General features: G+C 40.5%; 2 protein-coding genes across 5 annotated transcripts; both read left to right on the top strand.

Annotated features, from left to right (window-relative positions):
- The first annotated feature begins 38,600 nt into the window (after positions 1-38,600).
- Positions 38,601-70,517, top strand: LOC147612334 (uncharacterized). Of its 4 annotated transcripts, none has more exons than XM_086782947.1 (14): positions 38,601-38,924; positions 39,200-39,310; positions 53,950-54,011; positions 54,128-54,215; positions 54,494-54,555; positions 54,681-54,768; positions 57,558-58,055; positions 58,296-58,799; positions 58,991-59,146; positions 59,505-59,597; positions 59,780-59,863; positions 68,602-68,761; positions 69,121-69,169; positions 69,340-70,517. In XM_086782947.1, exons 2-14 carry the CDS (start codon positions 39,212-39,214, stop codon positions 69,821-69,823), a joined length of 2,427 nt encoding a protein of 808 aa, XP_086639073.1. In that variant the 5' UTR covers positions 38,601-38,924; positions 39,200-39,211; the 3' UTR covers positions 69,824-70,517. The 4 variants fall into 4 exon arrangements, with proteins under 4 accessions (XP_086639073.1, XP_086639071.1, XP_086639074.1 ...); XM_086782945.1 differs by having other exon boundaries at positions 69,121-69,193; XM_086782946.1 differs by having other exon boundaries at positions 38,619-38,924; positions 39,151-39,310; positions 69,121-69,193.
- LOC147612335 (uncharacterized) lies at positions 65,157-66,146 on the top strand. The gene has a single exon (XM_086782949.1). It carries the CDS (start codon positions 65,344-65,346, stop codon positions 66,001-66,003), a length of 660 nt encoding a protein of 219 aa, XP_086639075.1. The 5' UTR covers positions 65,157-65,343; the 3' UTR covers positions 66,004-66,146.
- Positions 70,518-72,089: the final 1,572 nt, after the last annotated feature.

The raw sequence follows: 72,089 nt of genomic DNA, 5'->3' as shown, positions 1-72,089 counted from the left end.
AAGAGAGGGGCAAGGAAGAGGGTGGGAGAAGGAGAAGGAGGGTGAGAGACTGAAAGAGAGGGAGGGAGAGGGAAATAAATGAGGGAGAGAGAGAGGGGGGGGGGGAGAGGGAAAGAGAAAGGGAAAAGGGTGGGAGAGGAGGAATGAGAGAGAGTCAAAGGGAGGGTGGGAAAGTTATCATTAAGATCTCTAATAGAACTTTAAGTAAGAAAGGCTGAGAGAGAGGAAAGGAGAGATTATGCATAGGAAGAGTGGGAGAGGGAGAGGGCAAGGAAGGAGATAGGGAAGAGGGTGGTAGAGGGAGAGGGAGAGGGAGAGGGAGAGGAAGGGAGAGAGAGAGAGAGAGAGCAGCAGACAAAGGGAGAGAGAGAGAGAGGGGGGGGAAGAGACTGCAAGAGGGAGAAAGGGGTTGAAAGGAAGAGAGTGGGAGAGAGAGAAGGGAGGAGCTAAGTTGGGCTAGAGGGGAGAAAGTGGGCTAGGCTGAGAGGTTATGGTGGAGATACTTGGAGGAGATGGAAGGAGGTAATGCTAGAGAGGTTAAAGAGAGAATGTCCATTTAAATCGAGGAGTTGCTAGAAAAATCTCCCTCCACCAAGCTCCCTCAAAAATCACACTCAACAATTCAAATCAGAAATAGAAAAAGAAAGCGGTCTCAAGATAAAAATCTTGACAAGTAACAGTGGAGGAGAATATATGTCGTGTGAATTTGACAAATACTTAAATCAACAAGGTATCAAAAGATAGTTGACCATAACACACACCACAAATTAAGTGGTAGAAAGAAAGAACTGGCACATTGCAAAATGGCAAGAGCCATGTTGTATGAGAAAAGCATGCCAGAGTACTATTGGGCAGAGGTATGTAATTATGAAATTTTCTTGATTAATCAATCTCCAACCTCGATTAATCCAAGCATAACTCTGGAAGATAAGTTCACAAGACAAAAGCCTAATATGACAAACTTGAAAATCTTTGGATGCTTATGTTATCCACATGTTCCAAATGAGATATGAAGAAATCTTGAGCTACAAGCTTTGAGATGTGTATTCATTAGAGTTGATTTATAAAAAGGTGTCTATAAATACTATGATCCTACAAGTAAGAAGATATATGTTAGTAGAGATGTAACCTTTAATGAGATGCATGGATCATATGACAAGCACAAAAATATCATTGCCACATATGAACCAAGTGATGTTCAATCTTTATGCACATAAACAAAAGGGGAGACGATATCTCCATGGAAAGTAGGTCTTCGTACCATGACTAGTGAGCCAAGCACTAGTGGTACTTAAGAAGTGATTCCTTGAATCAATCAAGGGAGTGGGAGTGAACATATTGAAAAAATTCAACCTCAAAGATTTACAACGGTAAGACATCCAATTCAAAGATTGACCTATAACTTGTGAGAATGTGGGACAGCGAAAACAGATATAGCAAGAGAAAGTACACTAGACAATGCAATAGAGAGAATGGAGAGAATTTTAAAATTCTGACTATACCAAACAAGAGATAGGTACAATATGATGGTGTTGTACACCCGTGCGCTCTAGTGTAGAGCTTAGATGGCAATCTAGAGAGACTCTAGATGGAGGGCGTATTGAGAGTATAGGGGGAATATATGCTCACAAGCATTGGATACCTTTGCTTGTGCCAACTATGTCCATTTATAGTGCTACAGGTAATGCGGTGGACGTGTCCAAGATGTGGGTAGCTACACTGCATTGACACGGATCACTGCCCATGTATTCATAACGTGTTCCCACCAACCACCACCCACTAATGATGAACTTAGTTCCCAAGGGAATATTCCCTATACCATTTCGAGATTTCCACTTATTTAAGTTTGTTCACCGCGTCAATGCTAGGATTAGTCTTTAGTCCTAACTTGATACAGATTTATGTGTTCTGGGAATTAGTGGGGATGCATTCTTGCTCGTTAATAGGCTTCTAGTTTGCACGACTAAGTGCTGCCAATGCCTATCAAAAAGCTTCTGTGACCAACTGTATAGGAGATTTTGGATTATTGTTAGGGCTCCCACTAAAGATATGTGCACCAATGGCTTCTCCTCATAATGGGGGTCCAAGGAAAGACTTCTTACCAAAAGATATGAATAAACTTATGGAGTACATTATGAAGAAACTTTCTCATCCATTTCAAAGATGGCAATTGTGAGAACCATTGTTGCTTTAGGAGCAGATCAAGGTTGGGTAATTTGTTGCTAATTTGTAATGTGTTTAAATGGACAACCTATGTAGGTTGGTAAGATTGATGGGCTTTGTGCTCGTAAGCCAGTATGGCTAGGACATGATGGCGATGATATTGCATGAGTAATTACCGAGAAGGTTTCTCTCATTTTGGTATTTTGGCCATAGTGCTACGAGAGACTTTGTATCATTTTGACCGCCCACTTTTGTTATACTTGGGTGTGGACTTATTGATTTATTGCATGTGAATTAGCCGTTCAATTCTTTATGTATTTTTCCTTTAGTGGTTAATTAGATAGGAAGAATTTATCTTAGCTTTGGATTAAAGTAACTAGGCGAGCCCATGCATAAGTGTGCAATTATTTTTGACATGTGGACTATTTTTATGAATAAGAATAAATACCCAATAGGTGCAAGGATGCCGACACTCCTTGAGGGGGGGAGATTGGACCCAATATTGTGTTCAATGTAACATCTACTCAATTTCTTGTTTTTTATTTTAATTTATGCTCATCTTGTCAAATTAAATTCAATTCTATGGTTTAGTCTTGTTGTATTTGTGAGTTTTGTATTATTCTTCAAAAAAGTATTTCAAGGTCCCATGATGTCAGTGGTATCAGAGCATAGAGAGACATGGATCTCATCAGTAGGCCACCTACCCCTCGCACCAACTTATGATAACAATTCCCAATCTATGACCATCGAGTTGATTTGAAGCTGAGTTTCATATTGGAACCTTGCAAGTTTTATGTGACCTCTATAGGTACAACCCCATAGGTACAAGAAAGCATAATACTTGGGATGGGATGGATTGCAACCAAGTGAGATTGTGTAGTGAGTTGGCGAAAAAGACCCAAACACTCAAGCTTGGGGGGCTCACCTAAAAACATGTAAGTATAGCACATGAGTTCAAATGAAAGGGTTTTATAATTCAAAATTCTAAGGTAAATTTATAGAAATACATTTACAGAAGGGACTTTTTTAATCGATTTTAAAAAAAACCTATAAGTCCATAAAGAAAAAGGAGTCATTTTATTCGTGAAAAATTCACAAGTAAGGGGGTTTTTTTAATACTGCTTGAACGCACGTGATACATAGGGTTTCTTAATAGCGCACCCCCGAGCACTCAAGCTTTCCCATGGAATGGCCTGTACCCATGGTAGTGGATGATGGCACCTCGCAGCTATCAACCTCTAACACTTAACACTCCTCTTGCCCCCTCAAACCTTTATGGAAATCCAAACCTTGAACAAGATGACGACCACCCCCCAAATCCCAACCTTAACAAACCTTTAGGGAGGTCACCAAGAAGGAATAGGTACACCAAGCAGTACCCTGGCTATAGCTAAGCAAAGTATGATGCTCATGTAAAGATCTGACAACAACAGAAGCCTAATCACAAGGGGGAGGCCCATGCAACATAATTTACCCAACCCCCAAGCTCTATTGGATCCCCTCAAGATGTTAGAAGCTCAAGGATTCTACAGTGGAATCCATTCTGTTTAGGTCCCAAAAACCTTGCAAATTGCATCCCAATATCCAAAGCTAAAGAGAGTCAGGTAGCTGCCTCGAATGCCAACTCAAGCTCAATAGTGGGAATCCCATTATGTTCCAACCAACCTACTAGAAGCTCAAGGCTTCTATGAAGGAAATCCCTACATTTGGGTTTCAAAATCAAGAAAATCCACACCACAACCTCTACAATCATGTCATCAAACACCAAACCAAAAATGGAGTGTGGAGACCAAAAGCCATATCGACACCAACCCAAAGCTTAAGTAGGAATGGGAAGCAATGGGTTCCACCTCTACTTATGTGCCACCACCTTCAGAGAAGTCGGAGGAGTCCATGAATGCCAAGCAGTAATTGGTAATATCTTACCCATACATAGTGACCTTACAAGGGGACCTAGGGGTTACACTCATTAGCATGGAGTACACACATCCCACTCATCCTAGGGAGTAGCACCTAGACATGGAAAGACTAGAATCAGCCATGAAAGCTTGGGCATAAGCTCCAAGAAGATGTAAAAAATGTATGTCAAAAGATGATAAAAGGGTTATAAAGTTACAATGTCCATGAGCCCTATTCCTAATATATCCCAAGGCCCCCAAAAGTACACATGTGAATGACCCTAAGACCCATCCCCATGTGCATGTGCTTACCAAATCTACTTCATTATAAACCATCCCCTCTTATAATGATTTCGTCTTTGAAATTCAAGGGTGGTCGTGCACAAAAGACAAATACAAAGGCTATATACAAGAATCCCAATACATGACCAAGTGTCACCATTGCACACAGAGCCAATACCAACACATGAATCTCATGACCCACGGGGTCAAATGGGAAAGATAAAGGACTCCCATCGTCGCTCGATGATGAGGCTAGTCGGGTATCCTCCAGGATCAAATGGAAAAGATATGAGTGTTGCTCCAAAGATGAGGTAATCCATACAACCTAGACCCCATGGACAAAATGTAAATCCAAGCCATGTAGACTCCAAAGGAATGGCTCTCAAACCACCTGGATCGAATGGAAAATGTAGAGAGCCAATGTCAGTGACACAGTTGGCCAATCCTCCTTGATCAAATGGATAGTCACTCATGTTGATGACATAACTCGTTATATGTCCACTTGAGTCAAATGGATAGCCAAAGTGTAGACCATCCAAAAATGGAATAAATATATCACCACCTGGATCAAAAAGGAATCCAAGCTCCTTATCCAAGGTGAAATGATCACCAAAAGTTATATCAAATCCATGGCCCAAATAACTGCTCGGGTGAAAATTTGGATGCGATGCATGTAAATCCACATAATCAAATACCATGCATCCCAAATGACATATATGCATCCAAAAATAAATGTCATGGCTCCAAATAAAATAGGATCGTCAACACCCATAGGAGCCAAAAGAACATATCTCAAGATTGGCATCATGAAAGGGTAAGAGGAAACCAATGCCATCATCCCATGTAGCATCTCTCGAAAATTCAGAGACATGATCCACTGCATTAATAGATTTGTGGGAATGAGCCAAACCATGCACCATCTACTCATGTGCAAAACCCTCTATGTGTGTATGATGATCCAGGATAACAATATGATCATCAACATCATCATAGTCATCACTGAAAAATGAAGAGGTATCCCCACATGAAAGGTAAATGGTATCATCTTCTAAACCATCATTTATGGCATCCCCAAGGTCTCCAAGGTCATCCTCATGAATATAGTCTATCTCCATCACTGATGTCCCTATGTGATCTACATCCCATGACAAATCTATCTCCAACAATATAGGATGTAAGGAGATGTCTAGAACAAATGCAAATCTCTCAAGATCTATATCATGTGATCTAGTATGGATCATATGATTAATATGCATATCCTACTATGATGTCTCACCTTAATGAAATCATCACTACTCTTATGCACTATCCTTGACTGCTCAAACACATGAACTTTATCCACACGACGAATGCTACCAAAAATGCTATGAATACTAGGAGTAGTAGTCGTAATAGTGATATCTCCACAAATAGAATTTTGTACTAGTAGCAGATGAAGGCAGAATTAAGGAATATTAGGCCTAATTCCAAGACCAAGATTGGTCAGTTTATTCAATTCATGCACCAAGAAGTTATGCAGAGCACACCGTTTGGCTGGGCGCATTCGGTTTCATGCACAAGGATAAGCACAGTAAGAAGAATCACAAGGAAGTGCCATTATAGAAGAAACACAGGAGGAGCAGCATACAATTGTCAACCTAGGTGCTCTTCCAAATCTAGCTGAGCTGGTTAACAATAGGGCTCTATAGAAATCGATTTCCCAGATACAATAGATTATATCTATCCGAAAAAGATTTAGACTGCTTGCAAATATCTCTCCCCATGTGTAGACAAAGCTATTTCTCTTCAGTAGGGAGTAGATGATATCAAAGAAGAGCTCCGAAAAACAAAGGAAAAGTTGCAAACACTTACAACATTCAAACAAAGACTACAACTCCTTGAAGGGGATTTCAGGAGTATTATTGATATGTAGGCTAGGGAGCTCTCTTAAATTAAACATGAAAAAGTGTAGATGCAGTAGGAGTATTATTGATATGCAGGCTAGGGAGCTCTCTTAAATTAAACATGAAAAAGTGTAGATGCAGTAGGAGATCAGGACCCTACAAAAGAATTAGCATCTGTTAAGCCAGCATATGTTTGCCATGGAGAAGCATGAAGCTCAAGCAAGGGCAGATATAGCAACTTTGCAGGTGCTACAAAGCAGAATCAGTGTTCTGGATGCACCGGATGATGTAGAAGTATACGAGCTATTTGTGAGTGAAGTCGACACATATGAAGCTCGCATCCGTGAGCTTATGGATAGTCTCTAAGCAAGATATATTCAAGAATTTAAGAAGATTATTCAACTGACATACTGTCTGGATGTACTCTAACAACAACAGAGTATAGAACGATGATGAATCAAGATTATTCAACTGACATGCTGTCCTGATGTACTCTGACAAAAGAGTACAGAAGGATGATGAATCAAGATTATTCAACTGACATGCTGCCGGATGTACTCTGACAAAACAGAGTACAGAACGATGATGAATCAAGAGCAAGTGGATCAAACATAGAGGAGTTGTAAAAGCAAGTGGATCTGACGTGGAGGAGTGGGACCTTCCGGACAAGGTAGACAGAATTAGCAGATAGCTGGAGAGACTAAACTACAGGGAAAGATAAAGGCGACCAACCTAGTCCATCAGAAGATCCAGCACTAACTTAGCTTAGAATGCAATATGTTTTAATTCAAGAGCAAGCAAGAGCCTTTCACCAAAATACGAAGCAATTCAAGAATGAAGGTAAAGCATTAAAGCTGGCGAATCAACAACTGGAGGAGTGTAATGCCCAATTGGAAGATTTGGGAGCTCAAGATATTCGACCAGAATTAATAAATTGAAGGGAAAAATTATAGGCACTAAGGATATATTGAAAAGACTAAAAGAATACAAGTTAAATCTTCAAAGATTATAGGATGAGCACAATGAATATGCCAAATCAAGTGAAGAAAAGATAGGGGAACTCTGGGGATCAATATAGGTGCTGGAGAGGGAGTTACAGAAGTGTTTAAGAAGTTGCATACTCCATTGGATGACCAACAGAGACAAAGCGCAGAATGATCTAGAAGATTTAAAGAATCTACACAGAGGGCTCAGGGATACTCTTCTAGAAGAGCTCGACGTACACAACGTCGAGGTGTTGTTACCTGACTATATGGTCAGAGTAACTAGTCGGAAGTAGAAGAGCATATAAAAGATGCAGAGGAAGCTGATAATTTGAATAACTTGGAACTTCATTTCCCTATTGCATCCTAATTATAGGGCTTCTACTACCCATGCACTATTATCATGGCTCTACCCTCATTTTATAAGTTGCCACTTGGTGTTGAGGATCACATATCATTTGCCACGTTCACACATACCTTCAGCACATTGAGGCTTAGACCTCTACAACCTCATGCGTCGACATCTTGCTATGATGAGGCAGTGCACTCGTGCCACAGTTGGATGTTCGAGCTTGCGGGTTTGATGCCTAGTCATCGACAACATTTGTTTTATGAGAGGGAGGTTTGTGCTGGATGGTCCACATCCACATGGTCCAGATGGTCCACAAATGGTGACTTTATCGCTTCATTGCTTGGCTATGTTGATACGGAGGGTTCAGCATTGTTTGCAGATGAGTCTTCTTTTGGATACTTACATGTGGATACTTACATGAGTGTCCCACACTCTTGAGTCACCATTATTATGTTTTGGAGGATGCATACAACACTAACACAGATTCAATGATGGTGATGATACATTGTACACTCATACACATGATGATGTTTTGGAGGATGCATACTACACTGACATACATTCAAATGATGATGATGATGTATTATACACTCATACACCTACAACTGGCTTCCCTATAGAGGCATACAAATATACCCCATGGCCTTTTTTGACATGTAAGTTACCTTATGTGTTAAGATGATCACAATGAATCAAAAGTGCAATCTATTGTGGGCGTCTTGATGGTTACTAAGCTTTATTCTTTAGTTGATCCTTTAGAGCCAAAGTTAGACTCCATGTCCTCCTCTGTAGCAGCAGCTGGTACATCTATGACTACGCCTTCTAAGGGAAGATTGAATACTTGAGGAACATATTCGGGAGAGAAGGCAAAGTTGCCATCTGCAGTTTTGATGACTGCTTTTTTATGCACCTTTAGTAACTGTTTGAGAACTTTAGGGGCGATCAAGATGAAGCTAACGGATTAAATGACATTGAAATCAAAACACTCTAACATGTTTCACAGACACATTCTTAATTTAGCGTGTGTGAGAAAGTGGGTTTTTTAGGCTATAAGCCTTCTTCCACTAAGGTTTTTTTAGTAAAGTTCTTTTCTGTTGTTTTTAGAGATCTTACTTTTCATAAACTTGTATATGAAGGGCTATTGACTTTCATAATAAGTAAGCAACATTTTTTATCTTCTTTCATCAATGGTATGAGATCTTTGCAGGTCGTCGTGTGAAGAGGAGCACTGGTCTTTGAAAAGCTTTAAAAAAAAGCTTTTAGCATTTAAGGCTAATGCTCTAAAGCCCTATATAGTCATCCAAGAAAAAGTGCAGCATAACACTACCAACAAATCAGCAAGATATAGCATAGTGCAGTCAGAGACGAAGGCAAAGCAGTAAGCACTGCAACCAGAGTGCATAGGAGAAGCCGGTTATAGTAGGGTGGTCAAGGATCACAAAGGCATGTTATAAGCAAATGCGAGCACAAGAAGTGTTTGTTAATTAAAGCTTTATTAGCTTTTGTAACTAAGGCTTAAAGCCTTATAGTGGGGCCAGCAAAGTGCTAGAAGATGACAAGTAAAGAAGAAGAAGTGCAACTTTTCTTTCGCATACAGAAGAAGATGAAATGTAATTATCTTTGATCATGCAGCCAAATGCAAGCATCGTGCAAAAGGCCCTAGAAAACTATGCAAAATAGGAATAGAACACCTAATCTAGCTTGTTTACACACATGTGGGCTTGGTGTGGTTGTTAGAGTATTACTCTCTTATATTGTTGGTATGGGTTCAATCCAAGCTCATTGCAAGCTTCAGCTTTTGGGTGTGTACACACCTAAGTAGTGTGGTCAACCCCGTGTGGTTGGCCACCAAGCAGATAGTGTGCCTTCTTGGGGTTTGTTCACGATTGGAAGTTTTTTGGGAGCTTCCTAAGCTCTTTTTCATTGCAATTTTAACCGATAAACCCTCTTAGATGTTACCTATTCTATCTACCTCTCTCATCTACCCTATAAGCTTCTTTAACCTTTCACTTCTAAAAACCCTCTACATCGACACTCTATCCATATTATCATGGTGGAAGTACAAAAATTAACACCACTGAAAAGAACAACTATCAGGCTTGGAGATTCAAAATTAAAATATTTCTCCAATCTTATGATGTATGGGGTATACTCACTGGATTCAATGTAATTCCGAACATGCCTCTAAAGCTACTTGAAGGTAGTAGATCAAAAGCCTCAGTACACCACGTCCTACTGCTTGTAATGGAAGTATACCTTTGGAAATTCTTGAAGGAGATTCTCAACATTTAAGTAATTTTCTTTATATTCCAGGCATTACAAAGAACTTAATGTTAGTTGGACTAATTGTACAGAAAAATATACAAGTAGCAATGAATCTAGATGGGTGTTATGCAAGATTTAACACACTCAAGGTTTTAGCAAGAGGTGATAATTTGGAAGGATGTTTATTTTGGATGCTATGCATATGTTAGAGTTATGTGCTTATACAAGAAGCTCATCTATGTCAGAAATTAAGTTTTGGCACAAGAGACTTGGTCACATAAGTATCTCTCGATTGAAGGAGATAGCTTATAAAAGGTTTAGTAAATGGATTGCTACATCTCAAAGGACAATCATTATCTGGATTATGTGAACAATGTGAAAAAGCAAAGTCCTCAAGAATTCCTTTTAGCAAAGAAGAGTATATTTATCAAAGCCTTTGGATCTTATGCACACATATCTATGGGTTTCAACATGCACTAGAGGAGCAAGATAACCTTCATTGATGACTATAGGTTTTGATATATTTTTTGAAATCTACAAGTATAGCTTTTGATAAGTTTCAACAATTCAAAAGATGGTCATGGAGGAAGCTTTTCTTGGCTTCCCTCTCTCTCTACTTGAACAATCTCTCTCTAACTATTGCCACCACCATCTTTGCCCACCACTACCTAGCCCAGCCCAGCCCCCTCCACCACCTACCATCGTCCCTTCCTCTCCTCTCCTCTCTCCAACCAATATCCAAGTCTTTTTTTTGCTCTTCTCTCTCTATATCTGTCACTTTGCTCACTCTCTCTCTCTCTCTCTCTCTCTCTCTCTCTCTCTCTATATATATATATATATATATATATATATATATATATATATATATATATATATATATATATATATATATATATATATATATATATATATATATATATATATATTTGTCCTTCTCTTTGCTCACTCTCTCTATCCTTCTCTCTCTTTGCTGACTCTCTCTATCCTCCCTATCTCACTCTCTTTATCATTCTCTTTACTCACTCTCTCATAGGCCGAGTTCGGTCTTTTGGAAGACATTAATAAAATCTTTCTTTCTTTCTCTATCCTCCCTCTGTCTCTCTCTCTACCCTTCTCTCTCTCTCTCTCTCTCTCTCTCTCTCTCTCTCTCTCTTATTGTCCCTCTCTTGGCTCATGCTCTCTATCCTCCCTCTCTCTCTGTCTCTCTCTCACTCACTGTTTCTTTCCTTCTCTTTGCTCATGCTCTCTATCATCCTTCTCTCTCTCTACCCTTCTCTTTGCTCTCGATCCATCTCTCTCTCTCTCTCTCACTCTTTTTGTCCTTCTCTTTGCTCACTCTCTCTATCCTCCCTCTCTCTCTATATTTCCTTCTTATAATACTGAAAATGTCGGTTCTTTATTGCTTTATACAACATGTTGTGCATAAACATCGTTGCAACTATCAATGATATCTTATTGCAAAACCCCCCATGTGTTGCTCTCTTTCTCTCTTTTTTAATACGAAAATAAAGATCATGACATAATCATAAACAATTGCTAAATCCAGTCACTTGAATATTCACAAACAAATATGTTTTATTGCACTTCATTGAAATCTTCATCAAGACACATCAAGACACCCACTTTTGGTATTCTTAGGTGTGGACTTATTGATTTATTGCATGTGAATTAGCCCTTAGGGTTCTTTATTTATTTTTCCTTTAGTGGTTTAGATAGAAAGAATTTATCTTAGCTTTGGGTTAAAGTAATTGGACAAGCCCATGCATAAGTGCGCGACTATTTTTGGCATGTGGGCTATTTGAATAAAGCATAAATACCCAAGGAGTGGAAGGATGCCGATACTCCTTGGAGGGGGGATTGGACCCAATACTATGTTCAAGGTAATGTCTACTCAATTTCTTGCTTTTATTTCAATTTATGCTCATCTTGTCAAATTAAATTCAATTCTATGGTTTAGTCTTATTGTATTTTGTGAGTTTTGTATTATTCTTCAAAAAAGTATTTCAAGGTCCTGTGTCAGCGGTATCGGAGCATAGGGGTACTTGGATTTGAAGAATAGAGAGGAGCTCACTATAATCCAAAGGGTACAGTAGTGAAAGACTTAAGAACCCATGGACAAAAGCTTGAAGGGTTATGGGAATTTTTGTTAAGAAATATGGTGCCAAAGAGCACAAGGAAGTGGTAGGGAGTGAGTTGAATAAGCCAAGAAAGTGCAAAGCCTAGCATGAAGCCACATGTGAAAATGGATTTATCTCACGTTGGTGTACAAGCCCAAGGTTGTACCTCTCATATGAAAGGGGACCATTTCAAGCAATGAAATCATATTACTTGCACAACATCTCAAGTCTTTTTATGAGTACAAGTTTCCATTTTGTAACCTAACTAAACTTGAGTCTAATATTAATTAGCACATACTCATGATGAGTCTTCTTCATTTTTATCCACCTTAGATTAATGTTGTCATTAGAGTAGAATTAGTTTCTGATTAGATAGATGTTATCATTAGGAGAGCTTGATCCATAGAATTAAAATGGTATCGTAGCTTAGGTCCAGCTCTCTATTAGCTTAGTTTTTTCATTTCATTAATAAGTAATTAGAGAAAGTGATTAGAACATGATTAGGTTTATTTTTCACTCCTTCCATTAGGGTTTTCCGGAATCCATGCAACATTAGAGGTCTTTTTTTCCTTATCATTCAATTAGAGCATCAATAATTGAAGCAACCACAACTTTGTATGTGTAGTTACACCAATAGTAGCACAACTTGCATAAACATCTCAGTGAGAGAGTAGCAAAAATGCCAGACACCATCACCTTAACTTAGATACAGATAGGCGAAAGTAAAAATCTCCTAGAGGAAAGCTGAACACTGGCATTGAGCTGCCTATAACAACTTTTTGAGAAACTTTATCTCCTTCTTAAGGAGCACACAACTCCCAACCATGGAAATCCAAGCAGTACTCACACACACAACTCAATTTACGCGTCTTTAACAAGCAGAAAAACAAATGATGAGATCTCCTCAGTAAGACAACGCTTCCTACACTCTTGGGCATTTCCATGACAAGCATAACAACACTTGCAGTTTGAATATTGCCTTCCTAAAGTAGTCATAGCTAGCGGAATGAAGTGACAGAAAGAAAGAACCAACCCATTGCAAAAATAGCAAGAGCCACGTTGTTTGAGAAAAACATACCAGAGTACTATTGGGTAGAGGTATGCAATTATGAAATTTTCTTGATTAATCGATCTCCAACATTGATTAATCCAAGCATAACTCTTGAAGACAAGTTCACGGACAAAAGCGTAATATAAGAAACTTGAAAATCTTTGGATGCTTATGTTATCCACATGTGCCAAACGAGATATGAACAAAGCTTGAGCCGAAAGCTTTGAGATGTGTATTCATTAGAATTGATTTATAAAAAGGTGTCTATAAATTTATGATCCTACAAGTAAGAATATATATGTTAGTAGAGATGTTACCTTTAATGTGATACATGGATGGTGTAACAAGCACAAAGATATCATTGCCACATATGAGCCAAGCGATGTTCAATCTTTATGCAAATAAACAAAAGAGAAGAAGATATCTCCATGGAAAGGAGGTCTTCGTACCATGACCAACGATCCAAGCACTAGTGGTACTTAAGAAGTGATTCCTTGAATCAATCAAGGGAGTGAAGATATTGAAGAAATTCAATCTCAAAGATCTACAAGGGTAAGACATCCAATTCAAAGATTGACCTATAATTCTTTCATGGTTAAACATTATACTTATATGACAAAGGCAATAGAATTGGAAGAACCAAAAAAGGTTTGAGGATGCTATACAGAGCCATGCTAGTGGAAAGTGGCTATGGATGAGGAAATTGATACTCTTTAAGAGAACCAAACTTGGGATCTTAAACGATACAAAAATGACACGAAGGTCATTAAATGCAAACGGGTTTATAGGAACAAATGCAAACAGGTTTATAGGAACAAATACAACTCGGATGGAAAGAAGGTCCAAGGAAAGACTTGTTACCAAAAGATATGCATAAACTTATGGAGTAGATTATGAAGAAACTTTCTCACCCATTTCAAAGATGGCAATTGTGAGAACTATTATTGCTTTAGGATCAAATCAAGGTTGGGTATTTCATTAAATGGATGTGAAAAATGCCTTTCATGGTTAGAGGTTTACACACGGAACATCCTCAAGGACATGAAGACTTACATCATCCAACACGTGTGTAAGATAAAAAAGATTAAAAGCAAGCACCTTGAGCATGGTTTGATAAATTCTCAAATTATTTGAGAAATATTGGCTTCAAAAGTAACTTGGCAAGCCCATGCATAAGTGTGCAACTATTTTTAGCATGTGGGCTATTTTTATGAATAAAGCATAAATACCCAAGAAGTGGAAGGATGCCGACAATCTTTGGGGGGGAGATTGGACCCAATACTGTGTTCAATGTAATGTCTACTCAATTTCTTATTTTTATTTCAATTTATACTCATCTTGTCAAATTTAATTTAATTATATGCTTTAGTCTTATTGTGTTTGTGAGTTTTGTATTATTCTTCAAAAAAGTATTTCAAGGTTCCGTGTCAGCAATATTAGAGCATGGGGGTACTTGGATTTGAAGAATAGGGAGAAGCTCACTAAAATCCAAAGGGTACAATAGTGAAAGACTCAAGACCCCATTGACAAAAGCCTGAATGGGTTATGGAAATTTTTGTTAAGAAATATGGTGCCAAAGAGCACAAGGAAGAAGAGGTAGGGAGTGAGTTGAATAAGCCAAGAAAGGGTAAAGCCTAGCATGAAGCCACATGTGAAAAGGGATTTATCCCACATTGATGTACAAGCCCAAGGTTTACCTCCTCATATAAAAGAGGAACCATTTCAAGCAATGAAATCATATCACTTGCACAACATCTCTAGTCTTTTTATGAGTACAAGTTTCCAACTTGTAAACTAACTGAACTTGAGTCTAATCTTAATTAGCACATACACATGATGATGAGTCTTCTTCATTTTATCCACCTTAGATTAGTGTTTTCATTAGAGTAGGATTAGTTTATAATTAGATAAATATTATCATTAGGAGAGCTTGATCCATAGAATTAACATGGTATGAGAGCTCAGGTCTAGCTCTCTATTAGCTTAGTTTTTTCATTTCATTAACAAGTGGTTAGAGAAAGTGATTAGAACATGATTGGGTTTATTTTTTACTCCTTCCATTAGGGTTTTCCGAACTCCATGCAACATTAGAGGTCTTTTTTCCTTATCATTCAATTAGAGCCTCAATAATTGAAACAACACACAACTCAGTATGTGCAGTTACACCAATAGTAGCACAACTTGCATAAACATCTCAGTGAGAGAGTAGCAAAAACATCAGACACCGTCACCTTAACTTAGATAGAGAGAGGTGAAAGTAAACATCTCCTACAAGCAAGCTAAACACTGGCATTGAGCGGCCTACAACAGCTTTATGAGAAGCTTTAGCTCCTTCTTAAGGAGCACACAACTCCCAAGCCATACTTTAGCAAGCAGAATAATGGTCGGGATGCTGCTCCTCTCAACCTTGGAAATCCAGGCAGTACTCACACACAAAACACAATTTACTATGTAGCAAGCAGAAAACAACAATGATGAGATATCCTGAGCAAGACAATGCTTCCTACACTCTTTGGCATTTCCATGAACAAGCACAGCAACTCCTGTAACTTGAATAGTGTGTTCCTAAAGTAGTCGCAGCTAGCGACCTTGGCCTAGATACAACAATAACTTGATAAGAGAAAGAGAGAGAGACGAGTAACAGTGAGCGCACATACAGCAACCTCATTCTCCATAATAGTAGGAGTAGCTTGCAAAGAAGTAAATCCTAGCCACAACAAGCCTGACGACAGCAGTGTGAGCAAAATTGGTTGTCTGAGCAGTAGGGTGAGCAAACGCCATCACCATGCACCAAGCCACTAGCAAGAGCAAGCAAAAAGGGAGGTTCTCCATCAGCCAGTGCAACAGCATCGACAACCACACGTCGAGCTGGATTCGTCCATGCTAAGTTGAGCCAGTGCAACAACAATCGGCAACCACACGTTAAAGTGGATTTTCCCATTTTGAATAAAATAAAATAAATTTGTAAAGGTTGAAAATCTTATCCTCTTAGGAGGTTGTTCACATGGCTCTAAAAGGGCTTGTCACATGGTTGTATCCATGGGCATAACTCCATGGCACTTTAAAAACTTTCACAAATCTCTTACCATTGTAAGTTGCCAATATGAGCAAGCATGTGTGATGCATGAGACCAAGGAGAAAAGTGGGAATCCTGCCTTGACTACGAGTCATAAATCGGATGTAAAAGTTGCCAAATGAGCACGCTAGTTTATATGAAAATGAAGAGTAAATCCTTTATAAAAACGTCGCCAAATGAGTATGTGAGCGTATGTGTGCATAATCAAAGAAAAGGTGTATACACATCAAATCTAAGCATGCTAAAAGCACAAGTGCATGAGATGACCATAGCACATAGCATGGCATCCACACTAAAAGCAGTAGCAACAAGAAGTATGGTGTCCACACCAAAGAAGTTGTCAAAGAGGCAAGAGTCAAGCTAAAGAGCAAAGACCAAGTGCCAGGAAACATTAAACAAAGTGAAGAAGGAAACATCATCGACAAGAAGAATAAAAAGTGGAGTCAAGGTCATAGCAACCAAGAGACTACTACGATATCGACATCAACATGAGCAACAAGAAGCTACCACTACTACCCTAGCCATCGATTGTAAATTAGGGGTCACCGTATGAGTAGACACCCATCTTATCATTGCATCTTGTTTGTTATGTGTATGTACCTGACCACCTGAGAGAGTAGCCAATTGAGCACCCAGGGGGGGTAATGATTGTTGTAACCCTACTCTTAGAAGAGACCTCTAGACCTCAAATATAGTTTAAGTCTCTATCAAGGGGGGGACCTCGCTCTTGGGAGATGACCTCTAGGCCTCAAAGATAGGTCATGTTGTAAAACCTCACATCCGACCACCTTGAGTAGCATAAAGATTTGGCACCAAGGGGGGTGTTGAGAAATATGGTGCCAAAGAGCACAAAGAAGAGTTAGGGAGTGAGTTGAGTAAGCCAAGAAAGTACAAAGCCTAGCATGAAGCCACACAAACAAAGGGACTTATCCCACATTGATGTACAAGCCCAGGGGTATACCTCCTCATATAAAAGAGGGCCATTTTAAGCAATGAAATCATACCACTTGCATAACATCTCAAGTCTTTTTATGAGTACAAGTTTCCATCTTGTAACTTAACTGAACTTGAGTCTAATCTTAATTATCACATACTCATGATGAGTCTTCGTTTTTTTCCACCTTAGATTAGTGGTCATTAAAGCAGGATTACTTTCTAATTAGATATATGTTGTTATTAAGAGACCTTGATCCATAGTTTTAACAATTTTATGAGCCTCTGGATTCAGATTTAGATCAAGGGCTATGGTTTAATATCAACTTTTATATTTAAAAAATGACTCTTTTTGAGGAGAAACCACCCTAATTCTTCCCAAAACCACCTTCAAGAATCTTAATCCTCTCCCTAACTCATCTGTATGGATGAAATCCATCTATATGGATGGAATCTATGTGTATGGATGGATGGAATCCATAGTTTTAATAATTTTCTGAGCCTCTGGATTCAGATTTAGATCAAGGGCTATGGTTAAATATCAACTTTTATAATAATAAAAAACCACTCTTTTTGAGGAGAAACCACCCTAATTCTTCCCAAAACCACCTTCAAGAATCTTAATCCTCTCCCTAATTCATCTGTATGGATGAAATCCATCTATATGAATGGAATCAACAAATTGAGAAGATCAAAGCCCTATTTTCAGATTTACTAAGCTCCTTGTATGCATAATCAATGGTGGCCATAACTCAATTGAGGGAAAAGTGCATACTGTAGGGAGAAAAAAAATCGTGGATTATAAGCTTTAATCAAAGGGAAAATTCAAGAATTGGGAATTTATTTTTTCTTCCCTTCTCTCCCCTGACGACAACAGCGACGATTCAGGCGCAGCTGATTTTTTCCCTTCTCTCTCTCCGATGGCAGACACTTTTCTAGGTAGCGACGATGGCAAATTTATTATATAAGCTTAACCAAAAAAAAGGGCTTTAGATTATAGCTCTAAAGTTTAAAAGCTTTTAGCCTTTGAAGCTTTTATTTATTTAATTATGCTGGCCGTTTTATTTCTTTCTCACCTATGCCCCATCTAATTAAGCTTTATAAGCTTAAGCTTATAAGTTATAAGCTAAAGAGCTTATTATTTTTACAAGTGAATATCACTTTTCAAATTTCACTTTTGGGGGCTCTCTAATAGGCTTTTCGCATTAGCTTGGCCATTGGTACGTAAGCCTTGTGCTATATTTTTAAAACTGGCCGCTTTCGGGATTTATCATTTCTTTAAATTTTTCCTCTTTTAATCGCGACCAAATCAGTCCAAATTAGTCAAAGCTTAAAGCATGGCATAAAGAAAGAGTTTAAGTTAAATGTATGTTTCTTATTTAGTTAAAGTTTCATATTCAATATTTTAAAAGGTTTCTAGTTTATGTGATTGAAACTTTTATGAGAATAGTGCCTCTATTTTTGTTTTACAAGCTAATTTGACTGTATTTTGAGACAAAGCTTCTGTTTCATATACTTTGGTGGCTTGGATTCTATATCAACAATGGCCAACTCCTTTTGGCTCTTTGAAACATTTCGGGATAACACGTTTATCTTTTGGTGGAAAAGCTCATCGACTACGAGCCTCTTCCTTAGTCTTTCCTTGATGAATGGGGACCTCTCATTTTATGGACGCGTGGAATTGTTTGGGATCCGGCAGCAAAAGTGGTGGATTTTGGCATCACCTCCTTTACCCATAGCACTTACTCAAATGCTTTATCTAAATTACAGATTTTATTTGGTGTCGAAAATGCGCATCCACATCCCTAAAACAAAAGAAGAAATTTTGATAACAACCATTACCCATCTTATGAATAATTTTCCCCATCATCTCTTTCGATTGTATAAACGAGACTCTTGGCACCCTTGGCCCTAGGTAAAACTTATTAGTAACATTTTGTTTTATCAAATCTTTACTTCAATTATTTTTGTAACCTTCTTTCGGATATTTATAGTTTAGAATTTTTTATTTTTTCTTTCAATGAACTCATGTTGCTTTCTCATTTTTCTCTCTAATTCCCTATAAAGTATTCTCAATATATAACATCATTGCAATCGAATCAACGTAAGGTGCGACCTTCTTACTCTTGACTCAATCTTGTGATTGCTATGTTTCATATTTATTATTCAATTTTATTTTATCATAACTTCAAATGCATCATCATCATCATCTCATTTGACTTGAACCTTTTATTTTTGATTCCTAAGAGAAAGTTATCATGAAATAGTTAAATTCATGTTTTCATTTTTATCAATTAAGTTTGTTAAAATTGTTGCTGGTCATTCATTATATTCATGTTTATATTGTGCTTAAATTTTAGATTTATTGAAAGTCCATTATCAACTCGAGGTAAGTTTCTCTTATCTTTATATCAATAATCAATTTATATTCTATTTGTGTGATGTCTAGTTTCTTATGAATTGTGTTAAAGAAGTTAATATTTCCTATCCCTAGAAAGCATAACGATTCACATGTTTGGAGTCTTAAAATTATTTTTTACAGATAATTTCAACCACACTACAACAATGGAGGTATGTGTTGACTTCATTTCACCAACAATTTACATTTTCAGCAAAGTCATTTAAATTTTCATTTACTTTTATAATAAGATAAGCATTTCTCTTCAAGAACTGATTGACTCTATTTACGAGTTCTTAGATAAATGATTGAACGGTTTTTTCGCGCTTATCCCGACCTCATCTAATCTTACTTTTAAACATGGGCCAATTGATATGATGCAACTGAGGATAGTTACTATCCCGAGCAGGAGGGATGTTACGAAATTATCCATCTGTCCCTCTGTGGTTAATTGAGGATGCCTAATTACCACTATGTTTGTAGCATGGCACTCAGGTAATTCTGAATATTCCATGTGTAGGACATATGAAATTAGGGATGGCTGGAACTAGGTGTTGGATTTAATGTTTATGTGTTGTTGTGTACTTTTAGCATGTGTTGCTGATTTGTAATGTGTTTGAATGGACCTTGGTGAGATTGATGGACTTTGTGCTTGTAAGCCTGTATGGCTAGGACATGATGGTGATGATACGGCATGAGTAATTACCAAGAAGGTTTCTCTAATTTTGGTAATTTGGCTGTAGTATTTACTATGAGAGATATTCTGCTTGCTATTTGTATCATTATTGACTACCCACTTTTGTTATACTTGGGCATGGACTTATTGATTTATTGCATGTGAATTAGTCCTTGGGGTTCTTTATGTAATTTTCCTTTAGTGGTTTAGATAGGAAGAATTTATCTAAAGGGCAAGTTCGTGCATAAGTGTGCAACTATTTTTGGCATGTGGAATATTTTTATGAATAAAACATAAATACCCAAGAAGTGGAAGGATGTTGACACTTCTTGGGGGGGAGATTGGACCCAATACTATGTTTAAGGTGATGTCTACTCAATTTCTTGTTTTTTTTTTCAATTTATGCTTATCTTGTCAAATTACATTAAATTATATGGTTTAGTCTTGTTGTATTTGTGAGTTTTATTTTATTCTTCAAAAAATTATTTCAAAGTCTCATGTCAACAAAATAAAGTTATCTCACCTCTATTGTGTTGACCCATTGCAGGCAAACTTTGGCCATCCTCTCTTCTTCAAATGGGGGGATCCAATTTGTATTGGTTTAGGAGCCAAGGGATCTAGAACTAGCTCTTTCAAAAATCTTTTAGGGATGTTTATAAGTTTTGGTAAAGGCCTTTAGCAAGCTTTGAGGCTCTTACTGGCTATGGGATTCTCTCTAGGATACGATTAGGTGGGGTCAATGGCTCGTCCTACTTAAACACTTTCTCAAGGATAAGATCTAGCACCCCATTACAATCTCGTAGGCTTATTTCACTTGCTCCTTCTCAAACACGAGGGAGGTTAGCATAGTCAATGGGTTTCTTTTCCTCACGAAGAGCTAGCTTAAGTGGAGATTTCCTACTATCACAAGGGAGGTAACTTTGGAGCTTTTGTCTGAAGGACCACTTTTGATGGTTATGATGTTGTTGTCCTTGACAACTAATCATGTATTATGCTTATGTGTGCTCTTTGACATCTTCTTGTTTTTGGACCTATGCTCTATTCCTTTAGCAATTTGAGGGGTCACTATTACACCTTAAACTTTGAAGCTTGAGCTTTCTATTTATAGCCTTAGATGTGCCCTTAGTTATTTCCCTCATCTTGGTTTAGAGCCTTGTGACTAAGGGGGACTATATGAATGAATCCTCCTTATACACATAATAAGTTGAGGCTCATGTGACTTAATGTTTCTACACTGGGGCAATTGTCACTACGTTGGGACAATCCCTATAAGTAGCTTGAATTTGCACTTGTAACACATGCCACCATAAAGAATGGCGTTGGAGTTTGGCATGGGATTCAAAGTGGTTGGAGCAATTTGGTACAGGGTCCTTGTGAGGACACTCCACAATACGGTGCGGGCCTTTGCATCAGAAGCATTTGAAATTGGTGGCCTAGATACCATATTGTTGAGGTCTCTCACTCATTGTTTCAGCATGTCTTCTAACAAGGAGGTGTAATCTATGGCTGGAGTCTATTCTCGATACCCACACGGATCATACTACTGAGCTAGTACAAAGCACTCAGCGACTCTACCTACAATGTAAAGAACCTTGAATAGGAGAGATACAAGTCCTATGAGCAATGATACCCATGTGAGTAATTCTTGGAGGAATCGGTTAGGGTGGTAATACTAGAGATGGGTATGGCAACTATGGATTATGCATACCTCTCAGTAAGGGGTTATGGTAGGCGGTGGGGCAAGCAACACTAGAGCTTATGTTGATTGAGTAACAGCAAGTAGGGCTGGTAAGGCTTAAAGTTTCCTTGGCGTTGGGAGCATCTATCGTGGTGCTGAAGTCCACCATGCTAGGAGCATCTATTGTGGTGTCGAAGTCTACCCTGCCAAGTTTCCTTTTTTGGTACCAATAATGAGCTCTATATGGTGCTGGCAATGAGCACCAAACTATTATTTTCTAGGTAGAATGAATGGACACTCCATGCTTCTATGATTTCAATGTTAAATTGTATACCAAACCATATCTCTCCATGGGAATAAAAGTAGGTGTTCCATCTTGCAAGACCTTGAGGCTGGTCTTGGCCTAATCGGTTCAACAGATTCTCTACCAACTCATCCATGCCCATGTCCTTCCAGAGGACTCTTTTTAGTGGTGGTTGGTGGGATTCCTTAAACCATAATGGAGGCTTTGGATGATGTGTTCCCTATCTCTTGGTTAGATGGATGACTTCGACATCCCTATTTTATTGATTATCTACTAGACCCATTGCCTCGTCTCACAAAGCAACAACACTCATCAAAGATGTAGACTTGTAGAGATGTGAAGCCTCTTCCTCTTCAGACTAATCATGAATCAATCAACGAGTGATAAGTCATCCATCCTTTCTTTGTTGGGACTGCATCTCACATGGAGATACTTGGCTTTTGCAATGTAGTATAACATGGTGTCTCCTTCCTCTTGCGTGGGGTTATAGATTCGAGCTATAGAGTTCCATATGTCTCCACTGGGTGAATGAAGACCCCATAGTTGGCCTTTTCAAGTGCATTTTGAGTCCTAAACCACTAGATTGATAAACTCCAAATGATAAAATCTTGGTGAGACTATCAATCCTTCCCATGGCTTCACAAACTTAATCAAACTTCTCTAGTACTGAATGGGATCTCCATTTCTACCAGATTTGGTCATCAAACTTGACATATGGGTTGGTCTTGCCTAGATGTGGGCCTCTAGTTCATGGCAACCCTTTTTCCCATTCAAATGTCATCCTTAGCTATGTATTCACGGGGTGGCCAAGAATAAGGGGATGGTTATACAAAACCCTCTATCTTTCTAGGTTTGGAGTTTCATGTCCCTGTGGGATGCAATTTCTAATGACACTGGTCCTATGCATGCCTAGCCTTGAGGATGTAGGTATGTGGTGACTAAGGATCCATGCCCTTGAGAAATACCAAGGTTAGAAGTAGTCCTTGTAATTTATTACACTAATTCACCATCACCATTCTTGGTCCTAGTGTTAGCATAGCAATCTACTTGCACTAATTAACATGAAAGTTAGTAGCTTCAATCCACTCTTATCCAATATTTTGTGTCTTGGATTGCATTGGAATCAATCACAAAAAATCTTCACTTTCATGGGTTATTACTAATGTGCATTTCTTCTTGTTTAAAAACTAACAATGTACTCTCACTTCATGATCAAGATTAATGTAAGATTCACATGTTGCACGCTTTGCCTAAGTATTTCCAAACTTCTAAGAACATGATGTTATATGTGGTTCTAGATAGATAATAGCTTACCTTAAATGCATACCTTCCTTAGTGGGGAATCCTAGCCATACCCTTAATTTAATTGCTTAATGATCATTTTGATAAAGAGTAATGTAAATCCTAGCCATACCCTTGATTCATTTGCTTAATAATCATTTTGATAAAGAGTAATGTAAATCCTAGCCATACCCTTGATTCAATTGCTTATTTATCATTTTGATAAAGAGTAATGTAAATCCTAGCCATACCCTTGATTCAATTGCTTGATGTTCATTTTGATAAAGAGTAATGTAAATCCTAGCCATACCCTTGATTTAACTGCTTGATGTTCATTTTGTTCACTTCCTTGGTGGAAAATCCTAGCCATGCCCTTGATTTAATTGCTTAATGTTCATTTTGTTCGCTTGAAAATCAAGAGTAATGTAAGATTCACATGCACGCTTATAAAGAGTAATGTAAATCCTAACCATACCCTTGATTTAACTGCTTAATGATGTTCATTTTGTTCACTTCCTTGGTGGAAAATCCTAGCCATGCCCTTGATTTAATTGCTTAATGTTCATTTTGTTCACTTGACAATCAAGAGTAATGTAAGATTCACATGCACTGAATGCACACTTACCTAAGTCTTTCCAAATTTCCAAGAACAAAATGTTATATGTAGTTTTTGATAGATAATAGTAGCTTATTACCTTAAATGCATACCTTCCTTGGTGGTAAATCCTGCCCATACCCTTGATTCAATTGCTTAATGTTCATTTTGATTTAGAGAGCAATCAAGAGGCTTACCAGTTGTCAGTACTGGCTCTTTATAGAATCGAGTTCTCGAAGAAGCATTGTCACCTTACCAATAGGGAGTTTTAGAGTAGCATGTTAGAAGCAACATTTTTTATACATTTGGCTTTACTAACCCAAATTTCCCCAATATATGATTTCTTCTTTGATTGTACCTATAGGTGAAACTTGCATTACAAAGGAATAGATACCATGTGTACGGCCTATGTAAAACACCTAAGCTTTTGATTTTGTTGAATTTTTTTCCAACATGCACATGAGCATTAGTTAAGGCAAGTGTTGGGGTTGTTGATAGGCCAGGATTCTAGTGAGGTATTCTCAATTACACTAAAGACATGGAGTGGCACAAATGGGTTGTAGTGTTTGTGTCTTGAGTGCACAAATTGGGTACCAGGAGGTTTAGTGGGATTTCTCTCAAAACTTACCATGTTGATTGAAGTTGTTGGCATATCCCCATCCATTTCTACCTTAAGATACTTCGTGCCTTGGGTATCATATATATGATGGCTAGTAATACGCACTATGACTTTACTTTACTTGTGACATGTTTGAAAAACCACAACACATGATGTTTGTCATATTAGATTCTTCTCCAAACAATTCTCCACCCTCATGTCAAGAGTCTTCTTGCTCTTTAGCAAGGAAGTATAGTGCTAGTGGTTAGACCACTTATCTTTAATCGTGAAAGTCCATGGGATGTGTTTTATGTATTTAGGTCAACATGTAATATTTGACCCTCCTTCCTTTAAGTACACACGTGATCTGTAGACCCTCCCACATAACAATTGGCCCTCCTTCCGTTAAGTACACACGTGATCTGTAGACCCCAACCATGCATAAGTCTAGATTCCCGCATAACAATTGGCCTTGAATAACATATCCTATGAATCGAAGAAGTTCATTATGCATGTATGAAAAAAGCAAATGAAAATATCTTGATCTTGAGATCACACAAACACAATACCTCCTAGGTTAAAATTCCCATATAATAACTCAAAACTCGCTTATATACTTGGCCATGAGTTCACACTACGCAAGTGCCAAAAATTGACTTAGCTTTAAAATTACAACCTTTGCAAATGACTCCATGATATCATTATTAAAGACTCTTAGATAAACTCTTTTTTTAAGACAAGAATTACAAAATTGGGCTCTAAAATGTGTTAACATGCCCCCTCTCTACATAGGTTTTGGCCTTAAAAACTAGATTGGCTAGAGTTTATTGTGTCTTCCCATAAGCCTGTGAAGATATCTTTTCACTTCTAGATATTTCTTGTGTGGCGACAAAAATGGGTGATAAAAATAGTAGTAAGAGGTCCAAAAGTGTGCTAATGTTCTCATATGTGACAAGATAGTGAGTCGACATCATGTAGCAAACCCTCTAGGATGCTTAACTCTCCTGGCCTCATGTTGAGGCTAGCAATGTCATCCTTTTCATAACTTTCTTTGGGCTGGTTAATGGGAAGTACTAATAGCCTGAAGAATTAGTATGAAGATATTATATATGCTTCTAGAATTTGCAATCATGTACTCCATGGTCTTTCAGCTCGCAGGTGGTATCAAATGTTATCGGTGTAAAGGAAAAATTCAAACTACGTGACATACAGATCTTTCTTCCAAAGATCACAAATTCCTTCCAATTCCACCTTCTTACGAGTGGAAATTAAGTGGGATTCATCCTTAGGTACCTTGGCACACACACATAGTGATCGTAATAATCTTACTTGATATACTTGGTTCTCTAGTCTCGGATGTTCACCTATTAGGAGATCTAGTGGTTTTTTAGATGGTAACTACCTTTTGGATACTCCTTCTTCCATGTGCAAAAACTTCTCAAGACCATCAATGTGACAACCCTAATTCACAAAAACAACAAGTTAAACAATATGCAAGTTCTATGACATGTTTCCAAGGATCTTTAGGGCCTCGAGGTGGACAAACTCCTCCCAACCCAGCATTAGCACCTTGGTTGGGTATACTCCTTACTTGATAAGATTCAACCATTTAGCATATGTAGATTGAGGCAAGGGATCTATGTACACTATGGGCACAATATTTGTCAGAGCACCTTGAGAATTGCCTTACTTATAGCTTAAATGTTAAAGATCTTCTTCTTCTTGCATCTTATCTTTCTTTGTCCTTGAGAATTTCCTTACCTTTAGCTTAAATGAAAGATCTTCTTCTTCTTGCATCTTGTCTTTCTTTGACCTTGACTCCTACATATGCTTGTCCTCAACAAAGATAGGTGAGATATCTTCATCCAAGCGTAGATCTTGGTAAACATCAAAGCACTCCAAGGACTTAAGAGTGTTGGTGGGAATAAGAGATTAGATAAAGAAGATGGTGAGTTAGTAGTGATTTATGCAAGTGGTTAAGTGGTAGATTATGGCGGGTCATGTGCACTAGGAGTGTTGTTAGTAGGGAAATTTGGGTGGCCATGGCCTTTGGTCTATTGCAAGGCTTCCTTAGTTGGCCTGATTCCTTTGGTGTCCTTATCCTAAGGATCTTTAGGTTTTAGATTGTTGAAAAATTTGAGGGCATCATTAAATTCTATAGTATTCATCTTCCTAGGGGCATGCCAAATGTATAATGTCAAACGATATAGCACGCCTACTTTATTGGCATGGAGGTGGGTGTGAAACCATTTAAATACTAGAGTTATGCCCCTTGGATGGTAGCTAGTATAGCTTGAGGTAGGTGGCATTTTATTGCTTCTAGCTTTCATCTTCAATCCACTTGATGGCCACTTCTAGTACGATTTCCTCAGTTAGATTTGGAGTTAAGCTTTTCGGGTGCACCAGTTGTCTCTCTTGCCTTAACTTAAGAGAGAGCTTGGATAGGGTGATTAGATTATGCATTATGAGCACAATGAGAGCTCATAGAGTGTGATTAGGTTATGCATTGTGCCTCTTTCTTGACAGTGAGAGTGAGAGAGTGACCATCATTAGGTTAGGCATTGTGCCTCTTGCTTGACAACATTGAAGCGGAGAAACCACAGTGAGTGACATGCTGGAGGGTGTGCAGAGGAGAGGAGTGACCAAAGAGAAGTAGCACTTCAAAGCTCAGTTTGATGTTCCCTTGCATCTCCATTCTAGCCTCTAGACCATCTCTTTTGGGTAGCCTACGACTACAAGAACGCCCATAGTGAAAGACTCCAAAGGTGACAAAAACTAGAACAATGGAGGTGTGACCCACAACTTTGCAACTCCATACACCTTTGATACCACCATGTTTTAGACCTAAAAGCATTATTCCATGACCTATTATGACAACTATGACTAAAAGACCTTTTGTTAAAACCTAAGAACCGGGATAGGCCCTATCATACCCCCAGCTTTACCAACACCTCTAGCTGTATAGCATATATCTTGAGATTGGCATAGGAAATAGGAAGGACGGTGGTGAGAGAAGTTGAAATTGGATCAAGAGCCTAAGGGAAACTAGATCAAGCCATCTTATGCGGCTAAATTGATGTGTAAATTCAAGGAGACCAATTAGATAACACTTGGAGATCTTTGCACAACATTTGGTGAACTAGACGACTTGCTTAAGATGAGGGCATTTGACTAAATTGATTAAGCCGTCCCATGCTGCTAAATTGATGTGTAAATTTTAAGGAGACACTAAAGCTAGACAATGCTTGGATATTTGTGCACAAATTTGTGAAATTAGATGACTTAATTAAAGTGAATTCATTTAGTTAAATTGATCAGGCCATCCCATGTGGCTAAATTGATGTGTAAAATTCAAGGAGACATAGTGACTAGATGATACTAAACACTAACTAGATAGTACCTCTAAAGATCTTTGCACAAATTTGTAAAAAGCATTTGGTCTTGCACTAGAGATGAAAAAGCTGGTGAGTGGTTAACAGCACTCCAGCCTAAGGAAAATCCCAAGAAACCTTGAAATATGCTTCTAACACCTAGTCAAGCACAAAAACTCATAGTTTAGGGGGGTTATTAGCCCAAACATGGGATGCATGTCCTCAATGAAAGTTAATTTGCTCAGGATGCACAAAAACTCATAGTTTAGGGGGGTTATTATGTTGCCATATATATATAGGCAGTGATGTGTGTGAACACACTTAGGACCGTCGGGGCACTTTTTCCCTCTTTAGGAGGTTTTTTCCCCCGGCTTGTATATACGCCCATCCTTCTAGGGCTAACTTATCTTTTGTACATTGACACAATCTAATACATTGTGTGTTGTGTGCATTCTTACTTCTTCTTCTCCAAGCTTTGTGTGCTTTCCTGCAACCCTAATTCCAACAATTGGTATCAGAGCAGGCATCGGCTCTCAGGGCTACGCCGACAGCACCCTCCGACTCACGTTCTCCGATTGAGGTGAGCTTTCACGAGCGCTTGCAGGTCCCTATACTCTGCAAATAGGCCCGCAGGGCTTTGCGTTCTCAGAAATCGCATCTGAGGTCGTTTCGGGCTCCATTTTTGCATTGCACGTTTTGCACAGGTGTTTTCGTCATTTTTTTGCAAAAATTTCGACAGTGCAGTTTTCTGCAAAACAGGCATACGTATTCTATTGTGGACCGTGATACATAGCACGAGTTGTTTTCTGTTCAGTCTTTGCTTCATTACAGGCAGCTTTTGCATCAGTTTCAGTGAGTGGCCATGGCTGATAACAGCAATGATATGTTTCGCATGTTGTCTGCTGAAGACAAACTGGATGGAGACGGCAACTACCCACTTTGGGCATACATGATGCAGCATGTTTTGGTTGCAACAGGAGTGTGGAACATTGTGCAGGGTATGGATGTACGTCCAGGTTCTGTGGATGTAGGATCTGTTGAGGATGTTGCAGGTTCTAGCAGCTCTACTGTTACTGCTGTTTTACCCACTGCTGAACAAGCTCGTTGGGATGGTAAAGATGCGCATGCTCATTGCTGTTTTACCCACTGCTGAACAAGCTCGTTGGGATGGTAAAGATGCGCCGGCTCATGCCTTGATTGCACTTTCTGTCAAACGTAACATCACCCCACATATTCGTTCAGCTAAAACAGCAAAACAGGCTTGGGATATTCTAGCTGGTTTGTATGCAGGTCGTAATGAGGCGAAAATCGCTTACTTGCGTAAAGAGCTAGAATTGAAGATTATGCAGGAAGATTATGACATGAATGTTTTTCTTGCTGAGATTAAAGATCTCAAAGAATAGTTGATTTCTGCAGGTGAGATTATTCTTGATCATTCTTTTGTGCAGACTGTTCTTGATGCTTTACCTGAGACATATCAGACTTTTGCCAAGAAGTGCAGTCCAAGTAAAACAGGGCCAGGCAGCGTGCAGTTGATCAAGAATTTATTGCTGCCCAGTAGCAGAGAAGAAGTGGTAAGGCAGCCCCTTCCACTGTTTCTTCTCCTGTTAGTAGGTCTGCAACTTCTTCTCCTTCCACAGGTAGCAACAATAAGTATGAGAAGGCTCTTGATAAAGGCAAGAAAAAGACTAGGTGCAACTATTGTAAGGCAAATGATCATGTCATTAAGAATTGCCCTAAGCTAAAGGCTAAAGAGGCAAAGAAGAAAGAGTCAAATGCAGCCACAATAGCGGATGCTTCTACAAAATCAGATTCTGCAAATGTTGTGCAGGATACAGAATGGGCGTTTAGCGTGTATTGCCAGTATGACCCATCTGTATATGATGCATGTTTGGCAGTTTATGTTGACTCTCATGTTTGGTATTTTGACAGTGGTGCTACAAAGCATATTACCTCGCATCGTGATATGTTCACTTCTCTTGAGGCTGTCCGTCCCTAATGGGAATACTGTCACATGTGCCAATAATGCTTCTTACCCAGTGAAGGGCATTGGTAAAATTATGCTTATGGCTGCAAATGGCAGCGCTTTCACACTTTCAGATGCTTTGTATGTGCCAGGGATAAAGAAGAATCTATTGTCTGTCTCTGCGCTTGCTAGACTTGGACTTGTAGTCAAATTTGTGGATGACAGATGTACTGTTCATGATTTGACTTCTGGTGATACGATTATTGTATCTGGCACCTTGTTTCGTGGGCTGTATAGACTCAATTCTTATGACAAGTGTGTGGAAGATTCAGCAAATGCAGTTTCTGATGAAAAGGCAGTTTCAAATGCAAAACTATGGCATGCTCGTTTTGGTCATCTGAACTTTGCTAGTTTGCTGCGTTTGCAGAAATTTGATATGGTTGCTTCATTGCCCCCTCTTGAGGCACCATTAAAACATGTTTGTGAACGCTGTATTTTGGGCAAAATGCAACGTTTTGCATTTCCAAAGGATGGTTTTGTGCGGGCCACTCGCAAATTGCAACTTGTACATAGTGATGTATGTGGGCCTATGCAAACTCCGTCATTTGGTAAACACTTGTACTTCGTGGCTTTCATTGATAATTACTCAAGGCATGCATGGGTATATCCACTAAAGGCAAAGTCCGAAGTGTTTTTGTGCTTCAAACAGTTTTTGCTTATGGTTGAAAATGTATCCAATTCTAATGTGGGCACCCTCCGTTCTGATCGAGGGGGGGAGTACATGTCTAAAGAGTTTGATGCATTTCTGGCTAGTCGTGGGATAAAACACCAATGTACAGTCCCATATACCCCTCAGCAAAATGGTGTTGCTGAGAGAAAAAACAGGTCACTTATGGAGATTGCACGATGTATGGTCAAGAGCCAAGCTTTGCCACATGCGTTTTGGCTTGAGGCTGTCATGTGTGTTGCATATGTACTCAACAGGTGTCCCACTAAGGCCTTGCAGTCTATTACTCCATACAAAGCTTGGCATGGCAGGAAGCCTTCTATTGGTCACTTGCGTGTCTTTGGTTGCTTGGCCTATGCTTTAGTGCCTGTGCAACAACGCAGAAAATTGGATGATAATGCTGTCAAATGCATTTTTTTTGGTTACAGTGCTGAGAGCAAGGGTTACGGATTGTATCATCCGCAATCAAAGCGTATCTTGATTAGTCGAGATGTTTTTGTGGAAGATGCTGTGCAGCCTTTGTTATCATGTACCAAAGAGACAGGTGAGAGCAAGGGTTACGGATTGTATCATCCGCAATCAAAGCGTATCTTGATTAGTCGAGATGTTTTTGTGGAAGATGCTGTGCAGCCTTTGTTATCATGTACCAAAGAGACAGGTGTGAGCTCACGGGATGTATTTGATACATTGTTGCCTCTATTTACAGGTGGGAATTCAAATGTAAGTCCTAATGAGGTAAATATTCAACCTATGCAGATTTCAAACGACATCATAGATCAGCCTATTTCTGATGCACATTTACAAGATATAATTCATGAGGATAGGGCTGAAAATGAGCAGGCTAGAGGTATGCCTAAATGGTTGGTGCAAACCTTGCGTGATAGTAAAATTGATGCACCTATATCTAGTCGTACTCGTTCAGGTTTTCAGCATGTCTCTTATGCATCAGATTGTTATGCTTTGGCTATGTCTAGTATGTGTGAAGAGGAAGAACCTCTTTCATTCGATGAGGCACAAAAATTAGAAAATTGGTTGGCTGCAAAGCAAAGTGAATATGATGCTATAATGAAGAATGGTACATGGTCTTTATGTGATTTGCCTATTGGTAAAAAGGCCATTGGATGTAAGTGGGTTTTTAAGTTGAAACGAAAGTCAGATGGCAGTGTTGATCGTTACTATAAGGCTAGACTTGTTGCAAAGGGTTATGCTCAAGAAAAGGGCATTGATTTTGATGAGACCTTTGCTCCCACTTGTCGTATGACTACCATTTGTAGCATTTGTGCATTGGCAGCTCATAATGGTTGGAATGTACATCAGTTGGATATAAAGACTGCGTTCTTGAATGGAGATTTGCATGAGGAGGTGTATGTATCACAGCCTCGTGGTTTTGTTCAAAGAGGGCAGGAAAACAAAGTGTGCAGGTTGAAAAAGGCTTTATATGGTTTAAAGCAAGCTCCACGAGCTTGGTATGAAAAGATACATGCATATTTGACTGCACATGGTTTTCAGAATAGTCCAACAGAAAGCACTTTATATGTTAAATGTGTGGATGATGTACATCTAATCATTGCTCTCTATGTCGATGACATGCTGCTTACAGGACCAAAGGAAAGTCATATTGCTGATTTTAAGGCTGATTTGAATGCCTCTTTTGAGATGTCAAATTTGGGGCATTTGCATCATTATTTGGGGATACAATTTAAGCAGTGTGATGGAGGTATTGCTTTGTGTCAGACAAAGTATATTGAGACATTGTTGCGGAGATTTGGCCTTGAAGACTGCAAGCCTATTGCTACTCCAATGGAGATAGGTTTGAAGTTGAGTCTTCATGATGCTGGAGATCACTTTGATGTCACACTCTATCAGACAGCTGTTGGTTGCCTCATTTATGTATGCATTACGAGGTCGGACATTCAGTTTGCAGTCTCACAGGAGTGAGCAGGTTTATGCATAGCCCAGGGTCTCAGCATTGGAAGGCAGTTAAACGTATCTTTCACTACTTGAGTGGCACCATACATCTTGGGTTATTTTATCCCAAGGGGGGATCATTGCCGCTAGATTTACATGCTTTTTCGGACTCAGATTGGGCTGGTTGCTATGACACAAGAGTGTCCACATGTGTTTTTTGTTTCATGCTCGGTAGCTCATGCATATCTTGGTTGAGCAAGAAGCAACCTACTGTGGCCACTTCTAGTTGTGAAGCTGAGTACAGGGCAGCTTTCACAGCTACGGTTGAGTGTGTGTGGCTCAGACGGCTTATGGATGACTTGGGTGTTGGACAGGAGTCTGCCACCTCTATCTTCACTGATAGTCAGAGTGCATTGGCAGTTGCGAGAAACCCAGTTTTTCATGCTCGCACAAAGCACATTGAGGTGCATTATCGCTATGTCAGGGAGAGACTCTCAGCAGCTTGACCTATGTGCCAACACAGGACAACCTCGCCGATCTTTTCACAAAGGCGCTTCCTCGTGAGAAGTTAGAAGCTTTCCGCAAAGCTTTGGGCTTGCTCCCCTTTGTGGACTGATCTACTTCGGGCATGGCACTCCCCCATACATGAGTGCACGCTCTCGTTCACACCATCACTCCCAGGGGGGATTTGTTGCCATATATATATAGGCAGTGATGTGTGTGAACACACTTAGGACCGTCGGGGCACTTTTTCCCTCTTTACGAGGTTTTTTCCCCCAGCTTGTATATACACCCATCCTTCTAGGGCTAACTTATCTTTTGTACATTGACACAATCTAATATATTGTGTGTTGTGTGCATTCTTGCTTCTTCTTCTCCAAGCTTTGTGTGCTTTCCTGCAACCCTAATTCCAACATATTAGCCCAAACATGGGATGCATGTCCTCAATGAAAGTTAATTTGCTCAGGATGATCTTGTAGTGCAAGAGTTGACCTATTATGTCCCACAATTCAAAGGTCATGAGGTTGTGTTCACATTATGGACAAATTTGATCTTGCATTGTTTTTATTTCCATGATGACCTCGAATCCAACTTTGATTCATAAAAGCTTTTGGTTAGGTTCACGCACTAAAGGTTTCAATTTGTTCAAGGGCAACAGCATTGTAATTGTTCCCTTGTGAGTTTCTAAGGTGATAGCTCGCATGGATTGGTTAATTGAATACCACACATTACCCATCCATAGGCCACTAAGGATGATTTTAGCCTAACATGCACTAGAGGCTACATGGAACTCATGTTCCGTAGTTTCACCTATATTGTGAGAAGGATTTTCCACAAATAACCAAAGACCTTAATGTGATCTCCACTAATGTGTCTTAGTAGGGGTGGGCCCAAGGATAGCCAAGTTTTTGAGGACATGATATTGTAGCTATCGTAAAGGCAAACTAATGATTTTTTCCGTTGAACAATCTCACCCAAAAGGAAATTTATATGTACCTAAAGAGGTGTCTCAAGAGGACACATCAAATTTATAGTGTTCTCTTTATTTTCAAAGAACTGGTCCACTATGTAAAGTTCCTTGTCACGACTCTCAACATTGTTAAGAGTTCATAATGTGTACATTATCAAGAGTGCTTAATGTGTGTAACAGCACTACATGTCTATTGACCATATTTATCGAGACTTGTTTCTAACTTATGATCCCTTTAGAAGTTCATAACTAGCATGTGAGTGCCCTTTCATATAGTCTTTTAGAAATTTTCATAGGATAGAATAAAAAATGTAAGTGTTCGAAACACCATCATCAACTTTGCAGGACAAGAATGCATCTACCACCACAATGAGGTGTAGGAACAACTTTGGTCACAAATTTTCTAGGTCCTCCTACAATGGTATTATGACAAGGACATCGTCTTGGCTCCATAAAAATCCTTAGTTTTTCTTACTTAAAGACTGGCTTGGTGCATCTTTTGTAGATCCTTTAACTCTTTCACATGATCTAAAGGTTGTATAAGTAGGTAGTTCCTCTTCCTCTTCAAAGGGGAGGTGGTACTCCTCCTTCTTTTGTGTTTGCTTAGCCCATTGAGAATTTGACATATAGTGGCAGCTCAATAATTCTAACCATGTTCTCTTGAGCTTGCTTTTCACATTCCTCAGTGGACTTAACAAGAATTTTATTCTCAGCCTTGGGTGTTGCATTGGGTTTTAGTGCTTAGAATTAATTTTTTAAATGCACTAGATGAGGTGCTACACATTGTTTAATCATCTAATCCTTTTTAGATCACCATGTTTCCATTATCTTGCCCATGTGGCAAATCATCTAATCCTTTTTAGATCACCATGTTTCCATTATCTTGCCAATGTGGCAAGAACGTACTTTGTTTCTTGTAAGTGTCTATATGATTTCCTTGATTTCATGGATAGCCTTAGAGGCTAGGTTGGCTAGGTCTTCTTCGGCTTCCTTTGCCTTGTCCTGGGTTTTAGCCTTAACTTCTTCAATTTGTTTGCCTTTAGTTCCCTTGAGTTTAGAGCTCACAAGTCATCTTCTGGTTTTAGTTTCAGGACCTTTTCCTCTGCCCATTGTGATGAATCATCTTTTGTAGGCTTTTTGGCTCTTGGCTTGCCAATGTGTGAGTATATTCAAAGGTACTATGGATAACCACCCATTCAACACACTTAAGATATTGAATCATCTTTTGTAGGCTTTTTGGCTCTTGGCTTGATTGAGACCTAATAGTCTATGAATATGTGATCACTTGCACATTGTTCACATAGAGGCTATCGACGACAGTATAGCTGGGGGTGTTGAAGTGTGAGCACATTCAAAGGTATTATGGATAACTGCCCATTCTAGACACTTAAGATACTAAGTGTGTGAGGTGGCTTGAATGAGACCCAATAGTCTACGAATGTGTGATCAATTACACATCATTCATATAGAGAGTATTAGCAGTAGTTGGGGGTGTTGAAGTTCCAATTTGGGCAATCTACTATGTTATGCATTCCACGACAATAGAAGCACTATAATAATCATCTAATTGCTACCATCCCTTGGTTTGTTTCTTTTTGGGTGAAGGGAAATTGATTTCCCAATAGAGTTCCTTTAATGTGTTTGAGTTGTCAAGCCCATTATTGATCGAGTCGTGTGGGTGCTATGCTAGTTGATGGTGCAAGGGATGATGCACTTATCATCATCAAGGGTTGGGATGCAAGTAGGAATTAAGGTAACCTTTGTGCACCTGTTGCATGTGGATTACGACTCTGTGAGATGTCACGACCCATAATTTTTTGATGATTGGAGTATAAAAATATTGGCTTAGGGTATGGATAGTTAGAGTTGGGGTGATAGTGATGGCAATGTTCACAACGCATTGAGTCCACAAGCGAAAGGGGTTTTAGAGGTTGTTGACGCTTAAGCTCGTCCTCCTCTTGGAATTTTCAATTAAAGCTCTCAAGCAAGAAGGCTGTATAGAATTCAAAGTTTGATACTTCAGAGAACAGTTTCTCTTTGCTCCTTGCTTTATACGTTTCGACAAGGAAAATCCTATTTCATAATTATCCCCTAGCATGTTGTCACATTTGGACAGATTGCGTCTTTGCAACATTGATCAAAACACTGAGACTATGATTAAGTTGTTCAAAGTATTTTTCTTCGGCCTCGTGAGGAAGTCCCATGAGACAACTTATTTGTGCATTATCGAGTTTCTCCTATTGTGAGTTCAGGTTTTTCATGTGCAAATGTAATCCGATATGGTTTCCTCGGTTTTTTGCTTTTTTTATTCACTCCACCTTGGATCTTGCCTCGAGAATCCATACATGAAGATTACCATCAGAGTTATGCAATTCACCTTAATCTATGGCCTCAAAATTAAGAACTATTTGCTGGCCTTGCACACTAAGCATAAATTCAAGGCACGTACTTTGGTGGGACAATCAAGATTTCCGAAAGCTTTGCACTTGTGTTCAAACACTTACATGAAGTTAACATGATCATGGTTCCATTATATTTTTCCATAAGCTTGGAGATCTCTATGGTCATGTTTTTTGCCCATTTTTTGGTGGCTCCCTCTAGGTTTAGAGCACCATTTTTTCCTTGCATAGCCCCCTTTCTAAATTATTTAGGAAAGCTAAAGTTTGGGCATCTAGGGACTGCAAGGGTTATTGGTTATTAAGTCCCAATACTTATAAGAGAATAGGAGTTAGTGTGAGGCAGAGGACCATTTACTAAAGGAATTGGAGTCACATGGTGGTAGAGGTGGGTCCACTGCATAAGGTGGGTTGAGGCACGAATCTCAAGATTTGGTTGAAACCAAGTGCTCGAAAAGAAAGCTAAAGAATGATTAAAATTAGTTATTTCTAATGCATAATGTCACTAAAATTAATTTCTAGTGCATAATATGATGCAAATAATGCAAGCTAAGCCTAATTCTCTATATGTATGTTATATGGACACAACCAAACAATCAACATACTATTTACACAACAAATTACCCTAAAATCAAGCAAAAATGCATTTTTTTTCATAAAAGTGAGCAAAAAATCATATAAATTTACACAACACCATTCTCTATCAAATCCAAATCTCATTCATGGCAAGCCATTAGTAGAGATTGGGCAATATGTGCATCATGTTTGCCTTGAAAAAAGAGAGTGACTGTAGTACTGATAAGGACGTTGTTTGATATAACAAAGTTATTGTGCATAGGACATATTAAATTAACTGTAGTACTGATAAGGACGTTGTTTGATATAACAAAGTTATTGTGCATAGGACATATTAAATTAACTCACAAAGGTGCATGGTTTTTGCTAAACCTTCTCAATGATCTTCAAAAGTTATTGTGCATAGGACATATTAAATTAACTCACAAAGGTGCATGGTTTTTGCTAAACCTTCTCAAAAGTGGTGATAAATTAAAATTTAAAATTCAAGCTACTCGTTTTGCAAACTTTTCAAACTCAAAAGCAAGTGCTATATTTTTGTCTACCTAGCATTTAAATCATCTATATAAGCATTAAATTCAACTCAACCACATGTAGTGGCCCACTACATGATTTGGAAACAACCAAGTGGGCTCATATGATATTGATCACTTTACATAGTGTATTTCTCCTAAAATACTAGAGTGTAGTATCACCTTCATGTTTCACACAAATGTTGCACTTTTCTCAAACATAATTGAGTAAAGTTCACATGTTTGATTGCTTAAGGGCGAAACATCAAAAGGCTCAGGGATTCAAATTGCAAAATATAAATAATAAGGCATATAAAGATTCCTCGATGTTATACAATTCATTGGTTTCATGATTAAGTGCTAGTAAAAAGAGAAAATTATTTGGCCTCCATTGCCCACCTTTCTTGAGAGGTAATGGTGGCCACCCTGTTCATTTTACACATGAATGCAACTTTTATGCGCACACAAAGGATGTGCAATGGCTCTATAGAACAAAATATGTATACTGTTGCTAGTTTGAAATGTCTTGATCAATACTCCCCATGTTGTGTTTTTGGGAAAAAAAGAAAATTAAATATTTGACATCACCGTTTCTTTCATTTCCCAAGGTTATGAGGGCATTTTCTCTTGTCAATAAATCATCACCACGAATTTGACAATTGTAACTACTTGCATGAAATCCAGCTTCTTCCCTTGTGTCTCTTTTTCTCATGCTCCCCCTCTCTCATATTCCACTGTTTGTATGTTCAACTCTCTCTCTCTCTCTCTCTCTCTCTCTCTCTCTCTCTCTCTCTCTCTGGAGGTGTGAGGTTGATTGCATTAATTTTGACACGGGCAAAAGTAATACACCCTATAAAGTTTCTAGTGAATATATAGTCATGGTCATGTAGGTGGTGTGAGAGGAGGTAGACTCAAAAGAGTTTTTACAATTGTGTGCCTTTTTTTTTTTTTTGAGAGGCAAAAGAGTTTTTACGATTGTGTGTTTTTTTTTTAAATTTCAAGATGTTACCTGCACCCTGGCCACTATTAAAATGTGTAATTTAGAAGGTCAAGTGAAGGAGGAACCGGCTGACAGATGGATAGTGACCGCCAGGGGGCGGTGAAGGGCCCTACCTCATTCTCTCGTAATGGACCGAGGCTATGGCGACAGGGACCCTTGTGTTGCCGGGCCTTCATCCCGTCCACCTTTGTCTTCTTCGTCTTCTCCCAGTGTATCGTCCCCCGTCCCATCCCCATTTCGCCCTTTTCTGTCCTGCTTTGAACTAGGGTTTCCGCCCTATTTCTGCCCCCCTTGCCCCCCCCGCTCCGCCTCTCCCTCCCCTCCTTTCTCAACCTCTCTAGATTCCCCCCCCCCCCCCCTCGCCCTTTTACTATTTTTCTTCTCTTACACAAAACCCTCCTCCTCTTTCGCTTCGCCGGATCTCACTGAACCTCCTGCCCGCAGCACCTTTGGTCGATCTCTGTGTAAGTCCCCTCTCCCCCTCCTATGCTGTTTCTGCTTACCAACGGCACTCTCTGCTTGCAGTTCTCATCGAGGTTCACGAGGCTGTCGGGCTGTTGATGCTGGATCCCTCTCTCCGGCTTTTCCTCACTTTTTTCTGTTTAAGAATGTGGATCCATGTCCATGTCTTGATTGATCCCCTTCCACTTTGAATGTCCCGCGTGGATAAAATTTTCGTTTCAACCGCAGGCGAAGCACTGTCTGACCCTAGCTTTGATGTGGCGATCGTTACACTCAGGGAGGCGGAAACATGAGTAGCAGGCTGAAAGAGGAAGAGAAAAACGAGAAGGCGATCAGAAGCCTGCTTAGGAAGACACCTAATCGCAGATGCATCAACTGCAACAGTCTGGTAAGTCAGTACTTATCCTTGTAACGCCCAGAGCTCAATGTTTTCCTTGTAAGGTAATTTCGTGGCAAGGGAGTAGATCTATACACTCATTGGAGAATGAAAACCCTTACGAATCACGATGGATCCCAGGCCATTACTCAGCTGCCGTTGGTAACTATCGGACACCCCCACCATTTTTCCTGAGTGCCATCACTATTTTACGCCCCTTGAAACAAGGTCATACGTAACATTTCTTGAACAGAGGGCCAAAGTCTAGAGGGTTGATTGCATCTCCGAAGAGCAGCCTGGGAAATAGGAGGTGCAAAGCTTGTTTGCCACACTGGCAGTGGAGGAGAGGATTTGGTTATTCAGTTTATAACCAGAAAAGTTGTCAACGTAAGCTATCCTTGACATATCTGTTAGGTACCGTGTGTGGGATAACTGAGCCTTCAGACTCCAAAACTGGAGGTGTCATCAATCTGCCTGCCTTAGCAACCCCAAAAATCTATCTAATGACCAATTTCCATAGGGGAGAGAGATAACTAACAATGGGCAATAGTATGCCTTTTATAGGCTCTTGGAGGAATTAATCAATTGGCCGGCCTGCTGTTGGCCAGCTCCATGGACACTTATAAATATTGATGCTACCGACTTGAAGTACACAACCTCCAACACCTGGTCGACAGGCTTCTGGTCCACCTCTAGCTCTCTTCAAGCCTGTGACAGCATGGATTGCTCCAAGCTTGATTGATGTTTATCCTGCTGCAAATCAAGAATTACCTTGGGATTAAGCATGTCCATGTGCATGCACATGACATCCCATTCTGCTAAAATTGATGATGGGACTCCACCTTAGCGACCCCAAAAGTCTATCTAACGACCAATCTCCACAAGGACGAGAGATAACTAACAATGAGCAATAGAATGCAATCTCCATGGACACTCATAAATGTCGATGCTGTCGACTTGAAGTACACGACCTCCAACACTTGGCTGATAGGGTTATGGTCCTCCTTTAGCCCTCCTTAAGCCTGTGACAGTGTATACTGCATCAATCTTGATGTGTATCTTGCTGGAAATCAGAGATTTCCTTGGGAAGAAGCATGTCCAGACTCCATGTGCATGAACATGACATGTTCAGTCTAGCTAGAGATTATCTTGGGTTGAGGTAGCCTTATCATTAAACCATGTGCGAAACTCGAGGCTCTTCAAAACTAATTGTTTTGTATATCATGATTGTGGAAGCTATTGTAGATTATCAATAATAGTTAATGCTGATTAATAAAGGCTAATTACTAATGCTGCAAATACATCAAGAGATCTAAACTAATTAACATGAATATGTACAATGGGTACATAGATTCAAACTCAGATTTGTAATCAGTACGATAATTACTAATGCTGCAAATACATCAAGAGATCTAAACTAATTAACATGAATATGTACAATGGGTACATAGATTCAAACTCAGATTTGTAATCAGTACGATGTGCTAATCTGCTACAATGCATAACGTAATCTGTTAATGGACGACTTCACGTGAGCATTGGGAAACACTCATGGAAATTGGACGATGAGGATCTGACAGCCGTGTCTGCTGCCTGGAGTATTGGCACTGCAGACCTCATCTATTTGTGAATGACTCAGTCCTGCCCTTTTGTAGGCATCTAATGTGCTGGTCAGCCAACCTACTTGCCCGAAAGGGGGTCATAGGATCTACAAATGAAGCTACGCCTTGCCTTTTGGAAACCCTTCCAAAAGGGGGTCAGATGATCATTTGTGGAAAATACACATAATATCCATGACTAATATCTAAGGTTATTTGGGGCATTCACAACCTTGGCTTTACTTTTATAAAAACGCACACTAATTCTACCCAGAAGAAGGCACCTATTCTCATGCATTTATGAACCCACCAACGTAGCCTTTGATGAGAGATTCTAGGAGAGCATCAAGAGAGAATGTAGGAGTTGATTGAGGAGATGCTTGACATCATCCATGACACATATTATGCTTTGTATTCAACCTATTTAAGATGCACACTCTCATGAATGAAACACTCCATTTTTCCTACATTGTATCGTCATTATGCTACTCGGATTTTCTTAAGTTAAATCACTTGTATTTAAGTCCTAATCACTATTAATTATGCTTAGCTATGGCTTATCTTGAAGTCTCCATGATATCCAACAATGGGTATCAAAGCATGGGTCGTAACTCTAATGCTTGCATTAGTCCTAATAAGTCTTTTTAACTTGTATTTAAGTCCTAATCTCTATTAATTATGCTTTGCCATGGCTTATCTTGATGTGTTTTGAGTCTCCATGATATCCAACAATGGGTACTATAGCATGGGTCATAACTCTAATGCTTGCATTAGTCTTAATTAGCCTTATTAATTCCATGGTTAATCATTTTCATTAGCCTAATTATCTTTTTAGTCATTCATTTCTCTCTCTGCCATAACTAGCTGTAACATGCAGCGGAATTATGCGTAATGAAGGATCCTGTCACACAAGTCTCACACCACCTTTTGCATCCTAAGTTTTGCGAGTCTTTAGCAATTCACTTTTATCACTTCAAATTTTAAGAGATTAGAGAGAGAGAGACAGATTTGGACACCTTATTGGGTCCCAAATTACCCATTGAAGGGCCCCCTCCTATTGCTAGGAGTATTTGCTTTATTATCTTTGAAGAGAATGATCGAGGGACTGACTTTGGATTGTAGATAAGCCAAACGCAAGACCAAGAGTCGGGCTAAACTCTACACGACTGTAGAAGCACCAATGATGACCGATCTCAAGCCTATGCACTCTTCCAATGGAATGTAGGAAGGGTGCAAATCTGAGGTTGAGAGAAGGGGCTGATTGGGACTGTTCTAGGCTGTGAATGTATGAATGCGTTTTACCTTCACCGGAAGGGCTATAGCAAAACGATGATATATGATGAATGCTGAAAACTGTGTACATGCTGAAAACACAAGGTTCTGAAGTGGCTGAATGCTGAAGGTGTTGCGTTTTGATGATGAGGGGCTGGATGCTCAATCGTTGATACTCCTTGTGCTGAAGGAAGAAATGCTTGAGGGATTTGATGAATGAATGAATAGATGGAATGCTAGCTATGCTATTTATATGAGCAAGATCTAGTCGGCTGATTGTAAAAGCTGGCCGATTGGAGCACTTTTTGCTATACGACTTGCTACATCAAAGAATGATGGTAAAAATGCTGAAATATTATGAAAAAATACCAAATAAAATACTAATAAATAGGATAAAATGTTGAATGATATTCTGATGCTTCTGCCATGGTCTAGATGCTCTATATGAATATGGGATGAATGATCTGCAAAATGCAAACATGCTCTCATGTGAATCCTAAGGCTTCTATTACTTCTATATGTGTGAATGATTCTCTCCAAGTGGGTTAAGGGACTTGACTGATTGACTGACACTAAGGCTGAGGAATGACCTACGTAGCTCGTGCTTGACATATCTTGGACTGAGGATTACAATGGGGTCACGACGTACGACAAATATCAAATCCTAAAGGATTCTATTGCTGTACTGTGTTGCACTGATGATGAGCCATCTTGTCACCATACATTACAATGCAGTGTGCATATGACATTCCCTTCTGCTTAGCTTGGGAGCAAGTTCATGGCATCCAGGTAGTCCGCCAACAACTGGTACTCTTGAAAGAACTCTTCATCTAGCCAAACGGCTTCGTGGGTACCTCGATCTTAGAACTTCGTGTAGAACTGACGAAGTCTTCGATCGGAACTATGCTTTCAAAGATGAAGAAGGATCTGCTCAAGCTCAATGTCTTCTGATTCGTCTACCAGGTTTGGTTGCTATTCATCTGAAACATCAAACACTTTTGGTCTAACATATGGTGGTGATGACCTCGAAAGGTTCATTCCAAGAGATGCTAACTTTAAAACAGGCACTTCTGAGGTTGCTTTTTGGAGTGTACTAAATGCGTCAAGCGCCTTGCTTGTAACTGCGACTTTGTCTACGAGTCTTCACCCCCTTGAGCAAGTCAGTGAGAGGTGCTGTAAGGTTGGAAAACTGGTGAACATGAGTGCTGTAGGCTTGCGAAAGACCTACAAACTCTTGGGTGGTCTGAGGGATGTCCCAATCCAAGATCTTCAATGGAATCCCAGCGGAACGGGGATGGATTATATCATCTCCAGATCGCCTACGTCACCATTTTCATGCTTGTATTGGCCATTCATGAGGCCTTGCATTGGCATATCTTAGCAGTATTATTCAGTATTTTTCTATCATTTTAAAGGTATTTTTTAGTATTTATATAGCATTTTATGCTACTCTGCTTGTCAAATCCCCACCGGATCTTCTCGTGGAATGCTCTTGGTACATGACTCAAAACTTGCAACAAACAAACAAACAAGAAGGGGGACTCACCTCCCAACCACGACAGCCGTGGGCAAGCCCACAAGACTTGGCTATCCCCACCGAGCCACGAACTGAGCTAACTAGATGGACGTACCGACCAATCCCTTCCTCGTGACGTCCCATACCGCCACGAAGCTACCCTTGCGGGTCTCGAGATTGCTGTCGGCCTCGGTTGCATGAAGCAGGTTCACGTCTGCACTAGATCCAGGCTCCTGACCATAGAGCTCTCACAAATCACCCGAGACTCTATATCACTAATGACTAACCTTGGCCACTCTTTTATAGGCTCTTGGCCGGTCATCGGGCGTCCACACTTGGGCGCCCGTCCGTCCATACTTGGGTGCCCGCCCGTTAGTCTATCCCTAACTCAGCTCGCTAATTAGCCTGCCTAGCTCCAAGCTTTCCCAAACCTCGAAGCTAGTCTTGTGTGTGTGTAGCACACGGTAGATACACACTGTGCACATGACATACTCTCCTTCCTCTAAGAGCTCACTAAAAAGCCAGGGTAATCTCTCTGAAGAGTAGTCAATGTCTCCCATGTAGCGTTCTCCTCAACACGATCCTTCCACTCGATCTTGTATTCCGTGATAAGCGTATTACGCAATCTTCTTTCACGAAATCCAAGAATCTTTTCAAGTTCGTGTGGAATAAATGTCATGTCCTCGACATCTATGATTTCTTAAGGAGTAACTAACTGGTCTGTTCCACCCAGTACTTCCTTAAGTCTACTGACATGAAATACAGGATAAACTTTCACATGAGAAGGCAAATCCAATTCATATGCAACTGAACCAATCCGTCGTGTAATACGAAATGGTCCACAGTATCTAGGGGATAATTTTGGAGATTGACCTGTCCGTAAAGTCTCGAAATCTTTCGGAACTCTTGAGCACTTCTAATAGATTCCTTTGCAACTTGTAACATTTCTTGCATATCTTGTAAAAAATTACGTGCTGCATCATGCTGAAGTCCTGAGAATCCCACTGTAACAGGTGATCTAGGTTGAAAACCATACATAAGCATGAAAGGACTAAAACCTGTAGTCGTATGCTTAGTACTGTTATATGCAAATTCTAACATAGGAAGATAATCCTCCCATGAACTCTGTCTTTTGGATACATATGCTCGAAGCATATCCTCCAAAATCTGATTCACTCTTTCAGTCTGGCCATCAGATCGAGGATGATATGAGAAACACAAATTCAAAGTTGTTTTCAACTTCTCAAAAACAAGTTTTTAAAAATCACTCGTAAACTTAGAGTCCCTATCAGTTCTCTGTCCTGCGGTAACCGTACAGTCTAAACAATTACTTGATAAACTACCGTGCTATTGCGTAGCTGTAATAACGGTCTTCCGGGTCGGTAAAAATCTAGTCATTTTTGTCAAGCGATCTACCACAACCCAAATAGAATCGTGGCCTTGATGTGTTCTTGGCAATCCGGTAATAAAATCCATGGAAATACTTTTTTATTTATTACTTGGGATTTGCAAAGGATGCAACAACCTAGCCTGTCTAAAGCGTTCAGCTTTATTTTCTCGACAAACTTGACACTTGAGAACATAATCTTCTACATATCCTTTCATCTTTGGCCAGTAAAAAGTGTGTTTCACTAATGATAATGTCTTGTGTATCCCAAGGTGTCCAGCAAAAGGGGCATCATGATACTCCTTAAGAATCTTGGACCTAATGTCTGGGATCTGTGGTACACAATTTTTGTCATTACGGAATAGTAAACCATTCCGAATCATCCACTGGTCTCCTGCAACCTGAATGGTAGGTTGCTCAGTCATCGAGTCTTGGTTAATCAATGAGCTCTCGTCCTGGATCTTTTGCCAAAATGGACCAAAATAACTATCAGTCTTGCAAAGCCCTCTCAATGACTGAAATAAGTCAATAGAAATCTCGGTGAACGACAAAGTACTTATCTCTCTAATTCGACTAAGCGCATCTGTAACACTATTCATGGACCCTTTTTCGATAACGAATCTCAAAATCAAAATCTTGCATTAACTCAGCCCAACGAGCTTTTCTTCCTCTCAAATCAACCGCATCACACACACACTTGATTGATTGATGATCAGTCAATACCACAAACTTGGAGCCATATAAATAATGTCTCCAAACCTTGAGAGCGTGAATCACAGTGTAAAGCTCCTTCTCAAGGGTTGGCCAACGAGATTGAGTGTCGTCTAGCTTTTTACTCTCAAAAGCAACAGGTCTATCATCTTGAAATAGAGCAACCCCGATGGCATAGTCACTGGCATCAGTTTCAAAAACATAAGGCCGACTAGGATCGGGTAATGCTAAGATAGACGCGTCCTTGACTTTATCGTTCAAAAGTCTGAAGGCCATATCCAGATCGTTATTCCAAGTGTAGGCTGATTTGACTTACGTCCACGACCTTTCAACAAGTCGGTCATCGGTAGTGTGACCTGAGAGTACTCCCGCACAGATTTCCGAAGAAAAACAATAAAACCGAGAAAAAAGAACGAAGTTGTTTCACTGTTCGTGGTATAGGCCAGTCCAAAACCTTGTGAACTCGGTCATAGTCAATGCTCAATCCATCTCTAGTGATCTTGTGTCCCAAGTTAATGATGTCTGTCATAAAAAACTCACATTTACTTAACTTAGCATATAGTTGATTCTGTCTTAAAATAGATAAGACAATCGTGAGGTGTCTAACATGATCTTCAAGAGTACAACTATATATCAAAATATCATTCAGGAACACAACCACAAATTTTCTCAAATGTTCACGAAAAAGATCGTTCATCATTTGCTGGAAAGTGGCTGGAGCATTGGTTAACTCTATCTTCGTAAAATATTTCGCTCTTGCTAATCGGTCAATCAGGTCGTTTGATCTAGGGAGAGGATAACGGTTCTTAATTGTCAACTTGTTCAATCTCTTGTAATCTATACACATTCTCCAGGTGTTGTCCTTCTTTCTCCTAAGCAACACAGGTGCACCCCAAGGTGATTTACTTGGACGGATCTAGCCCATCCTCAAATAATCTTTGAGTTGTTTAGTCAACTCATCTTCCTCAGCTTGGCTCATCCTGTAAGGTGGAATACTAACAGGATGAGCACCAGGGATCAATTCAATACGATGATCTACTGCCCTTTTAGGTGGTAAGCCCGATGGCAGTTCCTTAGGAAATACATCTTGAAATGAATCAAGTATCTTCTGCAATTCTTTGCTTTCAAATACACTTAATTCATTGACATTCATAGAAGGTATGAAAAATGAAGAAAGTGGAATCAATACACAATGGAAAGCGGTATACAAAGAAGAATCCATTATATTTTCAAAATCAACTGTATTTACAAGAGGTCCGTGAGAGGGATGTATACAATCACCTAAGATACTATACTAGGTGTTCCTATGTTGAAAAGAAAAAATATGACTTGACCAACCTATCTGGACTTGAAGAGTCTTAAACCATTCAATCCCTAATAACAAGTCTACATGTTCTAGGTGCATAATTGTCGTGTGCATCATAGATGCCATGGACATTCTCAGGGCTAGATCCAGTAGAGGCAGCCAGATAAAGAGTAGAACCGAGATGAAGGAGTACAGAGCACTTGTGGCAGAGTAGACTGGCATGGAGAACAAGCTGAAGATCAGAAGTGTGTCGGCTGCTGCAGGACATTGGTGCTGGCTGCATAGAAAGGACTGTCGGCTGCTCATGGAGGTGGTCGGCCGAACCAGCATCAGGCGCATCAAGATCAAGGCATCAGGCGCATCAAGATCAAGGAGGACCACCCAGTCGGCTGAATTAATAAGCATTTAATGCATTAATACTGGCTGACCAGCAGTCGGCCAGTCTACCCTTTGTCCAAGGGACCTATAAAAAGGCCCAAGTACTCATTGAACTCATTCAATCCCACTAGGGGTTTGGATCCTTAGAGGTTCCATAGGGGACAGATTTTAGGGTTAACCACCTTTTTATGAAGGCAGCCAAGGGCTGCAAGATATGTACCTTTTTGTACCATAGTATACACTGAATTTCCAGCACTTCTCTCTCTCTCTCTCTCTCTCTCTACCGGCGTTTTTGCATCAGATGGTGCGTTTTTGCATCAGAAGGTTTTCCAAGAGTGTTTAGGGCTAAAAGAAGACTCCCAAAGCTTCCGCGTGTTACAATAATATAGCGTTCCAGAGTATCTGTGTAGTCTTGAATCCGGATGAGTAGCATCTCCACCTTTCGATCCCATACTTGCCGACTTGCATGTAGGCGTATCTCATAGGTATGATCGCGGGGTGTCGTATCAAGATCCAATTTCTGCACAAGTTTGTAGTTAACAAAGTTAGGGTCTAGAAGAATGTGGATTCTATGGCCATTCACTTCTCCATAAACTCGGAGAAGATCATGCAAGCCAAAAACTTTAGAGTTGAACAAACAATCAGAACATGTACTAGGGCGAGAAAGTACACTAACTGACGTACCTGTCAAAGACAACTGGTTAGCTACCTTTGGCTTTGGTCCTGCGTTGGTCTTTGCATCCTTTTGCTTCGGACACTCATTACGCATGTGTTCTTTTTCTTCGTAGATGAAACAACGTCCCAGCTTCAAAGCTTTAAGGAGATGTTTCTTCTTTGCTGGTGTCGAACTTGAATTCTTAGAAGGTTGGTCCGAAGACCTTTCTTCAGTCGAGTTAGTCATTGGTGCGGAGAACTTTCTTTTGTGCTTGTTCCCGTGCTCGGTAACGGGTTTAGACTTGGAAGAGACCATTGTATCATCATAGATACGAGCAGAATGAATGGCCCCGTCCAAAGTTTTGCATTTGTTATTTTTAACGTGTAAATGGTATGAGTCGGGTAAACCGGCTACAAAGAACCCCAAAAGAGTTGTGGGATCCATCTTTATAGCTTTCATCTGCAAGTCCCTAAATTTTTGGAGGTAGACCTCATAAGTGAGATGCTGCGAGGTCATGGTCGAAGCTGTAAACCGGGCAACAACATCATAATCATCCTCTTTCTTGAGGAATTCTTTCTTGAAGACATCTTCGAATTGTGCCCAAGTTGTTGGCTTAGGGTTGAGGTCCTTCCACCAAAGCAAAGCTTTGCCTGAGAGGAAACCTGCTGCTAGCTGGATCTTTTTTCCATCGTTATATGGATGGAACTGAAAATGGACTTGCCACTTATGTAGCCAAGTGTCCACTATCTCCTTGGTACGCTGCTTTTGCTTGCCCCGAACTGTTCCGGAATCCGGAGTAATGTTGGGGCCTAAAGCAGAGGCCAAGGTATCCATATCCGAAAGAGTAGATAGGGTAGTGGTCAAAAGAGAGATGGAGTTCTGCAAAGCCTGCATCTGTGCGGCGATTTGTGCTCGACGTTCCGAAGAAGCAGCTTCAAGAGCAACTTTAAACTCTTGGAAATCTGATTTTGACACATAATCGTCGAAAAGATTGGCATCAGTATCTTTCGTAGTCGGCAGGCCTTCACGTTCGATAAGGGGCTCCAACTCGGATTCTTGGGTCGACATTTTGAAGAGGGCAAGGGGAGAGAAAATTCGATCTTGCACAAGAAAAGTGCTAGAGAACTTGAGAGCTCGAGAGCTTGAAAACTTGAGAGATGTGTGGCAAGAAAGCCCGTTTAAGAGAAATATATAGGCTTCCCCAAAAGCAATCTTGAGCTTTTGCTTTTGTGTTTATATATATATATATATATATATATATATATATATATATGTATATATTCTGTTTTCTGAAAACAAAAAAACACTTTTAAGCATTAAGTGGGTCTTTAAACCCTTTACTAAGGTTTAATCCAAAAAAAACGAAAGCAAAGCGTATGTTTTGTTTTTGTTTTTTTTTAAAAAAAAAAAGCAAAAGCTAAAATCGGACGCTGGTATGCTTTCGCGTTTTTTTCTTCGCCCACTTGAATTTAGCGCCACCCGGCGCCTGTGTGGGCCTGAAGTCGTCGCCGATTGCTGCGTGTGCCTTCGGCTGCTTGCGCCTGTCTGTGCCTAGGCTTGGCCGCCTGCCTACCTGCCTGTCTACGCTTCCCACGTCGACTGCCCATGTGCGCTTGCGCCCACCTGGCTGGAGCTGTCGCCTACGCACTGGTCTTTGCACACGATTGTGTGCCTCTGCGTATACTTGGCCGACTGCAGTACGTCTTTGCCAGCTTGCTATACAGTACCCGCCCAGCCTGCGCATACAAGCATTACACAACACGGCTGGCGACCTTCTCTCTCTCTCTCTCTCTCTCTCTCTCTCTCTCTCTCTCTCTCTCAAAAGTCGACATGCTTTTTGTTTTCTGTCTCTAACTGTTCAAATAGTCGCACAAACATAGCCCTTCTACATTCTAAACAAACAACCCTTTCTAGACCACCATCTCCATCATCACGGGTTTCTTCGATGAAAAAGCAACATACTAATCTGAAAAAACAACAGTATGCATAGAAAAAACAGCAAGCTTCTTGAACTCATACCTTTTCTTCGACCTCATCTTCTCTACCTATCGACTTGCTCGTTCACGAGGCATGCTCTGATACCACTGTCAAATCCCCACCGGATCTCCTCGTGGAACGCTCCTGGTACATGACTCAAAACTTGCAACAAACAAACAAACAAGAAGGGGGTGCAAGCATGACTCACCTCCCAACCACGACAGCCGTGGGCAAGCCCACAGGACTTGGTTGTCCCCATCGAGCCACGAACTGAGCTAACTAGATGGACGTACCGACCAATCCCTTCTTCGCGACGTCCCATACCGCCACGAAGCTACCCTCGTGGGTCTCGAGACTGCTGCAAGCCTCGGCTGCATGAAGCAGGTGCATGTTTGCACTAGATCCAGGCTCCTGACCATAGAGCTCCCACAAATCACGCGAGACTCTATATCACTAATGACTAAGCTTGGCCATTTTTTTATAGGCTCATGGCTGGTCATCGCCCGTCCACACTTGGGCGCCTGCTCGTCCATACTTGGGTGCCCGCCTGTTAGTCTATCCCTAACTCAGCTCGCCAATTAGCCTGCGTAGCTCCAAGCTTCCCCAAACCTCGAAGCTAGTCTTGTGTGCGTGTAGTACACGATAGATACACACTGTGCACATGACAGTGCTGCTGTCGGCCTGCTACAGTTGGCCGACCAGCATATGGGGGAGTATATAAGGACTGACCTCCCTTTCCCCAATTCATCTCATTTCTCAGCATTCACTTGAGGTCATTAGCAGTTGCCACTGCTTCTTACCATTGTACAGCACCTACGGGCTTCCCTCGTGCTCAGTTTTCAGCAATAAACATTAGTTTCCAGCATTTACAAGTCTTGTACCTGGGCCTACATCTGTGTTTTCCATTTTCTTCACTTTCTTTCATGGTATCAAAGAAAAACGTTGACCTGTGAGCAGACTAGAGCTACGTTTTCTGTTTTGGAGCAGAGGCTTCGACAATTTGCTGTGTTTTCTGCAGATTTCAGCGTACAAGGTAGTGCGTTTTCTTCCGGGAGCAGTGGCTTCCTCAAGATTGTTGCGTTTTCTTCATCTGACACTTGGGACTGTTGTATTTCTGAATTTTCAGCAAAGATTGCTGATTTTTATGCTGGCTGGATTACTGAAGCCCTCTTCTAGGTGCTGAGGTCAGGGATCTACAATGTACATCTTGGAGAGATCTTCCTTCTTTCTCTTCTTTTAGTTTCCCACCCTCCCTCCCTTTCTTGTTGTGCACAGCTTGAGAGGAGGACTTGCTGATTTTTTAAGCCCCTTTCTTTAGAGAAGGTTTCTTGTCAGAGGACATGGCTTCACGAGGTTTCTCTACTGCTGCACTTTCTCAAATTGATTCTCCAGCACCATCACAGCCTAGATCCCTTGCTCTCGCCGCTCCACAGGTGGTTCCTATTCCCAATCTTTCCTCTCTGAGTTTCTCTCATCAGGTCCTGCTCCCACCCCTACCCGCATACCATCCTACAATCCTTCCCAAGTTGGTGACTCCATGAAGCTTGCAGCAACCAACTATCATACTTGGTCTTTCTACACTCAGTTGTTGCTGGAAGGAGCCGGTATGTGGATGGCTATCTCCACACCTCACTTGGTGGACTCTACTTTGAGAAGCATATTGGATGCTCAGGCTCGTCTTATCATCATCCATTGCATGACTCCATCTATACAAGCACAGTTTCTCTATTGCTGCTCTTTCTCAAATTGATTCTCTAGCACCATCCCAGCCTAGATCCCTTGCTCCCGCCGCTCCACAGGTGGTTCCTATTTCCAATCTTTCCTCTCTGAGTTTCTCTCATCCAGGTCTTGCTCCCACCCCTACCCGCATACCATCCTACAATCCTCCCCAAGTTAGTGACTCCATGAAGCTTACAGCAACCAACTATCATACTTGGTCTTTCTACACTGTTGCTGGAAGGAGCCGGTGTGTGGATGGCTATCTCCACACCTCACTTGGTGGACCCTACTTTGAGAAGCATATTGGATGCCCGGGCTCGTCTTATCATCATCAATTGCATGACTCCATCTATACAGGCACAGTTTGTCTCTTCCCGGAGTAATACTCATCAGACGTGGACAGAGATCTAAAGGAGGTATGGGAGAATTTCGAAAGTGAAGATTGCCAATTTGCAGCCAGATCTAGAGAAGCTTACAATTAATGAGTCAGTCAAGTTGATTGAGAAGATTGGGGAGTTCACCCGTATCAAGCTGCAGCTTGAGGAGTATGGGAGCATCATCAACAATCCCATCCATAAACTTCTTGGTAAGTTACTTGCTTCCTTTCACTCTTTCAGGGATAATATATTTATTTCCGTGATCCTCTCCCCCCTTTTGAGGAAGTCGTGAGTTATCTCCACATATGCGTCAATGTCCCTACGCATACCGGCCAAAAGAAATAGCTCTCAATCATGTGCGTAGTAGGCAATATACCTCTATGAACAGCATAAGAAGGAGCATGGCACTCTTCTATAACCTTTTGCCTCATGTTAGACACCACACATAGGCAGTTATCCTTCAAGAGATAGCCATCTTTGATCACATATGAAGCATGCACATGACCAGCCATCAAATCAGTTCATAAACATGCAAAATCTGCATGGGAATGATATAAATCTTGCATGGCAGAGAGGTCCCCATACGAGGCAACGGAAACTGTGGCCACATATGGTCTCCTAGACAATGCATCCGCCACGATATTCTTGTTTCCTGGAGTGTAAATCAAACATAGAGAGGAAGTTTGCCATCCTCATATGCTTCTCAGAAAGCTTGGTTGGTGTGAGAAAGTATCTTGGGATTTGATGATCTGTCTTCACGGTAAAATCAGCCCCAAGAAGAATGTTTCCAAATGGTTAAGGCATGAATTACAATCAGTAACTCTTTCTCATAGATGCCTAAAGAAATCTCGGTATTATGCAAATGACGGCTCTCATAAGCCGTCTCTCTTGATTTAGGACAGCTCCAATACGATTTCCACAAGCTTCACACTCTACACTAAAAGGTTTCTACAGTCTGGAATTATCAACACCGGCCCACTTATGAGTGCTTCTTTAAGTTTGTAGAATGCATCACTCTCATTCAATGTCAATTTGAACACTAGTTTCTTCCTGGTAAGCTCAAGTAATGGTGAGGCAATACAAGTAAAATGCCTTATGAAACGCCGATAATACGAGCATAAGCCAAGAAAGCTTCGTACTTCATGTATGGATGTCACTCTAGGCAATTGTGAATGGTACTTGATTTTCCCCCAAGCTTTGTATACCACCCTTTCATTGCCTTCATGGCTAGTATTCCACATTGGGAACTGTATGCACATTCACTTTAGGTTGCTTATTGCTTTCATTCTTCTTCTGTTGAGGACATTCTCTAAAACATATGGTCTTGCTCCCACATGCAAAGCACTTTCCTTAACATATTGTTTCCTTTGCTCCGGTGTTAGTCCAAACTTGTGCCTTTTGTTGGGTTTGTCTTTGGAAGAAATATTCTCAGCTTTTCCCTCATGTTTGGCCTCTTTCAAGACCCATTTAGGTGTCTGCCCACCTTTTTGCAGGTTTTGGACAGCCCTCTCTTTGCCCTTGGTACTGCATCCATCCTTCTTGGATCGCTTAATCTTTTATTGTACTTGCTCGGAAGCAAGAGTAGAGTCTTTGAGCTGTTGCAAAGTTTGATTTGGATGAAGTTCCAACCCCAATTGATAGATGGGATGAAAGTTGGACTCAAACTTTCTTTTCTTCTCTTGAGCCCTCGTGTCGAGGCATTGCTATGTTTAATTTCAGGCCCTCAACCTTTACATATTGTATTGTGTTATGCAGGGTCCCCAGTATGTATGCTTGAACTTTTGGACCTTTGTCTGCACGCAGTGCAGTGGAATCCAGTAAGTGCTTTGTTAAGTTACATATTCTGTTCAAAGCTTATTTTGAAGTGTAACAGTGCTCTTTATTGGCAAGTAAATATTTTTCATGGTGCTTATGTGTACCATATTGGGTGCAGCCGAGAGTTTACACATCGTGTAAAGTCTATTTCAATGTCCAAATTTACCTCACAAGAAGTGACCAATCTGGAAAATGGTGGCAATGAGGTGTGTGTATATGCTCTCCTGGTGATGCACATATGTTTTGGGTTTCTTTTTTTAAATGTAAAATTAGACAAAACCGTTGATGCTTATTTAGGTACTGGCACTGCTATTCTGTGACTTTGCTTGCTTTTCGCACATGATTGGAAGGAAATTTTAATTTTTATAGTGCTCGTCAAAGATCCGTCTACTTGGATAGCTTTATGGGTAGTTTTGAATGCACATTGGAACACTTCCTATTCCACAACCCGGCTAATGCATTAAAACAATAAAACTGGTGACAGCGTGGAAGAGAGATCTATTTCAAGGATTGGGATTCTCAGCGGCAACCTTTACCAGATAGCAGGTTGTGTTGGAATTATGTATGCAACATCATGTTTTGTTAGATATCTTTTAGCAGCTATTAAAACTTTGAATGCATTCCAATTCTTATCAGAGATTGAGGTTGCAGTTGTACATGTATGGTTGCAGCAATGTCGACAGGCTACGAGAGTTCATCAAAATGGTGTACGTGGATAAGCGATTTTCTGGAGAAAGACCGTTGCCCCGTGGCAGAGGGGTATTTTCATTCTACAAACTCCTGGACATCTGTTCTTTTTTCTTCTCCATTAGATTATGATGCAGAAAGCTAGGCAATCATCTTAGGGTGTGGTCAGTTTTCTACCATTTTAAAATTATTTTCTTTCTACAATAATAAGGAAGCTGTTTATATCCAGTGTTTTTTCAAAATTAAATTTCCCGATAATTAGTGAAAAGGGGTTCAATTGCACTCAGTCATTTGGTGAGAACGTCTTGCACAGTTTATTAGGTAACCATGCGATGAAGACCATGTCTTTGAGGATGTGCTAGTCCAAGTCTCAGATCCATCATGACATAGATTGAGGGATCTATTTCAAGGTTTGAGAGTAACACTATTGTTGTCAATAAATATGTTGTAGACGAGACGATGAATGATGTGTGGGTGTTGGCAACCTTTATATCCACCTGTATGGAACATGCACCAGCATGTGAACCCCTCCCTATGAGAAGGGTGGTGTCCCCAGGACTTGAACCCAAGAGACCCATTTTGAGAGGTACAAGCTCAAACCTCTGGGCTAAAGTTTAGGGGACTGGCTTGATTATCTTAAAGTGCTAGTGCTTGTCCTTCTCATTACTGGAATGGATTTGAGTGCTGGCCATAACAGTTGTTGAGGGAGTCAGAATTGGCGCACTGATGGATAAAGGGTGCTTGGAGACTGCATCAGGGATGATCAGTAGGGATTTAAGGCACTCGGCCTTTTTGAAGAAAACGAGTACTGTCATTAGGCAGTAGCTGTGTTTTGGCTTTTCTGAGCATGAAATTGACACCTATGATCTGCCAGTTTGTCTATGTTGGGTTGTCCTGATGTCTTTAACCTCCATTTTGTGCTTTTTGATGAAAAAGACATTTCTTTCATAAGTGCTGCGTATTATTTTTCAGCCCTCATTTTTTTTTCAAGCTTACAGCAGGGGAATGGGGAGGTCGAGAAAAGTGAAGTCTCTAAGTGGGAGGTATCAGTTTGGGGGTGTCCAACCCAAGGGCAAATAAGGAAACATGAAAGTGAACTGAAAATGACAATCCATAGGGAACAATGCTTTTATGTTCCTAGAATATGAAACACCCTTTCTTAGTAGTGTCAAGAAGGAAGATGGTTCAGCCTGTCATTTGAATGCAGTGTATTTTAGTTCAATGAGTTAAAATTTCTCTTCAGACAGTTGTGAAGAGCAGTTATTACTAGATGAGCAGAGAAAGGCACTTGCAGAACTACCTTCAGGACAGAACATGGTCATTATGCCAATGTTTTTGAATTATTCATTAGACTGATGATGTGGGATTTGAGGTCCTTGATAGGGGAGTAACGCGTGTTTTCCTTGATGACATTTCTATGGAATTACCTGCAAAAGTACCTCTTGTTGACCAAATGATTGTCATATCAGAGTATGTTAATGTTTTTCTTGATGACATTTCTGGATTATTTCCCATGGAAATACCTGCAGAATCATGACTTCGTCATTGTATGGAAATCCTTAGTTTACATTTTGGATGTATTTCCTAATGTTCACTCCTTATGTCAACCAGTTGACATTGTCCTGGTTTTATCCATGAAGAGGAGCGCTTAGAACTCTTTGCAGAAATGTTAAGTTGCTGAAAAGAATGCTATCTTCATAATGCGTGAAGGAGGCTATATATTTATTATTATTATTTAGGCTAGATGATTTTTGCAAGGGACGCCAGTTCATCGTCGTGCCAGGATTGTAGAGGAGGAGCTTTATCTGAGAGATACTTGTAGAAGGGGTTAAGATAAGGGGTACAAGCTTCAAGTTACAGTGAAGGTTAGGACACTGTTATAATGAAGCAAGTTGCCTTGTTAGCACCAATTTTGGCCATACCATTGTGGGATGAGCCTCTTGAGGCTATTTGTGGCTTATGCTGTAGCAGGTGGGTATTGAGTGGCTTACAAAAGCATCAAGTTGAAATGACTAGTTGAATCAGTGCATTTTTGACAATGAACTATTGGTGGTGATCCATGCTTTGAAGACTCGGATATATTGTGTGTATGGTGCAGAGTTTGCAGTGAAGGTAGATCACTACACTTGACGTGGCTTTAGACCATGCCCAACAATGAGCACTGACAAAGCACTGATTTTGGTGAAGTCAGATTTTTTCATTCCATCCATTTCCAAAGATTTGGAAGTTTTTTTTTTTTTGAAAGTCAGATTCATATCTTAGCAGCCTATGGTTGAATGGTTCGATGTGGATGGTGGAGATTTGTGCCATACATGGTCGGTGGTTGATCTACGAAGGTTACGTATTAATTCTTTTTGAGTTGCGTGACCCGTCGAGTTCACCTCAAGAGCATCATGATTTAGTACAAAGATGGAGGCAACTTTAGGAAGTTAAAACACGTGTTTTGGTCTCAAACTTGTAGGCATGTGCTTGAGTATCTGAGTTGGTGCCAGATTTGCAGGAAGGTTCAACTGCAGCATGCTCGATGCCATTGGAGATCCAGAGATGCTTTCTGAGTAGATTAGCATGGATTATCGATCAGTTTTGGTAGCTTTTTTTAACAGCTGTGGGACAAAATTGCACGTTTTCGAGTCTCATTGGGGGTCTGCTTTGATGCGAAAGGGTCTCCCAGGAATGTACAGGGATTACGTTTGGGGATACATGTTGTGTAATAGCTAGAGCCAAGGGGATAGTTAAGTAGCTTAATTACACCTCCTCAGTTTAGCACACATTGTGAGCATATTTAAATGGAATACTTAAATGTGGAAGTCAGATTTTGGATTGGCTCAGAAATTTGGATGTTCTTCTGCTTGCTCACGCAGGGAGATCGAGAAGAAACATACGACAGTCGACGTCCTGAGCCTCGACCAAATTACCGTGCAGATTCTAGGAGCCCTCCGTTTGAAGACAGGTATGATGAGCGCCCACCAGGGGGACGGCGTTCTAGTGCTGGGTATGATGACCGGAGATTTGATGAACGAGGCACACGCTATGATGAGAGAAGAAGCCCTGGACGGTTTGAAACTGAACGGAATAGATATGATCGAAGCTACAATGATAATCGTCGATATGAGGAAAGGTCTCGTTATGACAGTCGTGACAGACAACAGTATGAAGATCGCTACAATGAAGGCCTGGACAGGCGGTTTGAGGAGCGGTTTACAAATGAGAGGGGAAACCGAGATTATGGTGGCGGAAGCCCTCCACCCATCCGGCCTGTAAAGGAAATCTTGGGTGAGGATGTTCCCCCACTTCGAGTGGAAAATCATGGAAGTCAAACGAATGGTGGTCGTGAAATGGAGAAATCGCGGAGCTCTCAGGTTCAAATCTCAGTCTGTTTATCCAGTCTGTATTGTTTGTAATGACCCTGTATTTTGTAGGAAGGCACCATACAACTGCAATTCCTGATTTTTTTTTTTGCTTAATGCAAATGTTGTCAACATGTGTGTGCCAGCATGGCTTATGTCTGTTCTTAAATTATAGTGGCTCGAGTCATCAATTGTGACGCAATCGAATTCTATCCTATAACCAGTGCTTTGACATCTTTGTTTTTTGAACAGGACGGTCGAGGTCAACGATTTGGCTCCTCCAGTAGTTTCGGTTCAGTTGATGGAAATGTGTCAGCTGTTGCTCCAGTCATGAAAAGAGAGGATTCCACAAGCTTAATTGACTTTTTGGGAGAGCCTGAACCTCCAGCAGCAAGGGAGCAGCCTGACCCTTTTGGGCTAACTGCAGCTGTCCAACCATCAGCTGGTGCATCAAGTAGCACTGGCTGGGCCACATTTGACATGTTCTCGACAGCAGCAACAGCTGGACCAGCAGCACCAGCACCAGCACCAGCACCTGCCCTTGCACCGTCCTCGGGACCTGCTTTGGCACCAGCTCCAGCTGTAGCATCTACACAGGGTTTCTCGGGAGGCTTCACTAATCCATCCATCCAAATAAATGGGAATGCGCAGTGGGCAGCAAACTGGCAAGCTGCTTCTGTATCTCCTGCACTTGAATCCAGTACAAACAGTTGGTCATCACTTGTAGGGCCACCCATTCCAGCAGTGAGCTCCCAGGTTAGTACTTAAAAGGTTCTTGCATTGAGCTGTGCATATGGTCACGTCATGCTTTGATGCTCAGGGTAAAACAGTAATTTAAATGCTTTCATGCTTTCATGCTCTTAGTAAAACAGTAACTTAATGCTTTGATGGAAGTGCTCTTCTTAAAGTAATGGTTTAATTTGACTTCGCTTGCTTGTGCTTCTCAGCCCTGGAGTGCATTTCCTGCAAACTCTAGTGCAACAAATGTTCTTCCAGCTGAACAAATGCTGAGAGCGCAAGATATGCAAAGCGTGCTCTCCTCTGCGGGGGGGCCAACACATGTCACATCAGCACAACCTGCTGCAAGACAAGAAATACCTGAGGTAAGCTTCAACAAAGGTGCTTTAGTGGAACTCTCTTTGTTTTTTTTGTTTTTTTTGTTTTTGTTGTTTTTTTTGGGGGGTGGGTGGGGGGGAGGGGGTTTGTTGCTGTTGCATTGGGCTTCAGGGGTCTTATCTTTACAACTGTCATGGTACAAGAGTTATGCTTGTGCACCATAGATTTGTGAGACCTTGTTGTGCCAAGATGCCTAGAACATGAAGGATGAGACACCTGCAATTGCTATGTCTTTCGCCTACATGTGGGGGTTGTGTACGTTAACTCTGACAACAGAAGGCAATGCATGCAAGCTCTACCGAGGTGTATGTAACTTGCAGATGACCATTTTTGTTTGAGATGCAGGACTTCTTTGGTAGACCGCAAATAAGTCTACAGTACACAGCAGGTCCACCTCTTGGACCACAGTACCCATCAATGGGTGGAATGGGTATGCTGGTGAGTATATGTATTCAAATACACGCATTCCTAGTTTACACCTAGGCTTTTCTCTTTTTGGCTTTTGAACGTAAGAAACTAAGTGTTCTTAATAAATATGCATTGGTTTGTGAGTAATCATATGATAAAGCACTGTATACCAATTTTATACTTCAAACAAGCCCATTGTGTGTCTTGTACAGGTGGGGAACTACAGCCAACCTCAAAAATCAAGAAATCCATTTGACCTTCCTGGAGATTCTTCTGTTGGTCCAGCAGCTGGAGAGGTATTGCTTTGATAACAAGTAGTGGATTGATTGCAAATATCTGTGCGTTTACCTTCATGGAATTGAATGCCATATCTTCAGAAGTTATGTTGTTCTTACATTGGAAGGGCTCATTATTTGTATCGTTCTGTTCAGACACATTATTGTGGGCTCAACCTTTTCCAGAGGCTACGAAAAAAGTTTTTGTATGGGCAGTTTCTTGCAGTTAGAAGAGTCTCTTTAATTCCAAGTGTGCATGCACTTGAGGAGATGCATGAGGTGTTAGCAGTCATCTCCTGTCTGTACACTACATCAGGGCCTCTGTTGTGGGTGTGGCCGCCCGTTTTAGTGTTTTCCCATTTTTCCTCACTCTCCATGTATTTTCCCCATTTGTCGGAGGTGTGCCTGGGCTGTCGGCTGTCCCCCGATGCTGGCCGACTGCATGCTCCAGTGCCTGACCTGTCCAGGTGACCTAGCCGACTTGCTTTTTCTGGTGGGGGGCCTGCCCATAGGCTGGTCGTGAGCATGGGCTGCTGTCAGCCTGTTTAAGGCTGGCTGACCAGCAGCCTGGGGCCATATAAAATGGCCCCCTTGCCCCCACACTCCACATTGTAGATTCCGGGATTTTCTTTGGTGTATATAGCAGAGTTACACAGCTTCTCTCTCTCTCTCTCTTTCATTTGTGTCTTGCTCTCTACAGCGGTTTCTTCATTTCCGCTGTGCATTCTGACATAGTATCAGAGCCCCGGGTGGCTTGAAGCTTGGAGACAGTGGGACGTCGAGGGTTTACTGATTTGAGGTGTTGATTGGAGACTGTTTGGGTTGTATGGGACTTGGAGATCGGGAAGTCAGTATTAGGTAATTTGGGAAAAATCTCACATTTTGGGAATCAATTACTCCATATAGTTTTGGACATATCTTAAACATACTAACTCCAAATTTGTCGGAGATCATAGATTTAGATTCTACTCTTCAAGATCTTTCCGATGATATGTCACATGAGGGGGTTTTGACAAACTTTTGGACAAGTTCACCATGCTCCCATTTTTCAAATGGGAATGGGATTTTTCCCAAATTATCTAATATGGTGTTCGGGTAGAAGGCAGCCATCACCGTTGGACAGCCACCTTGCATATTATTTGCAGCCTCTTCTTCTTCTTTCCCATCCACCCTCCCTTCACAAGACCTTGTGAACCCTTGAGATGGCAGACTTGCTTGAGATGGCTGAGAAGCACTGACAGTTGGATGGGAACGACTACGGCATATGGAAGGTAATGATGGAGTCCGTTTTGGAGTCTTATGACTTGGTTGATTTCATTGTTGTTGGGGTTCCATGGTCGGAGTTGGAAGACGGGGAGTTATCCTCTATACGGAAGGAACGGGAGGCTCAGGCACAGTTATGGGATCATGTCAATGTCCGCATCCATTCTTTCATTTTCCTAAATTGCACACCACAGGTGATCAATCACATAAAGCATATGACGCTGGCCAGAGGGATTTGGTGGCATTTGGCTTCTGTGTACAATAGGGTATCACCCATGAAGAGGATCTCCTTGAAAGTTCAGATGCGGGTGATGAATCCTGCAAAGTCGTCGATGATGCGGGAGCACATCAACAAGTGCGGGCTCTTCAGTAGAAGGTTCTCCAGGTAGGGAAAGAGATATCGTCAGAGAATATGGCTATCACGTTGTTGTTCCATTTGCCCTCTTAGTACTCAGCATTTTACTCCTCTTTGATCATTAGTGGCAGGCTCAGTACCATCACGTGGGAGGAGCTTGTGCCAATGGTCTTGGACTAGGAAGAACGATTTACGAACCCTCCACCGGGTGGAGGTTCTGAGGCCTTGATTGGCCAGCGGCGGTTGAAAGGCCGTAACAACAACAAGGGCAAAGGGAAATCTTCATCGGAGAAGTCTTCTGAGAAGAAGCCCGATTCAGACCGTGAGAAATTGAAGGCCGAGCGGATCTGTAACAATTGTGGGGAGAGAGGCCACTATTGGAGGAAGTGTCCCAAGCGGAATAATAAGAAGAGTGTTGATTCTTCAGCTTCAGTTGCAAAGACTCTAGCCTTTGTGCACTTGGAGATTTTGGACAGCGGTGCTTCATCTTCTTCGAGCGAGGAGGCAGTTGGCTTCACCGCCAGGGATACTCGAGAGTGGATTCTTGATAGTGGTGCTTCCAGGCACATGACTTCTTTCCGTGATTTCTTACAAGATCTTAAACGGCAGTCATGTCGCATTTTCATTGGCAACAATTCCACCATACCGATTCACAGTGAGGGTCGGATGGAGATCATTCCCGATGGCAGAGGGGGGAAGCATTCCTCTCGTGTTCTTTATGTCCCCGCACTTTGTTGTCAGTGCATGAGGTTTGCAAGACTAGCTTCCGGGTGGAGTTTGAGGAGCATTTTGTTGCTCTATGGGACTGAGAGACAGGCTAGGTTGTTTGGCTTGTGGCACTTTTGGTTTGGTCATTTGAATTTGGATGTGCTGCGGCGAGCTTTCCGAGACCAGATGGTGGTTGGTTTGCCAGATGTTGGTAGCAGGCAAGGACGTTGTAGTTCTTGCATTCATGGTAAGCACACAGGGAATCTTTTTTGAAGCAGGCTTCCAGTTACACACTGACTTGTGTGGACCTATGCTGATGCGGTCCTTGGGAGGTTCTTTGTATTTTATGCTGCTTGTTGATGATTGTAGGAGATTCACTTGGGTTTATTTCCTTTCTTAGAAGGACCAAGCTTTTGCTTGATTCAAGGAGTGGCATGTGATGGTGGAGAAAGAGTCTGTCTTGCAGATAAAGACTCTTAGGGCTGACAAAGGAGGAGAGTTTTCTTCCAATGCATTTGTACGGAACATGGCATCAAGTGGGAGCTAGCCAATACAGGTTCGCCTTCAGAGAATGGAGTAGTTGAGCGTAAGAATAGGACTGTGGTGGAGATGGCGAGAACAATGTTGGAGCATCGTGATCTTCCTTTTACTTTGGGGAGAGACTGTGGCTACGATTGTCCATATCCTTAACCGTTCTCCAAGGACTTCAGAACCGAACATGTCTCCCTTTGAGGCGTATTTTGGCAGGAAACTAGATAACTCCAAGGTTAGAGTGACTCAGATTGGGGGCCAACTATTGCCTTGTCGTCTACAGAGGCAGAGTACTGAGCTGCTTGTGAGGTTGTGGCTGCAGAGGTTGCTTGGTGATATTGGGTTTCCACAGAAGGAGTCAACGGTCAAATGCGATAACCAGAGCTGTATTGTTATTACTCGGAACCCGGTCTTTCATGCCCGGACCAAGCACATAGAGATACAATATCACTTCGTTCGTGAGAAGATCCTGGCTGGTGAAACTCGCTGCTTTATTGTTCGACGGAGAACAATGTGCAGACCTCTTCACGAAGTCTCTACCTGAGGCTATGCTCGAGCAGCACTCCAACTCATTGGGGTTGGTTGCACATCCAGGAGCTGAGAGGGGGTGTTAGCAGTCATCTCCTGTTTGAACCATAGTCACATGAAACGGGAAACGGAACAAGAATGACAAGGCTATCGAAAACGGAAATGACTTAATCTTGGAAATGGAAACGGATAAGAAATGGCTTCTTGGAAAGAACATAGTTATATTTTGTATGCAACCTTAAGAGTTTCATCAAGAAACGGCACAAAGGAAACGAGAAATGGGTGACATTGGAAACGGAGTTTTCGATTCGATAGGCCCCGAAACGGAGTTTTCTTGTGACTCTGGTTTGTACACTAAATCAGGGCCTCTGTTGTGGGTGTGCCCGCCCGTTTTAGTGTTTTCCCATTTTTCCTCACTCCATGTATTTTTCTCATTTTTCGGAGGTGTGGTTGGGCTGTCCAGATGTTGGCCGACTGCATGCTCCAATACCCGACCTATCTAGGTGACTTGGCCGACTTCAGGCATCTGGCCGATTTGCTTTTTTTGGTCGGGGGGCTGCCCATAGGTTGGTCGTGAGCTCGGCCTGTTTAAGGGTGGCCAACCAGCAGCCTGGGGCCATATAAAATGGCCCCCTTGCCCCCACACTCCACATTATAGATTCCGGGATTTTCTTTGGTGTATATAGCAGAGTTACACATCTTCTCTCTCTGTCTCTCTCTCTGTCTCTCTCTCTCTCTTCCATCTGTGTCTTGCTCCTCTCTACACTAGTTGTCTTCATTTCCACTGTGCATTCTGACATGAGGACCTAGCCTTAGACAGGCTAGATTAATTATGAGGATATAGGAGCAGAAAATCTCAAGGTTGTCCTTAATTTCCTTGGTTGGAGTGTTTTTTTTGTCAAGACAATGCCAGTAAAGTGGCAGTGTTTTCTTGTCTCATCTATTCCAAAACATAAAGTGGTCACTGCAGATTGCTCCATTCTTCCTTTTCATTCGCTCAAAGAGCTCTTTTCTAAAGGCAGTAAATTTAGACTTTCTTCTTTAGTTGACTCTCGTCTTCTTAAGGACAGAGAAAAGGGCATATCTAGTTTTGTAGTAAAGCTAGAAGAATCTATAGGAGTTCAAGGACAGAGAAAAGGGCATATCTAGTTTTGTAGTAAAGCTATAGGAGTTCAAGGCATTTTTTCTCATTGAAAAGCTACTATTTTGAGAAAGGCCTCTGAGAAACTCATGAAATTTTGTTCAAAGAGTACTCCCTGTGTTAGCAATTCTTTATCTTCTAGCGATTTAGTTGCTTTCAAGAAATTTCATCGAGATTTTGTTATTTCCTATGTAGACAAGTGTTCTAACAAATTTTTTTTAACTTGTAAAAAGTTTTACTTAGAATGTTTGTTAAGTGAAGTGAATTCTTCCTCTTAGACTTACTCTAGCTGTTCACTTTCTTCTCAAGACGTTATCTTGAAACACCAAGATTTTTGTAAATCGTTTGGTTTCAATTGCAACCCTGCTTTGCCTTTTTGTATACAGTTTGGAAGTTTCATAAGAATCCTATAAAGCCCAGGTTCATGACTGCTTCTTGCAATACATCTCTGATGGATGTTTCTAAATGGCTTAGTCATTGCTTTAAAGCCATTTTACCTAGTGTCCATGACCTTTGGAAAAATCTTCTTAAAGATGTTGACGTGCCTACAGACACGAGTTGGGTCTTAAAAGACTTTGTACGAGTAGTTTCCCATCTTGAAATTCTTAAACTCCTCTTGGAGCCTAGCTGAAAAGTCGTCTCCTTCATGCCTAAAAACCTTCGACTTCACGACCTTATACACCTAACTAGACTTAGAAGACTTACCTGTAATGATTAGATTTCTTATGGTGAAAGTTTTTGCCTACATATTAGAAAAGGATAGATGCAAGTCTCAAGTCTTTGTTAGTAGAAAAGTTAGCTTTGCATTTTGATTTTTCTTGGCTAAAAAATAAAAATCAAGATGTAGATAAGAGAAAGAAAAGATTCACCAAAATTGTAGACAAAGATGACATTTATACTTGGTTAGATTTTCTCCCAGATAACTTTTATATATCCTTAGGCGACTATTTATTTAAGCAAGCAGTTGGTATTCCCATGGGTACCAATTGTGCCATCTTTCTTGCTAATTTTTATCTTTTTACTTATGAGTTTGATTTTATGGAACGCCTTATTTCTGCTAATACTTGTCCAGTCTTTCTTCACAAACTTTGTAAAGTGAGACGTTTTGTAGATGACCTCTTCGTTCCCGACGTTCCTTCCTTTCAAGAGTTTTTGTATATCAGTCCAAATTCCTTAGGTGGAGGGATCTATCCCAAGGAATTTTGTGAACTTAACTGCACCTCGAATAGCAATTATTGTGCCTTTTTAGACCTTAAGATCACTCAATCATCTTCAGCCTTCATAGTAGATATTTATGACAAGCGCTTACAACCTGAATATGCTAACTTAAAGATCATTCAGATGCCACACTTTTCTTCCAATATTTCTGATACAGCTAAGTATGGTGTTATTTGCTCTCAACTTTTTAGATTCTCTCATCTTTGCTCTACTAAATTTGCCTTTATCTCTCAATCATGCCATCTTATTTTGCTGCTTATCAAAAAAGGTTATAGTTTCAATAAGATTTTGAAAAAGGTTCGTTCTTTCATGAATCGTAGTAAGTTTATCTTTGGTATTTCAGCTTTTGGAATGTTTAAAATGATAAAGAGTAAGTTTTATAGAAGTGGGGAGCTGAAAAGCCCACTTAATTCATAATTCAATGCTCTTTTTTGTAAAAGTGGCTTGTTCTAGCTTAGAGTAGGGTTTGTTGTTTTAACTTAGAGTAGGCCTTGTTTACTCTTTTTGTAATTCTTTGTCGCTCTAGCTTAATATAGACTTAGTTTGGTTCTTTCCTATGTTTTGTGATTTTTTGTTGTTATACCTTAGAGCAAACTTTGAGTGCTAGTCTCTATCATGGCTGAGTATACCCATCACCTCCGGAGAGAGATAGAAACTCAGTTTGTTGGTTTTATGAAGCATGTTCCTTTGGACTAACCTTATACAAACTTGGGCATTGATGACGTGAGTAGGGATGTCATAGCTTATTGTCCACGCTATGCATGATAGAGTTGATGAACCTACACTTCATGTTCGGACAGACATTGGAGTTAATGGTTGCACTTTTGAGTCGAAGTCTTTTTTAAAGTTTAGCTTAATGTTTGGTTCTGGCTCTCAAGTGCTTTAGGTCTAGAGTTTATAGTTCTCTGTTTTGCTATTTTGTGTTGTTGTTTAGTATCTCAGCTCAAAAGGTTTAAGTTCTTATTAAGAGAAGTGTGTGTATGCTTTTTTGTGTGTGTGTTTTTTTAAATTTTTTTTTATAAGTTTCTTTTGTAATCGTTTTGTTTTGTTTTCTTGTTTTTTGTTTTGTTTTTTTTGTTTTTTTTTGTTTGGTTTGGTTTGGTTTGGTTTGTTTTGTTTGTTTGTTTGTTTGTTTGTTTTTTTTGTTAATGTCTTAATTAAAAGTCTTCGTTTGATATTATCTTTTGATTTCCTCTTCTTAGTAGCTAGGTATGTTAGTTTATTTATTTTTGATCTTTCAAATGCTTTGTTTTTGTCTTTGTCCTTCTTCACTATTATTTCTTTCTCAAATCTCTCAATTCGTAAGTTCAGATTTTTCTGACCTTATGAAGGTATATACATAAAAGGTAGCTACATAAGTTTGTGGTGTGGGTGAAGTTGTGATGGAGGAAACTAGCAACACGAACTTCTCAGAACAAGGAGAGAGGATCAAGCATATGTCCAAAGGGTTTTAGGTGCAACATATGTTATTGGTTAATGCTATTATGGAAAGAGCTGCTAGTCACAAATATGCTTAAATATCTGACTAAAAAAATAATTTTGTAATATCCATGCAGTTCTTAAGACTAGCTATGCCAACTGTGGAAGAGTGTTGTGTCATTTGATCAAGAACGTGCAACTTCTGAAGACATTGAATATGTTCTTGCTTCACATGGCTAAACAACAGACAAAGTCAGAAGAGCTTATAATCAGCATCATGATCCTGGGGAGGGGTTAATATGCTTCTTGAATGCAATGCAGGAACTACAGATGGCAAGTCTAGATATAAAAAAGAGAAGTCTATTACCGTGGATGTAAGGGAAGCTTTTATTGAGAAAAAATAAAGTTGTACAATGACCTGAAATCTTATAGATGAATGCTCTTCTACCAAGACCATGAAACTGTCACAAATGGTGTCTGATACGATTTTGGCACTGAAGAGCACCAAGCTTCGTCCATTTCGAAGGTCTGCATTGAGTAGCACATTTAATTAACAGAGTATTTTTTCTAGGAAATTGGTGGTAGGCCTAGGTTCTAGCAAGGACTTGACAAGTAGGCGAGAGTGGTTTCTGCAAAATGTTATTAGACAGGTGAAGTTGTTGAAGTTACAAATGCATGGGCATCAAAATGACAGCAATTTGCCTACAAGAAGGTATGCTAGGTACAGAAAAGACTATTGCTATGTTATATATAGGGACCAGTTCGGAGAAGAGAGCCACTAAGTGTGTTAGGAGCTAAAGAAAAGGTGGCTTTAAATATTACAATGGTTATTGGAAAAGCTCAATGAACATGCTTATACTTTAATCTAGTGTTTTTTAAGGCTTATGTAACTTGGGGCATATTAGCTTTAGATACTATGGTAGGGTTTTGCAAACACTGCTATTGTGTTGGAAAGGTTGCTTACGAAGTGTGTGCAGATTAGGATTCCCGTATAACGGCTACATGCCCTCAAGGTTGCATGCTGCTGCCCCTTCTTTACTGCAACAGTGCGTATAGCAGTCTGCCTGTGCACGTAAAGGAGCAACTGCAGCTGCATGTCATGTTGAACGTTCTAATGGGCCTTCATTGATCAAGATCCATTATGCTGTGTGCACATAAGCACACCATGCTCTGAGAAAGGTACTCAGCTCTGTTTGGCGAAGGGCTTACTTTTTTGGCCCTGCATTCTAGCACACCGCACATGCATATGCATTGAGAAACATACTCTCTTCCATTTTGAAAAGTGCTCATGTTTTTGGTCCTGGTGCATCCTGTGGTTATGAGCTACTCTACTGTGGAAATTTTGCTATTTTGTTTTGGATATTTTCCTGAGCATGTTGTAACCATACAGATGTGCTTATGCTTGGGTGCCTTTGCTGCCGTCGCTGGCTTGAATGTCTGTATGTTTTTTTCAACAATAACAAGTTTTTCTCCAGAGTGGGTAGCACATTGGTTATGAATCAAGCTCTGGAGTCCTTTCATGTTGAGTGTTTCTGTTTCTAAGTATCTTGTTATTGTCATGACAGCGTTGCTGCACCTTGTTTTTATTTTTTGCAGTTTCCTAATCTAAATTCAATGCAAGCAGCGCTTCCAAATTTGAATATGGGCCCCATGCCAATACCAGGGCCTAGATTGGGTGCTTATGGGCCTCAATGGAGTCACACAAATACTATGGTTCCACCACAAGCTTCATATCCACCTGCACCTGTTCCTTCAGGTGACACATGGTGTCTACAATCATAATATCATGTGTGATTAACTGAAAAATTTATATCATTGTAGGGTATGTGTGATTTATTGATGAAACCAGGTTTGTGTAGCTGTTGTCAACCTCCATATTCTGTTTGTGTATGCTGTAGTACTTGCACCTGCGAGAGATGTACTCTTTTTCCATTGTCTTGATATCTTAATCATCTCTATCCTGTATTATGGCCATTGCCACCCTCTCCTTGGACCAACATTAAATAGTGTAGAGAGATTTTTGCAGCTTTTTGTGTCCGCAGACTTCACTTGAATTTTCTTATACGATTGGTGTCTTGTTATATATGATTGTTTCATTATTTTTAATTGGTGCAGCTGGACTCTTTATTGGTCAGCAAATGCCGAATGCTATGCCTCAAACAATGCCGAATGCTATGCCTCAAACAATGTACGTTTTTAAAGCTTTTGGAATTGTAGATTGCTACCATCCCAATGATTATGGCAAGAGGATTTTCCTCATGGTGTAAGTTTCTAGAACGGGTCACATTTGTTGTTTTGCATGTAATTCTAACACAATAAACATACTACCTGCAGGCAAGGTTCAATGGGACCTTCCTTAGGAGTAGGCATGCCTGGAAGCTTTTTGAGTGTGCCCAAGCAAAGCACCGAGTCCTTTTTCCCTGCCCCAAGTTTCTCACATGCTCCTTCTCAGAATCGATTGGGTGGAGGGGCAGATTCTTTTTTTTATGCTCAAGGGGCTGGTAGTCGATTCCCTTTCCAAAACCCAATGGGGCCAGCTGGTGGAAGTTCGGGAAGCTCAGAATCATTTTTTCCTGGTCAAGTAGGCCAGCAACGGCTTCTCTCTCAAAGCTCAGTTGGATCAGTAAGCAGCATGCTAGGCACAGATTCTCAGTTTCCTACTCAACCTCCACTGCAAGGAGGTCAACGGCTTATCTCTCATAGTTCACTTGGATCTTTGAGCAGCATGACTGGCACAGATACCCAGTTTCCTATGCAAGCTCCATCTCAGTTTCCTACACAGAGCTCTCTGGGTCCTGTCGGAAATCCATTTGGTTGATGATGTATCTTATGATATATTATCTGACTTTTCATGGTGAGTGCTGTGGAGGTGGGGTGTTGTTTTACTTCAGGCTGCTGGAGATTAATCTCAAATGTATGCTATGAGGGTTCATGATCTCTGCTGCTGTATCATGCTGATCTGGCTTTTTATGTGAATATGGAGGTCCTAAACATAATTTTTTCACATTGTCCATACTGGAGACAAGCTACACCTGTTGCTGCAGAATATTTGAGGGCTTTCGGAGGTTTATACAGTTTATGAGCAGCAGTCTTTTGAGCAGGTGCTTTTCCAATGATCTCTAAGATAGAAGCATGTACATCATTAGAAGGCTGCACACACCACAGGTGCTGAGGGCTGCATATACCTACGTGATTTTCAAGCATTTTTGTCCATGTTTGGGGGTCGGTATTGTAGCTGCTACTGTAATCTGTAAGTTGAGTGGAAAATGCTGCACCAGCTAAGAGTCTGCAAATTTTGAGGGCTCACAATCCGTGCTCCTTTGGGATGATTTATTCTATAGAGTGTCAGCTGTGAAGCTAGGACACATTTTAACATGTCCGAAATGGTTTTCAAATCTTCATTTGCATATTCTCAGTAGAAAAGGGGTGTCATCTGTATACTGTATAACTTGAGTGTTCTACATGTATTGTATTTATTGAATTTTATTGTTTGTTGTTTTTGTTGGGGAAAATTTGAAACTCTGAACTCATCTTGTGGGAATTGGTCAATGAGGTGCATAAATCTACTCATCTAATGGTGGGTGACTGACTATTATTAGTGGTCTTCTCCTAGTACTGATGGTTTTTTAAAAGGGACATTGGTTGAGTTTGCATATAGCAATAATGTACATGCATATGTAAGAAAGCTCTTTTTTAAATCATCTATATGCCAATGTGGCCTTTCCACTAAGTATGAAATCTGTGCCATCGATTATTGTCTTTGTCCAAGTGCAGAGCCATAGAGTCAAAGTGTGAAATATGGACAGCCATAGGCAAATCTCCTTTTTAGATAATCTATGGCAAAGTGGGGTTGTAGCCTAGCCTTGCACTAAGGATGAAAACATGTAAGATATTTGGATTTTGCCTTCCTCCAAGTGAGGAGAGCCATAGAGGGGTCCAAAGAGAAGCACAAGAAGGTTGTAATGGCAGTTCAAAGAAGGCAATGCAAAGCTTTAGAAATACGTAGAGTAAAGCTAAAATGACCTACCGAATTCGTAGTGCAAGCCTTTGGAACTTCTTAATAGGTAGATATTGAGGACACAGGCTACCTCACAATGAATGGAAGTGGCCTGTAAATAGTGCTTGAATGCATATCAAAATGCATTACAAGAGGAGAAATGATACCTTTTTGTGCGTTGATTATATGAGTGAATGGGTTTCTTGTAGGACACAATGTTTCTTGTAGGACACAATGAGCAACTATGTATAGACATGGGTGTGGATGGTATGTCATTGATTGATGTGTGGCAATCAAGGAAAGGCACAACTAGAGAGGCCGATTGATGTGGTAATTAAGGAAAGGTATTGCTAATTCCATATTGGATTAACTAAGATGCTCTTCTATTTGAGGACATTAATAAGTGTTATGTAAAGGCACTATAAAGTTTGTATACTGTGAGATATTGGCTAGCTAAGGCTGTAGTAAGTTTTGGGCATTCAAGTGAATAAGGATCAATTGTATACAAGGCAATTTCTCATAACAGAAAGACACAATCCTTTTGTGTTTCCTTCCAAAAATCTTGTAATTCAAGGGTCACGGAGAGAGAGAGAGAGAGAGAGAGAGAGAGAGAGAGAGAGAGAGAGTGCTTTTGGTGAATGTGTTTCTTCCATGCTTGTGTGGGAGAGTGAAGACGATTGCCTTGCATTGTGGTGTGAGTGACTTTGTGGTGAGTGATAGTGGAAGTGGAGATTGGAGGAATGGAGCTTTCAAAGGCAAGCTTGGAGAGTCGAGGGACGTGAGTTCGAACAATTGGTAAGTACTCATTGATGGTTGTTTGTCTCTTGTTTTTCAATTGTGAAGGTGGAGTTTTTTTTGGGAGGTGCAATACGCCATAATATTTTTGGCGTCGCTGTTTGGGAAAACAAACATTGTTGCTTCAATCTTAGAGCTTCAATTGTCATTATGCAAGATTCACTATTGCTTTTGCATTTTGAAGGTGCATTGTGAAAAACTTTTTAGATAAGGTTTGTATGGAAAGGAAGAAATTAGAGTAGTTGAGAAAATTTGTGTTTGGAAGTGTGTATTGGTATTGCCTAAAGGAAAG

This window comes from Cibotium barometz, chromosome 45 (genome assembly GCF_041138505.1).
Source record: "Cibotium barometz isolate CiBa-2024 chromosome 45, ASM4113850v1, whole genome shotgun sequence".
In the NCBI taxonomy this organism is placed as follows: Eukaryota; Viridiplantae; Streptophyta; class Polypodiopsida; order Cyatheales; family Cibotiaceae; genus Cibotium; species Cibotium barometz.
This window is presented reverse-complemented; position numbering and strand designations above follow the sequence as displayed.

Coding starts and splice junctions, on each gene's coding strand:
- LOC147612334 (XM_086782945.1), top strand. CDS start 39,212: ATGAGTAGCAGGCTGAAAGAGGAAGAGAAAAACGAGAAGGCGATCAGA. Junction 58,800..58,990: donor TTCCAGCAGTGAGCTCCCAG/GTTAGTACTTAA, acceptor TGTGCTTCTCAG/CCCTGGAGTGCATTTCCTGC. Junction 68,762..69,120: donor ACCTGCACCTGTTCCTTCAG/GTGACACATGGT, acceptor TAATTGGTGCAG/CTGGACTCTTTATTGGTCAG.
- LOC147612335 (XM_086782949.1), top strand. CDS start 65,344: ATGGGTACCAATTGTGCCATCTTTCTTGCTAATTTTTATCTTTTTACT.